Below are 72,089 nucleotides of genomic sequence, written 5' to 3' on the forward strand. Positions count from 1 at the left end.
GTTGGCTTTTGTCGGGCGTTTCTGCCGTCTCCATGGATTTACAGGGAGAGGTCAACTAAGGTTGCAGTCAGCTGGTCTGGTAGGTGAGTCCTCAGTTCAGCAGTGCACTGGATGACCGGAGGAAGTGAGGGACGTGAGTAGAAAGCCAGGGGTAACCCAAGATGACAGGAGTGTTAGGTGACCCGAGCAGGAAGAATCAGACGGATTGGTAGTGCTCTCTGCTGCTCATGTGCACAGGTCATGTCCCAGACCCCAGGGGACGTCCGTCAATGGCCATTATCGTTGAAGGGGCGAGAGGTTCGGTATAGAGTCCAATCTGCACATGCGGAGTCTGGTCCAGAAGTTGACTGCTGTGCCGGAATCCACCAGAGCATCCTGTGCGTAGAGCCGATGGAGTGTGGAGCATAGAGAGGGTGATATAGGCTATGGTCCTGGAACGAGGGACCGGGGAGAACTTGCCAGACAGGAGGTCCCTTGTCTCTACCTGGAGGTGCCATCTTGTATGCAGTGGATGTGTTGGTGGTCGACCACTCCACAGTAGGTGCACAAGTTGTTTCTCCACCAACGCTCGTGCTCATTGGAGGTGGGGGGGGGGGGAGACATTAGGAAGTCCTCTCTACCTGTCTGGGTTCTGGAAGCATTGGTGATAAAGATCCTCCAGGCTGAAATGGTTTTGAGAACCCAAATGGTGTTCTGACTGATGATCTGGAGAGTCATTCCATAAGACACTTGTCAATTTGGAAGGCCAGAGTGATGAGGCTTTCGAGGTCGGTGGGCATCTCCCGGGCAGACAGCTCAACTGACAAGTGCACCGAGAGGTTGTGTTGATAATGGGTCAGCAGCGCTTCCATATTCCAGCTGAACTCCACCGTGAGGGTCCTGAATTCCATTATGTAATCCAGTACAGAGCGTGAGCCTTGATGTGGGTGAAGTACCTGAGCCACTGCCTCCCTTCCATTTCCTGCATGGTCAAAAACCCAACACATTTCAGTGGTGAAATCCCCATATTTGTGGCAAATGGGGCATTTATTGTTCCAGTTGGTGGTGGTCCAGGTCAGAGCTCGCCCAGTCAACAGAGATGTGGAAGCCAATCTTGGCCCAGCCTGCAGAATACAGAGACAGCTGGAGCACAACGTATAAGATGCACTAAGACAGGTAGTTGCAGCATTGGGTTGGAGATCCATTGAGCCGTTTGGACACAGGAATCCGTGGCTTTGAAGGAGGAGATTGACTGGTGCAGAGCTGCTGCACTGAGGCGGTGAGTAGGAAGAGAATGGCGAGCAGATGGAGAGTGGTTTTCTGTTGCTTCAGGATCATGTCTCTTGTTGGCGGACAACTTCCTTTAGGTGAGCATACTCTGCTGGGTCAATCAATCGTTCACTCATCCTGTCAGGAAATGTAGAGGAGGCTTGACCCAGAAGCAGAGCAGCGGAAATGATTTGGCTTTAATATTAGATTGCAAAATAACAAGTCCTGAGGGCCCACAAAACAAGAGAGAACAGAAACCACACAGAACACACAACAAGGTAAACTTTCGGCAGGGACTGTGAAAACCAGGACCAACTGGTTGAGGTCGACTGGTTGGATGAGTGAACAAATACTGTAGATGAGAACTGGGGTTAAATAGGCTGCAGGTGATGAGTTTGAAATGAGCAGTGGGTGACTCCTATTAGCTGGGAGGAGACTGGGAGGTGCCTGCATCTGCGGACCTGAAAGGTGCCTGAATGCTCTGCCAGGGGTAATTGTGGAGGCAGGTATGATAGAGGCATTTAACATAGAACATAGAACATAGAATAGTACAGCACAGTACAGGCCCGTCAGCCCACAATGTTGTGCCGACCCTTAAACCCTGCCTCCCATATAACCTCCCACCTTAAATTCCTCCATATACCTGTCTAGTAGTCTCTTAAATTTCACTGGTGTATCTGCCTCCACCACTGACTCAGGCAGTGCATTCCACACACCAACCACTCTCTGAGTATTCCTCTAATAGCCCCCTTGAACTTCCCACCCCTTACCTTAGAGCCATGTCCTCTTGTATTGAGCAGTGGTGCCCTGGGGAAGAGGCTTTGACTGTCCACTCTATCTATTCCTCTTGATGTCTTGTACACCTCTATCATGTCTCCTCTCATCCTCCTCCTCTTCAAAGAGTAAAGCCCTGGCTCCCTTAATCTCTGATCATAATGCATACTTTCTAAACCAGGCAGCATCCTGGTAAATCTTCTCTGTACCCTTTCCAATGCTTCCACATCCTTCCTATAGTGAGGCGACCAGAACTGGACACAGTACTCCAAGTGTGGCCTAACCAGAGTTTTATAGAGCTGCATCATTACTTTGCGACTCTTAAACTCTATCCTTGACTTATGAAAGCTAACACCTCATAAGCTTTCTTAACTACCCTATCTACCTGTGAGGCAACTTTCAGGAATCTGTGGACATGTACCCCCAGATCCCTCTGCTCCTCCACACTACCAAGTATCCTACCATTTACTTTGTACTCTGCCTTGGAGTTTGTCCTTCCAAAGTGTACCACTTCACACTGGGTTGGGTTTCAGGGCTGGGTTGAACTCTATCTGCCACTTCTCAGCCCACTTCTGCATCATATCAATGTCCCTCTGAAATCTTCAACAGTCCTCTGCACTATCCACAACACCACCAACCTTTGTGTCATCTGCAAACTTGCCAACCCACCCTTCTACCCCAACATCCAGGTCGTTACTAAAAATCATGAAAAGCAGAGGTCCCAGAACCGATCCTTGTGGGACACCACTAGTCACAATCCTCCAATCCGAATGTACTCCCTCCACCACGACCCTCTGCTTTCTGCAGGCAAGCCAATTCTGAATCAATCTGGCCAAACTTCCCTGGATCCCATGCCTTCTGACTTTCTGAATAAGCCTACCATGTGGAACCTTGTCAAATACCTTACGAAAATCCATGTAGATCACATCTACTGCACTACCCTCATCTATATGCCTGGTCACCTCCTCAAAGAACTCTATCAGGCTTGTTAGACACGATCTGCCCTTCACAAAGCCATGCTGACTGTCCCTGATCAGACCGTGATTCTCTAAATGCCCATAGATCCTATCTGTAAGAATCTTTCCCACCAGCTTTCCCACCACAGACGTAAGGCTCACTGGTCTATAATTACGCGGACTATCCCTACTACCTTTTTTGAACAAGGGGACTACATTCGCCTCCCTCCAGTCCTCTGGTACCATTCCCATGCACAACGAGGACATAAAGATCCTAGCCAGAGGCTCAGCAATCTCTTCCCTCGCCTTGTGGAGCAGCCTGAGAATATTCCGTCAGGCCCCGAGGACTTATCTGTCCTAATATATTTTAATAACTCCAACACCCCCTCTGCCTTAATGTCAACATGCTCCAGAACATCAACCTCACTCATATTGTTATCAAGTTCGCTCTCATTGGTGAATACCGAAGAGAAGTATTCATTGAGGACCTCGCTCACTTCTACAGCCTCCAGGCACATCTTCCCACCTTTATCTCTAATCAGTCCTACCTTCACTCCTGTCATCCTTTTGTTCTTCACATAATTGAGGAATGCCTTGGGGTTTTCCTTTACCCTACTTGCCAAGGCCTTCTCATGCCCCCTTCTTGCTCTTCTCAGCCCCTTCTTAAGCTGCTTTCTTGCTACTCTATATTCCTCAATAGACCCATCTGATCCTTGCATCCTAAACCTCATGTATGTTGCCTTCTTCCACTTGACTAGATTTTCCACCTCACTTGTCACCCATGGTTCCTTCACCCTACCATTTTTTATCTTCCTCACCGAGACAAGAGATCCCTAAACATGCAAAAACATCATCCCAATTTACACCCGCAAATTCTAGCCTTATCATCATTATCATCATCATCATCATCATCAGGTGCCATGCCCATTTTGAGCTTTGACTGCCATGGCCCACACACTCCTGTTTCGGGTCAAGTGGATCAATTCATTGGTATTCATTTCCAGTTCTCTGGCTGCTGTCTCCATCATCATTTGTCTTTGTCTTCCTCTTGCTTTCTTCCCTTCAATCTTTCCCATAATTACCGTGCATTCTAACTGCTGTTTCCTAATCACATATCCAATGAAGTTACGTTGCCTTTTCATGATTTCATACACTATTTCTCTTTTCATGTTTGCTCTGTTCATGACATCCTTGTTAGATATTCGTTTTATCCATGATATTCTTTGTATCCTCCTCAAAAACTACATCTCTGCTACTTCAATTTGTTTCCTCATGTTACTAGATATTGTCCAACATTCTGAGCTGTATAACATAACTAGATAAATGATCTAGCCTTATAGCCTCATAATTTGCCCTTCCCCAATTAAAAATTTTCCTGTCCTCTCTGATTCTATCCTTTTCCATGATAATGCTAAAGGCCAGAGAGCGGTGGCAACTGTCCCCCAGATGCTCACCCACTGAGAGATCTGTGACCTGATCCGGTTCGTTACCTAATACTAGATCTAGTATGGCATTCCCCCTAATCGGCCTGTCAACATACTGTGACAGGAATCCATCCTGGACACACTTAACAAACTCTGCCCCGTCTAAACCATTGGAACTAATCAGGTGCCAATCAATATTAGGGAAGTTAAAGTCACCCATGATAACAACCCTGTTATTTTTGCACCTTTTCAAAATCTGCCTCCCAATCTGCTCCTCGGTATCTCTGCTGCTAGCAGGGGGCCTATAGAATATTCCCAACAGAGTAACTGTTCCCTTCCTGTTCCTGACTTCCACCCATACTGACTCAAAAGAGGATCCTGCTACACTACCCTTCCTTTCTGTAGCTGTAATAGTATCCCTGACCAGTAATGCCACCCCTCCTTCCCTTTTCCCCCTTTCCCCCCCTCTCTATTCCTTTTAAAGCACTGAAATCCAGGAATATTGAGAATCCATTCCTGCCCTGGTGCCAGCTAAGTCTCTGTAATGGCCACTACATCATAATTCCATGTGATGTATCCAAGCTCTCAGTTCATCACCTCTCTTCCTGATGCTTCTTGCATTGAAGCACACACACTTTAGCCCTTCTACCTTACTACCTTTACACCCTTTATTCTGCTTCTCTTTCCTCAAAGCCTCTTTATATGTTAGATCTGGCTTTATTCCATGCACTTCTTCCACTGCTCTATTGCTGCGGTTCCCATCCCCCTTACAAATTAGTCTAAACCCTCCCGATCCATGCTCGTAAACCTACCTGCTAGGATATTGCTCCCCTTCAAGTTCAGGTGCAACCCATCCAATCTTTACAGGTCCCACCTTCCCCAGAAGAGATCCCAATGATCCAAAAATCTAAAACCCTGCTCCTTGCACCAACTCCTCAGCCACGCATTCAACTGCCATCTCTTCCAATTCTTACCATCACTTTCAAGTAGCACTGGCAGCAATGCTGAGAATGCCACCCTTGAGGTCCTGTTCTTCAGCTTTCTGCCTAGTTCCCGAAACTCACACTTCAGGACCTTATCCCTCTTCCTGCCTACGTCGTTGGTACCAACATGTATCACGACTGCTGGTTGGTTTCTGTCTTGTACCATACTTAAATCATATTTAAGATACTCTTAGATAATTACATGACTATGTAGGGAACAGAGGGATATGGACCACGTGCAGGCAGAAGGGATTAGTTAATTAGGTGTCACTAGCTTCATTCATTCCTGTGGTTTACTGTTCTATGCTCTAATTCAAGAATTATTTTTGCATTTATAATTGATCAATTCTCTGTTGTGCTAACATTTTTATTAACTTCTGTTCATAACAGTTAAACACTTCAGGACTTTGTAGATAATTTCTCATCTCCTAAATTGGTCACTTTGACTGTGCTCTTGATCCTTTAATGTTTTAATTACTACATTTTCCATGCCGAGCTGGTTTGCTAAAACTGGAGAGTAACCACATCCCTCTCACCCAACAGCTCTACAGTAATGCGTATTGGCTCCTGAACAGGCAATGCCCAAAATGTCATTCTTCATTTGTATTCATTAATGGCAACTCCCACCACCCTATACTCTGACCCTATTCCACCTTTGAACCTTCCACAATCTCTATCACGAAAGTTAGTGGCTTGTGCTCTTTCTTATTGACACCAGTTTCCCATTGAACGTAAGATGAAAATGTTTCCCTGCCAAAACTTATCAGTTACTTGGATTATATAGAAATCAGTAGCCAAATGAGATCCAGCTTAAAGTTCATATCAACTTATGTTCATCATGTCTGCAATTTTCTGCTCTGTTACTGCCAAAAGATCATATATACTTGGTGTATTTTTGCCTATGTCAATAAACTGCACTTGAGCTTGAATAAAAGTGAACTTTTCTGGCAGAGAACCCCTCCATTGTGTAAGATACAACCTAGCGCATAGGAACTGGTGTGATAAAAGCATGAGAGAGACAGAATCGTTGAGCAGTGCAGTGCTGAAACAAGCTCTTTAACCCACCCATGGAGGAGTCACCTAGTACACCATGCCTCTGGTTTCCACGTTGTAATGGGAAGGCTGCATGCCTAAGGTGTTAAAATCATATCTACTGCAGATAAAAGTGATTTATTCTTTAAGTATGGACATCCACACAGAATAGCCATGACAGGCAAGGACAAGAAAATACTGTGACATTATATTTCAGCACAATAATGTAATACCTTTTTGGAGGAAGGACTGGTTTGCCAATCTTTTTTTTTGTCATTTATTTTTTATTGAATTTCATCATCAAGCAAACATTTCCACAAGATGTATTTCAGACACTGTACATATATATCATATAATCATATTTGTCACAAATCTCCACATAATACTTATCTGAGGCATACACTTATAGAAAGAAGAGGAAAGAAAGAACAATCGAAAGAAGAAAACTATGTACAGAGTAGGGAGTGATTTTTTTTTTACAACATATTCATTGACTTGTGAGAATAAAATCAGGCCTATGAGGTGTTATGTAGTTAAACCATTTTTCCAGTCCGAATAAAATTGTTCCAACTTATGATTAACAGATGCTGTTATCTTCTCTATTTTGTAAATGTCCATTGTAATTTCCATCCACACCTTTAAAGTTGGGCTCTCCTGTGATAACCATTTCCTGGTAAGGGTCTTTTTACCAGCCACCAGCAGTATATTCATTAAATATTTATCTCTTTTCAACCATTCTTGAGGGATAAACCCAAAATATATGGTCTTACTCTCTAAGAGTATTTCACATTTAAAGATGTTTTGTAGGGCATTATGTATCCCACTCCAATAGTCTTTGATAATGGGGCATTCCCAGAAATTATGATAATGGATTGCATTTTGATTTCCACAATTTCTCCAGCAAACAGGGAGGTTACTATCATAATGGGATTTCTGAGAGGGTGTAATAAAATATCTTATCAAGTTTTTCCACCTGAACTCCCTCCACTTCTGTGAACTGGTACACTTCCATTGATACCTCCATATTATTGTCCATTCTTCCTTAGATACTATTATCCCTCCTTCCTTCTCCCATTCTGTTTTAATGTATGAAGTTGAATGTGTTTTAAGATTTGACAAGCCCTTGTACACGCTTGAAATTATTCTACTACCATTGTCTGAATTATATGCTTTTCTAAATAGCTCTATCAGACATGTACTTGCCTTGGTTACATTTTTAACCGACCTATTAACATACTATCACATTTGTAAATACCGATAAAAGTCTTGTTTTGTAATAAGTGTTTCTCTTTGAGCATTTCAAAACTGAACAGTGTTCTTTCTTTCATTATATTGCAAATAGCTGTTATTCCTTTAGCTGTCCAGTCCTTAAATCTAGCATCCAGTTTGTTCGGCGTAAAATCCGAGTCATATGCACACCATTTAAGAATTGCAATGTCTCTCTCTAGTTTATATTCTTTTATAATAGTTTTCCATATTTTAAGAGTCCATTTCACCCATGGGTTGTCAATATTATTTATGTAACTTTGTAGGTTGTTATGAGCCAAAATTGCTTGTATGGGGATGGAAAGTATCCTCTCCTCAATGTTTTACGATTGAGCGTCATGTGATGGGTTGCACCAGCATATCACGACCCTCAACTGTGCTGCAAAATAATAATCTTTAAGAGATGGTAGGCCCCATCCCCCCTTTTCCTTGGCTAATTGCAAAGTTTTGAGACGAACCCTAGACCTTTTACCTTGCCATATATATCTTGATAGCATCTTGTTCCATTCATTGAATTGATTTTGGTTAATCTCTATTGGTAGGGTCTGAAAGAGATATAGTAGTCTGGGCAGTATATTCATTTTAATAGATTCAATCCTTGAACTGAGACCAAGAAAAGTAATTAGGTTCCATCTTGTTATATCTTCCTTAATTTTTTTATATATAGGCTGATAATTGCATTCTGATTATTTTGCCAAATCTTTTGGCATGGTGATGCCCAAATATTTGACAGACTCTGTTTACCATGCCCAAGGATATCTACTTTCAATTTCTCTTGGTGGGCTATAGTTATATTAAAGTAGTTGGGTTTTATCTATGTTGATCTTGTAACCTGATAATTGGCCATATTGTTCAAAGGATTGCATCAATTTAGGTAAAGAGTATGTTGGTTGTCCTAGATAGATCAAAATGTCATCTGCGTAACTGGCCAATTTATGCTCTGTCCCTTTAATAGTAATTTCCCTGACATTTTCATTTTGTCTGATGTATTGAGCTAATGGTTCCAGATATAGCGTGAAGAGTAACGGTGACCATGCACAACCCTGTCTCGTGCCTATTTCTAGGGTAAAACTATTAGATAAATATCTATTGATTTTAATCCTGGCAGTAGGATTGGCATATAATGCCTGCATAGTTTTAATAATTGTGTCATATAGACCAAATCTATGTAAAACTCTGCAAAGAAATTCCAATTAACCGAATCAAATGCCTTTTCAGTGTCCACGCTTATCACTATTGCTTCAATTTCATTTTTTAATATGATCCATAATGTGAAGTGTCCTTCGTATATTGTCTTGTGTTTGGCATTGTTGTATAAAACCTGTCTGATCATTATGTATCAATATGGGTAGAAAACCTTCTAATCGTTTTGGCCATGATAGGGGTAAATATTCTATAATCCACATTAAGAATAGATATTGCTCTAAATGACCCACATTCCATTTTATCCTTGCCTTCTTTCGGTATAGCTGAGATTATTGCCTCCTTCCAGCTGGGTGGCATTTGTCCCTTTCTTAGGGCCCAGTTCAGTGTGGGAAGTAAAACAGGACTTAACTCACTTCTAAACTCTTTATACCACTCTGCCATATATCCACCTGATCCTGCTGACTTGCTTAATTTAAGCCTACTAATTGCAGTTTTTAGTTCAGCTTCAGTTATGTCAGCAGTCATTGTTTTATCTTGTTCTTTGCTTAAAGCGGGTAACTCTAAAGAATTCAGGAAGGTGTCAATTTGGGTTATGCTTCCCCCTGGAACTTTTGGAATATAGAGTTTTGTAAAACATTTCAAAAGCTTCTTGAATTTCACTTAGCTTATTTTTTTTTTATCACTTTTGTTCTTGGATCCCTAATTCTATGAATTGTATTTTCTGCTATCTTTTTTTTTTCAGTTTCCATGCCAGAACGTTCAAAGATTTAGATCCACTTTCATAGTGTCTCTGTTTCAGAAACATTAAATTGTTTCTAATTTCTTGTGTAGCCAAACTATTAATTTCATTCCTAATTTTTAAAATTTCCTCTAGTGTGTCCTGTGCCAAACTCAATTTGTGTTTTTTTCTAGTTCCTTCAGCTTATTTTGTAATCCCTCTAATGTTTTATTCCTTATTTTTTTCTTATATGAAGACATCGCTATAATTTTCCCTCTTAAGACAGCCTTCAGAGTATCCCGTAGAATGGGAGGTGAAACCTCTCCATTATCATTAAATTCTAAGTAAAGACCAATTTCTTTTTTAATTTGTTCCTTAAAGTAGGGATCATTGAGTAGACTTGAATTTAGTTTCCAAATAGTATTCTTTGTTTGTAGGTCAAAATCAACAGATAAATATATAGGTGCATGGTCACTTACATCTATTGTCCCAATTATTTTGTCTCTATCTTTTCCAAATGTTATGAAATAGTCTATTCTTGTACGTACACAATGGGGGGCAGAATAATGAGTGTAATCCCTTCTGTTGGGGAAAAGGTCCCTCCATATGTCAATAAGACCAACATCCTCAAAATGAGTGTTATCTTTCTTATGTAAGGATTTGTTTCATAAGTTTTTCTATTGGAAGAGTCTAACTTTGGTTATAATTGTAAATTTAAGTCTCCCCCACATATCAAGACACCTTCTGTTTCTGTTACCATAACATTAGTAATTTTCTGGAAGAAATTAATATCACTTCCTGGGGGTGCGTATATATTCAATAAAGTAACTGGATTTTCATCTATATTTCCCCTTACCAGAATATATCTGCCCTCCTTACCTTCCATTTCGAATACTTTTTCAAAATTTAGCTTGCTTGAGATGAGAATAGCAACCCCTCTTCTATGTCCTGATTTATATGACGAGAAAAATAAATTAGTGAAGCTCATTCTCTTTAATTTCCCATGCTCATTATCACTTAAGTGAGTTTCCTGTAAATATACTACATGGGCTTGTTCTTTTTTCAGTTTTGATAGAATTTTACTGAGCTTGACTGGATTCAACAGCCCATTAACATTAAAAGAAATGAACTTTACTTTGTCCTTAGCCATGTGTATTTATCTGTTAGTATATCATTGAAATTTGCAGAATATAACTTAACTGATCTACTGTATTCCCTGAACGAATAAAAGCCAAGAAACATGAATAATAACAAAAAGGTAACGATGGTGTGATTCCAAGGCTGGGGTCTCTGGATGACCCTGGGTTGGGCTAGAAGAAACGTCTAGCAGAGGGGATAGCTCCTCCTACCTGTGAATTGAGGGTCCCCGCTGCAGTACCTATAAAAGTAAGTAAAAAAATCTATGTCCATTAAACAAAAATGATTTCCCTGTGTATTCCTCCAATGTATATATTCTCATTTAGGTGGGGAAAAAGGAATGAATAAATGAATTTTTAAAAACTGAGTAATATAAAATCCACATTATAATACGTATTTATTGAGATAGGTATATCACCGTCTATTTTTGCTTCTGTTTAGTTTATCAGCACTTTTAAATCTAGCCAAACCTTATGGCTCTTCTGGAGGAGGCAAGGGCTGTCCTCAGAGAACTGACAGTCTCTTCCTAATATCCTTCTCTCGTCCTGTTCCCGTCCCCTGCTTTCTCGGTTCTCTTACTATTTCCCAAGCAGTTCGGGATAACTGCTCAGCCAGACTTTCCCTTGGTTTGACCACGCTAATGGACAGTCCTCTGTTGTTCATGTCTGTAGCCGTCTCTTCCACCGTCTGGTATAGTCGTATCCCCTCTTGGTAAAATACCCTCAGTTTAGCAGGGAACAGGGTTTGGAATTTAATCTTTTCTTGCTTTAATATTCGTTTTTCTTTGGAATATTCCTTCCGTTTCTGTAAGACCGTTGGGAGGTAATCATGATCAAAGTATATTAACTTCCCGTTCCAAAAAACCCTCTTCTTACCCCAGGCCCTTCGTAGAATCTCTGCCTTGCTCTTGAATCGAAGGAACTTAAGTATTATTGAGAGCGGTTTACTTTCTCTGTCTCCGGAGGGCCGTGGGACGAGCGAACAATGTGCCCTCTCAATTTCAATCTCCATAGTCTGGGGAATCTCCAGTGCTTCCCACAGCAGCTTGTCTACAAAGTCCATCATCGACAATCCCTCCGCTCCTTTGGGAACATTATAAATCCTGATACTTTTTCATCACAATCTTCCCTCCTGGTCAAGCAATTTACTTTCCTGTTGATTTAATATTTTTATCATCTTACCTAGTATCTGTTCCACGTTTTGCATGTGATCTTCCACCTTCTCAATTCGAGGCTTTGCCACTGCTATTTTCTGATTGACGTTGGCGAGCTCTGACTTCATATCATTGTATATCTGTTTTATATCTTTTTGGACTTCCCTTATCTCTTCCAAAATCCTTATCATATTTACCGCCTTGTCTGCACGAGGCCCAGCGTCAACCTCGCCGCCATGCGCACGTGTAGGAGAGCCACGCGCTGTACCTCTCTCTTCCATAGGCTCCGCAGTGGTGCTTTTTTTATCTCCATTCTTTCTCCCCATTCTTGCCCCCCTTATCAATTCAGATATTTTCGAAAAATCTTATATTTGATGGATTAATGGAGCAAAATATGCGTTTTTCTGGAGGAGCCGTTGATTTAAGCTGCCATTCTGAACGATGACGTCACCGGAACCAGTTTGCCAATCTTTAACACTTCTGAGTGGTACTTGCCTGAATGCAGAGTTCCAGAGTTTACTGCAAGGTTCTCCCCCCTCTCATTCCAACAGCAGAGAGAACATAAGGTCAAGTGCCAGTATCCTGCAGTCTCCGTGCATAAACACAAGAGATTCTGCAGAAGCTGGAAATCCAGAGCAACAGACGCACAAAATGCTGGAATAACTCAGCAGGTCAGGCAGCATCTATGGAGATTAATAAACAGTCAAGGTTTTGGGCCGAGAGCCTTCATCAGGACTGGAAAGGAAGGGGGAAGATGGTAGAATAAGAAGGTGGGGGACTGGGGAAAGAGGATAAACCAGAGGTGTAGCTGAAGTCAGCTGGGTGGGAGAGGTAAAGGGCTGGAGAAGAAGGAATCTGATAGGAGACGAGAGTGGACCATGGCAGAAAAGGAAGAAAGTGGGGCACCAGAGGGAAGTATAGTTACAGTAGATGAAGAAAAAAGGTAAGCAGCCAAAATGGGAGTAGAAGAAAAGGGAAGGAAGATGGAAATACAAAAGAAAAAAATAATAATAAATAAATAAGTAATAAATATCGAGAACATGAGATGAAGAATCCTTGAAAGTGAGTCAGTTGGCTGTGGGAATGATGGGGCAAGTGAATTTGAGTGAAGTTATCCCTTTGGTTGAAAAACTTGATGGTTGAGGGGTAATAACTGTTCCTGATCCTGGTGGTGTGAGTCCTGAGGCTCGTGTATCTTCTTACTAATGGAAGCAGTGAGAAGAGAGCATGTCCTGGGGTGGTGGGGGTCCTTCAAGATGGCTGCTGTTTTCTTGCGACAACACTCTCTGTGGATGTGCTCAATGGTGGGGAGAGCTTTACCCGTGATGGACTGGGCCTTATCCATTACTTTTTGTAGGATTTTCTGTTCAAGGACATTGATGTTTCTATAGTCACACCTTCAGGTTCAGGAAGATTTATTACCCCTCAACCATCAAGGACTTGAGCCAGAGGGAATAACTTCTTTTAACTTCACTTGCCCTGTCACTCTTCCCTCAATCTAAGGACTCACTTTCAAGGACTCTTCATTTCATGTTCTTGATATTTATTGCTTATTTATTTATTTTTCATTTATTTTTGTATTTGCACAGTTAGTTGTCTTTTGCATACTGGTTGTCCATCCTGTTGGTGTGGTTCATAACTGATTCTATTATGGTTATTGGATTTATTGAGGATACTTGCAAGAAAATAAATCCAAGGGTTGTATATGGTGAAATATTATTATGTAATTTGATAATAAATTTAATTTGAACTTTAATCTCCTCCTGCTTGCCAAATAGCACATCTGTCCTCATGATGTAAAAGACTCTAGCACAACTGAATGGATGATTCCTCCTGTCACCAGGTTCGGATATGGCCCCAGTGCAGAGTGAGAGACACTGAAGCAGGTCGATAGTTCACAGACTTTAATGCGAACAGTGTTAAACGGAAAAGAAAACAATAAATGCTAGGCCAAACAGGGCCGTTAACTAAAACTCTCGTATGGAAAATGAAGCCTACACTGCGGCTAAAAAGAACAACTAAGAATAAAACAAATACCTCTAGTCTTCAGAGCCAGTTGATGCAACAGTCCAATTTCTCAGGCAAGGCAGAATGCAAGCAGGCAGTGAAGAGTTACTGTGTCCAAGTCTCGACAAATACTATGATGGAATGAATGGAGTTAAATACTATAATAAAGAAATAGTAATTAGTTGACACCTGCATATTCATGAGGGCAATTGACGTATCTACTGTGCTGTCGAATTCGTGGTTGTGACACCTCCAGCTCAAATGTTTTCATTGTAAATGGAAATGTACATTTGAAAACTGAGAAAATGCATGCTGTTTTTAATTATCTCTATGATTTGTCACCTGAGTTGTTACAGTAGTGGCCTGGAAATCTATGGAGGGAATATAGAAAGATTTAAAGATTAGTTTTATTTGTCACATGTATACAGTGGAATGTGTTTATGATCAATACAGTCTGAGGATGTTCTGGAGGTGACTGTCACCATGTTTCCAGTGCCAACATTGCATAGTCACAGCTTACTAACCCTAATCTGTACATCTCTGAAATGTGGGAGAACCTGCAGGAAACCCACACGCTCACAGGGAGAACGTACAAGCTCCTGACAGACTGCGGGTGGAACTGAATCCTAAAGCATTGTGCTAACTGGTACGCTACCAAGCCACATTCTGGTCAACATTCCCAGATGCCACCACCACGCTAGCTCACCTTGCTGCTGAGGGAGGAAACCGGAGGATCTGGAGGAAACGCATGTGGAAAAAGAGAGAATGTGCAAACTCCACATAGACAGCACTGAGGATAAGGAGTGAACCTGCGTGCCAGGCTCTGTGAGGCATCAACTCTACCAGCTGTACCACTGTGTCACCCTCTTGCCTCCCATAGTATTTCTGGCTATAATGTTCCAAAATCAGTTAATCTGGTGAAGGTGCAACTTGTTTTTTGTGGTAATTAACATGACTCAGTTACCCCTATAATCAACCACTGAATTTGGCAATTGGACAGGATTACTGTTGCATTGAATGGGAATTATCATGGCATGACAGATTTCAAGGTATTTCATACAAATTTTACTGAAAGCTTGCTGAGAACAGACGTGGGGAAAGAAAGCATTTCACGATCATTATGGAAAATTTATGGAGTGCAGCTGGCATAAAATAAATACAATTTACATAAAGGCGTAAAACATAGCTGGAATGGACTGGTCTGGCAGGAAAGTTTGTACCTTCTGCCTGATGGTTATGAATTCTGACTTTGCTATGAACTATTCTTTGACGTTAGTTGGGTCATGAAGATTTGATCAGAAATTAATTTTATAGTAATTACTAAACAAATTCTTAGTCACGAAACCCAGCTAGCAAAGCAAGATAAGCCAGTGTGTGTTCAGGATGTGAATGCATACTGCAAGTGCAATGAGAATAATCCTTTAGAGTAGCAGTTAAAATGCCTCACTTAATAATGCAGAAATGTTAATGCAATAAAGGTATAATGTAGATTTATTTACAACAGTCAACTGTTACTTTTATTGTAAAAATTACCACTGATAGATACATATCAGGTCCCAGCAACTTCAGGGTAAATAAGGAGAAACTGTTTTTGTTCGCAGACATTCAAAGATCAGATGATATAAGTTACAGTGATGATACAAAGATGTAGAGGTTACATGGGAAAGTGTTTTTCTATTGAGAATGTGAACTATAACTCATTGGTAAATTGGTAAATTGCTTTATTATTGTCAAATTACTGAAAAACAGTGAAAGACGTTGTTTTGCATAGGTCTGTACAGAGCATTTCATCACATCAGCACATTGACGTAGTAAGAGGGGGAGCAATAGCATGGAAGGATGGTGGGTACAGTGTAAATTGCAGCTTTTTTAAAAAAAGAAAACGGTAAGTCCCCAAGAGGGAAAGTTAGACTCTTGAGCGAGAGCAACTTGCAGGATGATGGGGAAAGAGAGGAGTGACTATATTACTCTAAAGGAGTTGATATCAATGGGACAAATGAAGCCCTTCTATAATGTACAGTTTCTATACTCCTCTGATTCTGCACTAGATAGGTCTGAAGCTGTAGTGAAGAAACACTGCAAGGAATAAATGATGTTTATTTGATGGGGGAAAAATGTGACAGTAATAAGCTTTAGTTTTTTTTTTAATCTGAAGGCTTAATTTAATGTTTACTGATATTATTTGAAGTTCTTCCAAATCTTGGTTCTTTTATTCCTATCCATAGCCTTGCTGAATAAAACCTGTTCTTCTAAGTTTTCAATATTATTTTTTGATATTGTACTCATTTGCCAATAAGATCCCTAACGAAGTGTTTCTGCTTTGATCCTATCCCTGCATTATCTATCTAGACTTCTTTGAATACATTTCTTTCTGCCGGTAGAGCAGTCAAAATAATCAAGGACACCTTCCTACCCTCGACATGTTTTCTTTTTCTCCCATCAGGTAGAATATACAAAAGCCTGAAAGACGTACCCACAGGCACAAGGATAGTTTATATCCTGCTGTTATAAGACTGTTGAATGCTCCAATGAAATGGATTCTTGACCACACAATCCACCTCATTATGACCTTGCAACTTATTGTCTGCCTGCACTGCAGTTTCTCTGTAACTTTATTCTGCCCGTTACATAGAAACATAGAAACATAGAAAATAAGTGCAGGAGTAGGCCATTCGGCCCTTCAAGCCTGCACCGCCATTCAGTATGATCATGGCTGATCATCCAACTCAGAACCCTGTACCAGCCTTCCCTCCTTACCCCCTAATCCCTTTAGCCACAAGGGCCATATCTAACTCCCTCTTAAATATAGCCCATGAACTGGCCTCAACTGTTTCCTGTGGCAGAGAATTCCACAGATTCACCACTCTCTGTGTGAAGAAGTTTTTCCTAATCTCAGTCCTAAAAGGCTTCCCCTTTATCCTCAAACTGTGACCCCTCATTCTGGACTTCCCCAACATTGGGAACAATCTTCCTGCACCTAGCCTGTCCACTCCCTTTAGGATTTTATACATTTACTTGTACAACCTCAGTACACTGTGGAAATGATGGTATGCAAAACAAAGTTATTCACTGTATCTTGGTACCTGCGACAATGATTTACCAATTTACCGATTTTGTCAACTCAATGGACTTGATGTCTACAATGCATTACTTGCACTCTCGGTTGACTATCAACAGTCATTCTTAGTAGAGAAGATCATTTAAGTCCCGTTGACTGGTTACCCCTGTGCTTCCTTACCTGCCTTGGTTGCTGTACTCCTAATGTGTGAAATTAAAAATTATTCTTCTTGTACTCATATTCATCCATCATCTCATCCCTCCCTATCTCTGTAAACTCTGCAGCATTCCAAGATTTCTACTGAGTCTCTAGACTCTGGAATTCCTTCCCTAAACCTCTCAATGCCTTTTAAGTCACTCCATAAAACCTAACACTTTGATTATGTTTCAGAATGCCTCTCCTTAAACAATCATTTTCAGTTTGTCTTGAACTCTGATTGCCTGCACTCTCGTGAAGTACCTAGTATGTTAAAAAGGGTCATATAAATTCGCAGCTTCAGGTCTGTTATTTTTAATGGACAGAAAAATCACAGGGATTGGGCTGTGAAGTCTGACCACACCAACTAGCCCTTTAAAATCATGAAAGATGCTGATTTTAAAATAAATGCAATCATTAAATTCATCTAGATAACTCTATGACCAACTAACCATTGATCAGTGAAGCAATCTGCGAATTAACATTGATGATACAGGAAAAGGTAAGTTTGGTCCTGATTTTGTCTATGAATCAACATGATCAACAATTATAAAGGAAACTGAAAACTGATGTGATAAAATTGCTATAAACAGATCAAGTGATTCATCCTATTAAAAGTTCTGAAACTGAAGATTAAAGACCTTTCGTTTCAAACAAATGGATGTGTCACCTCTATATACTAAACCATGTGGTTTTTGCAGCAGAGCAATTAAAACGGGAATTGCCAGAAATTAACCGGCGGTCCTTGGGTACAGGGGAAAGTAACTGCTAGTAGAGCTGCTGCCTCATAGCCCCAGTGACCCTGGTTCAGTCCTGATCTCTGCCACTGTCTGTTTGTGTGGAGCTTGCATTGGAAGCTCCCTCTGACAAAACAGGTTTCCTCAGATGCTCTGCAGTTTTTCCTCCCACATCCCCAAAGATGTGTGGGATGATAGGTTAATTGGCCACTGTAAATTGCCCCTCATGTGTAAGTGAGAGGTAGAATCTGGGAGATTGATGCATATGTAGAGAAAATAAAAGGGGATCATTGTCAGTGGATGCTTGAAGGTTGGTGAAGGGTCGATTTCTGTGCTGTATGACTTACATGCCACCAAAGGGAAAATCACATAAATTTCTATTGTTGAAAGTGGGTATTAGTCTATCCAGTGTTAGACTAAACTGGACAGACTTAAGTTTCCTATGATGAAAGTAATGCACTACAATTTAGCTGAGCAGTTTGTCTTCATGAAGGGAACACTGCCCAGGGTTTCCTAACTTCATTACTGTTAGAATCCACTGCTGGACGGATGTACACTCCAGCATAATTTTCCAGCAGTCCAATAACCGCCGCCACCTTTCTTTTGCTCTTTATATATTTGAAAAATGTATCTTCTTTTATATTACTGGTTATACTACCTTTATATTTTTTTCTTTTCTCTCCTTATGGCTTTCTTAGTTGCCATCTGTTTGTTTTTAAAACCTTCCAAATCCTGTAACTTCCCACCAATTTTGCTATATTACATACCTGGTCTCTGATGCTGTCTCTGACTTCCCTTGTCAGCCATGCTTACCTCATCCTCCCTTTAGAATACTTCCTCAGCATCTATCCTGCGCCTACCGAATTACCTCCAGTAACTCCAGCCATTGCATTCTGCCATCATTCCTTCTAGTGTCCCCTTCCAATCAACTTTGTCCTGCTCCTCTCTCATGTCTCTATAATTCCCTTTGCTCCATTGTAATATTATTCAGTGTGCTGTTTCTTTCACCAGCATACGATTCTGATTCTAACAGATTCGGAGTGCGGAGCTTAGGATGATGGTGCCTAACAGAAACTCCTTTCTTTCATCTTCAGAAACAGCTCTATTTCTATCTTTAATATCTCTTTTTTTCTTTTACAGGTTTCTTTTGAAGACCCTGACCTGGAGTTACATGCTGACGTTGGTTCTTTGTGGAAGTGGGACCTGCTGTCAGGGCCTCACGACTGGTTCCTTTTCGATGTGCCAAGGACGCGGCCTGGAAGATTAGTGCACCTTCAGGGTGCTGAGCTTTTGTGGCTCTAGAGGTGGGCAGATTCGAGGATGGTGCCACTGCCTGATGTGTAGTGGGAGTCCACGGAAGATTGAAAGCAGTGAACTGGCTGCTGACTGTGTGCCCAGAGACCTGAGTTCTTTGGGCACAGAGCTTGGAAAAAGCAACGCAAGAGACTTTTAACAATGTAAATCGGTGAGTTGTTTTGTTATGTCACCCCTCTCGCTGTGAAATGGTGACACCTCTTTTTCCCTTATTAGGGAGAGATAGAGTCTGTGGCATGTCAAATTACTGGGTGAACGAGTAGTCTTTGGGGTACTGCAAGTCTGTGTCTTTATTGATGCTTTGCTGCATGCTTGAGTGCTCGGTGGAGGGTGCTGATGCCTTTTTGCTGGTGGGGGAGGAGGGTTGTCGTCGCTTTGCTGCAGCTTATGCGTGGGGGGGAGCTGTGCAGTTCTAACATTTAACTGTCATTCATTCTTCAAGGCATTCCTCTGTTTTCGTGGATGTTTGTGAAGAAAAAGAATTTCAGGATGTATATTGTATACATTTCTCTGACATTAAACCTTCCTATAACAACCTGTGTTCCCTATGGTTCCTTGTTCCAAACATACCAGCGTGAAGAATCCCCACTATTGAAGGTGGTGGCATTGCCATGGAAGAGCTCCAGGGGTACAAAAGAGAGAAATTAAGAATAGCTTTATCTGTCTGATGAACATTGAACTATCAAATCAACAACCAACATAGTCTGAGGATGCTTTTGAGGGAGGACCTGCAGGTGTCGTCATGTTTCCAAACACCAATATAACATGCCCAGTTACTAACCCTAACCTTAACCTACATGTCTTTGGAAAGTGGGAGGTAACGTGAGCAGCCGGCGGAAGCCCACACCATCACGAGAAAAAAGTACAAACACCTTAAAGACTGCGGCAGGAATTGAATCTGGAAGATTGATCTCTGGCTCTGAAACGTGTTGTGCTGACTACCACATTGCCCTGCTGCTGTGTACCACACTAACATATCTGTAAAATATCGAACATCTGGCACAAGTTTGCCCAAGAACAAAAGTTCCAGCAAGAAAAGCAAGAACAGAAGTGCGATAAGCAACAAGAACTCTGAGACAAATGGTGTTCTATTTCAAAGCTCTTGCTACCAGAAGGCCCAAACAAACATTTCTTCGCTCTTTACTCAGCCTTCAGATTCGGGTGTACCTGGTAAGGCCAAGGTTTACTGCCCAACCCCAGTTGCTATGGTATAAAAAAGGCTGTTTCAAGTCAGTGATTTTTATGGATCTGGAGCTTCCCTTCATGGGAGCTCATTATTTTCTGATTTCTGTAATTGTCTCCAGCTCCCTAAGCTGCTGCACTCTCTTGGTCCTCCAGTTATGACCTCCTCATCTTGTGATTTTAATGGTCTACCATTCACAGCCACCTTCTCCTCATCATATCCCTTTACCCTTCTGTCCTACTCTCTAATAGCTCAATGACAGACTGAGTTTGATGATGCTCCTTTGGGGCATTTTACTACGTTAAAGGGTCAATGTAATGTAGATTGCTGTTGATGTATTAAACTAAATTCAAATTGAACTTTATGCTTCCATGGCGATTTTGTAATTATGTTCAACTATATTGTTTGTCCTTGCCTCTGTTTTATTTGAACTAATAACATAACTACTACCTCTGTTTTATTTGAACTAATAACATAACTACTACCTCTGTTTTATTTGAACTAATAACATAACTACTATTCCACCTTATATATATATATATATATATATATATATATATATATATATATATATATATATATATATACATACACACACACACACACACACACACACACACACACACACACACACACACGCATGCACACGCGCATATATATAACAAAAGAGAAAGTGGCCAATTGGCCCATTAGCTCCATCCTGGCTCCCTGCGAGAAATTCCATTCATCCCACTCCTCCCTTTTGTTATTTCTTTAATTCTTTTCAATATATTATCATTATTAATCAACTCTCAATGACTCTTTTTTGATTTTCTTTGCCATTAACCTACATGTTCCCATGTTGGCGCGTGGCCAAGTGGTTAAGGTGTTCGTCTAGTGATCTGAAGGTCGCTAGTTCGAGCCTTGGCTGAGGCAGTGTGTGTGTCCTTGAGCAAGGCACTTAACCACACATTGCTCTGCGACACCGGTGCCAAGCTGTATGGGTCCTAATGTCCTTCCCTTGGACAACATCGGTGGCGTGGAGAGGGGAGACTTGCAGCATGGGCAACTGCTGGTCTTCCACACAATCTTGCCCAGGCCTATGCCCTGGAAACCTTCCAAGGCACAAATCCATGGTCTCACGAGGTTAACGGATGCCTATAAAAAAAAACCTACATGAAGTTGCTAATTAGGACAAGGGAAGAAGCTAGAGCATTTGGAGGAAACTAAGTATAACCAAATACTCTTGAGTGTGCTAGGGAATGGTCTCCAGCATTCTCATAGACAAGGACAGAACACTATCCTTCTTTATTCTTTGTGAGTAACCAAAGTAGGCTCTTGCCTGCTTGAATTCATTGTTCCAGACCAGACTGGTGAAATTTGTGGTAACTAGTTTTTGAACCAAGCCAAATTAAGTGGAGATTTGACTAATGGTTAAATTGGCTAAGAATATCTAGTCGAGGGCCAAGTCGTGAAGATTAAATTATAGGACTAACGAGAGAAAGGGGAAAGTAATGAATACCTTTTTAAATGCTTTGAATGATGATGATTTGGAACTCACAAGTTCTAGAGTTGATGGACGCAGAATCAGAACTTTAAAAAAGGAATTGGATCAGCATTGGAGAGGGAATATTTGTAGGCTTCTGGGGAAATAGCTTAGAAAAGGAATTAAAAGGTTTTCCATTTTAGGAGACAACACATCCTGGTTGAGTCAAATAGCCTCAAAGTACAAGAATTCTATAATTCAGGGATTTTGCAATTCTATGAAGAGAGGACCGAATTATTTGTAAGTTGAATGGAGCTCATGTTGGTCCAAAACAACTGGCCTGCTTTCACTAGATTGAGATGTACTGAAGCTGGCCTTCTTATGACAAGGAGTTCAACTTGGCAATAAAATTACCAGTGTGTAACTAAGTGACCTAATGTTAGCCTGATCAAAGACAAGAAACCCAATGAATTACTCCTTTGCACTCCTGGATTTGACCATAATCTTGATCTCAATGTTTTTAGGTAAATGCATCATATATTTAATCAGAATTAAAAGGGCCTCATCTAACAGATCCTTCGAAAAATATTCTGAGCTCCCTCAAAAGAAAGCTGACAACTGAGAAAGGTGCTTGAATAATCCCTAAAGCAAACAACAATAGTTAAATTGACAGTTTGTGTGGTCAAAATGTAAACCAGAAACTGAACTGGAACATGGAACATGAAAGAGTACAGCACAGGAACAAGCCATTTGGCCACAATGTTGTGCTGTAGCAGCTAAAAAGCAAATCAAAAACACTCAAACACTATTCCCCTCTACCTACACCATGTCCATATTCCTCCATCCTCCTTCTTTTTATGTGCCTATACAAACGTCTCTTAAAAGCCTCTAATGTATTTGCCTCTACCACCATACCAGGTAGTGCATTCCAGGCATCCTCACTCTCTGAATAAAAAACTTGCCTCTCACATCCCCCTTGAAGCTACTGCTTCTCACCTTCAATGTATGCCCTCTGGTATTAAATATTTCAACCTTGGGAAACAGATACTCTCTGTCCACTCTATCGACACCTCTCATAAACTTGTAGACCTCTATCAAATCTCTCCTCAGCCTCTGACGCTCCAGAGAAAACAGCCCAAGTTTATCCAGCCTTTCCTGATACCATATGCCCTCTAAACTAGGCAGCATCCTGGCAAACCTCTTCTGCACCCTCTCCAAAGCCTTAATATCTTTCCTTTAGTGGTGCAACCAGAACTGTATGCAATACTCCAGATGTGGCCTAACCAGAGTTTTGTAAAGTTGCAACATAACCTCTGACTTTTGAACCCAGCGTTTCGACTAATAAAAGCAAACATTCCATGAACCTTCTTACCCACCTTATCGACCTGTGTAGCCACTTTCAAGGAGCTATGAAGTTGTATCCCAAGATCTCTTTGCTCAGCAACACTGTTAAGGACCTTGCCCTGCCTTGTCTCCTTGCATTTGCTTTACTGAGGTGCAACACCTCACATTTATCTGGGTTTAACTTCTGCCATTTTTCAGCCCATATCTACAACTGGTCTATATCATGCTATATTCTTCCCCAGTCTTGTACACTATTCACAACTCCATCAATCTTGGTATCATCCACAAATTTACTAACCCAACCATCTACATTTTCATCCAGGTCATTTATATACATGACAAACAGCAGAGGTCACAGCGCAGATCCCTGTGGAACTCCACTAGTTACAGACATCCAACTCAAATAAGTCCCTTCAACCACTATCCTCTGTCTTCTATGTGCAAGCCAGTTCAGTATCCAAACAACTCTTTCAGTACGCTGGATGAACTCAGCAGGTCGATCAGCATCAGTCAGAAACGATAAGTCGATGTTTCGGGCTGGAACCCTTCGTCAGGACTGAAGAATGAAAGATGAATTCTTTCATCAAAAATGAATTTAAAAAATCCTTCCCCATCTTTCATTCTTCAGTCCTGATGAAAGGTTCCGGCCCGAAATGTCGACTCATCGTTTCTGACTGATGCTGCCCGACCTGCTGAGTTCATCCAGCGTATTGAAAATGTTGCTTTGATCACAGCATCTGCAGATTATTTTGTGTTCAGTATCCAAACAGCCACTTTGCTGCAGATCCCAAGCACCTTAATCTTCTGGATTAGCCTCCCCTGACTGAAATCCATGTAGACAACCTACTCTTGTGGGTTCTCGCAAATAAAAGGCAGAGGTGTTTTGTGTTTCAGAAAAGCCATAGCAACTCATTTATTGCACATCAAAAAACTGAGCTCTAAAAGTGCGCTAAAAACCCTTTACGTCATTACATCATCACGTCAGACCAGCCTCTTAAAGTGAAACCCCAACTCAGTGTTGGTGGTTGTGAATTATGTACATTTGTTCCAATTACGTTACTGTACAGAGGACCCCCTGTAGTTCACAAAAACCGGCATTGTAAACCTGTCCAGAGCTTGCACGAGCCTCCTGGCTCGGGTCCGATGTTCCAAGGGTAGAGAAACAGCAGGTGCATCTTGCTCGTCCAGAGGTGTGTTGACACACTCATGGTGAAGTCGTGATGGCAGGTGCATGGTAACGGAATCCTCCAATCTTGGGGGGTGGGGAGGGTGCTGGTTTAAACACGTTCAGGTCTACCCCTCTTATCTATGATAAAAATCTTGCATCCCTGTTACAAAATGTGAAACGGGTCATTGTAAGGGCCCCTCAGGGGAGGTTTGTGTGCATCATGGCAGATGAAAACGAATGAGGCGGAGTGCAGGTCAACAGGAACCCAAGGGTGCTGTACGCCATGATGGGAGGTAGGAATGGGTGCGAAAGAACTGAATTTACTGAGGAGTGTGGAACGCTGTTGAGAGGCCGACCTGGGTGGTGGTGGCACCAGGAATGAAACCACCTGGCACTTGTAACGGTTGTCTGTACTCTATCTCAGCCATAGAGTCGAAGAGGCGAGTCCTCTTTTGGAGCTGTTCTGAGCCACACCAGCACCCATGGGAGACGATCATGCCAACACTCATCCATCAGGGAAGCCCTCAGAGCAGCCTTTAAAGGACAGTGAAACCTAAGGCATAGACCTTTGGGCTGCGGGTGAAAGGCCTCGGTGTGATGTAGCCTAATGGCGAGGTTCTGGGCCATCGCAGCCCAGAGATCTGATGTGAATTGGGGCCCGCGGTCGGAGGAAATAACAGATGGAGTGCCAAACTGAACAATCCAGGTGCTGATGAACGCCTGAGCCACGTCTACCTGTTGTACAGTCCACCATGGTAAGGAAGTGCGTGAAACCATGGGGGCGGGGTGCGCGGTGATGAGCGTAAGCAAAAGGAGAACCAACAAGGTCCACATTAACCTGGTCAAACTGTTGCTCAGGGACCTCAAAAGTTGCCAATAGTGTGTGAACACGATGGTTTATTTTTGTCCACTGACACTCCACACAGGCTGCAGTCTAATCATGCACGCCCTTTTGAAGGCCATACCACACAATCTTCAGTGCAGCCAGTTTCTGTGAGGCCTTCTGGCCCGGATGCAAGAGGCCATGTATGGAGACAAGAACAGCACACCCCCAGTTTGCGGGCACGATGGGGTGAGGGTGACTGGTTGAGACGTCTCAAAGGAGAGAAATCCCAGCTTCCTCGAACTTAATGTTAGGCAACCGCAGGCCCATGATTGCTGTTCTGTAAGCCTGGACCTCTGGGTTAGTAGCTTGGCCAGCTGCCATGCCTGTATAGCCAACCCCTATATGTATGACCTCAATGTTTGGCTGTGAGAGGCAATTAGCCACAGCATTAATTTTCCCCTTGATATGCCATATATCAGGTATGAACTTGGATATGTAGGCCGGGTGGTGTTGCCTTACTATCTGAGGAGGGTGAAGTGAGTTGGACTACGCACATCCATACTCATGTCATTCTGCAGATGCACAGTCGAAAACAACCTAACAAGCTGCATCAGTGCTTGGTACGGAAACTGCACTGAGGTGCACAGGAAGACTCTGCAACAGGTAGTCAAAACTGCCCAAAGCATCAGCGACTCCAGCTTACCTGCCATCGAGGGCATGTATATAGAAAAGGGTCAGTAACATTATGAAGGATGCCACCACCCTGCTCATGGACTGTTTGTTCCACTCCCATCAGGGAGGAGGCTACATAGCATCCGCGCCAGGATGACCAGACTCACTCAGAAATAGCTACGTTCCCCAAGCAGTAAGGCTGACCAACACCTCCATTCCTCCCTGACCCAAACCACCACGATTTTATTATTTCCCCTGAGTCAACTTATGTACAGACATTCCTGTGCCTAGTGTAACTTTATGGACATCCAATCAAACTAACTTATGTATTTGTACTTATTGTGTTTTATATTATCATTATTATTACTGTGTTCTTTATTTTTTTATGGGTTTCGTGCTGCATCAGATCTAGAGTAACAATTATTTCATTCTCCTTTACACTTGTTTACAGGAAATGGCATGAAACAATCTTAAATCATGAATCTTTAAAAAAGCTTTTAGAGTTTTTTGAAGATGTAATCAAAAAGAAGATAAGGTTAGGGCAGTGGATGTTGTCTATTTGGACTTCAGCAAGGTTACTTACAAGATCTTGCATAGTAGCTGCTATGCAATGTACGGTCCGATGAAATCTAAAGAGAACGAGTTAGATGGATTCAAAATTGGCTCAGAGGTAGGAAGCAGAGGGTGGTGGTTGAAGGTTGCTCATTAGACTGGAGGGTAGTGGAGTGCCACAGTGGTCAATGTTGGGACCTTTATTATTCATTATTTATAAAAATGATTTGGATGTGAATGCACAAGGCTTGATCAGTATGTAGCATTAAACTTGGATGTGATGTTGATTGTGTGGAAAATTATCGTAGATTACAGGGGGATCTTGATCATTTAGGAAGTGGGGTGAAAAGTGACATTGTGTGTGAGTGAGGTGCTGTAATATTTTGGAAAGTCAAACCAGCGGGCTACCTGGGAGTGTATTTGAATGGAAAAACTTAGGAGTACAAGTGCATAGTCCTTTGAAAGTGGTGCCACAGGAAGATGGGGTGATGAAAAAAACATTTAGTAAGCTGGCTTTCATCAGGCAAAATTGGAGTACAGTATATTTATTATCAAAGGATGTACAACATGTCACAGTATAATACCTTGTCAGGACACTGAGCACAGGAGTTAGGACATAATGTAGCATTTTTTTAAGTCAGAGGTCAGGCTCTGCTTGTCGAACTGTGTACAGCTTTTAGGACACTTTTTTATTGGAAAAGTGTGGTTAAACTGTAAAGAATGCAAAGATTTACGTGGTTATTGCCAGGGCTAAAAGGTCTGGGTTATAGGGAGAGGTTGTCCAGGCTACACCTTTATTCCTTGGAACATAGTAGAATGAGTGGTGACCCGATAAAATTATGTGAGGCAGAGGATGGTAACAATCTTTTCCCAAAGTGAGAGGCATCCAAAACTAGGAGGCACAGATTTAGGGGGAGAGGGGACTTGAGGGCCATCTTTTTAACGCAGAGGTTGGTGAGTATACACAGCAAAAGGATGTGTTTGAGGTAGGTGCAACAGCATCATTTAAGAATCATTTGGATAGTTACATGAAGGGGTAGGCTTTGAGGGATACGGGCCAAAGATCAGAAATTGAGACTAGCTGGGTGAGCTAAAAGGTCTTGTTTCCATGCTGTATTTCTCTATTAATAATAATAAATACCTTATTGATCTCCAATAGGAAATCCTTTCATTACAGCAGCAACATTTGAAAACACACTTAGCAGTGTGCAGACTTAACTAATAATAAATACAGAATAATAATATACACAATAATAATTTACCAGTGTGCAATAATTTGCAATAATGTACAATAATAATGTACAAAATAATAAAACAAAGACTATTGTACTATGATGTGTGTTCTCCTGTCACACAGAGATGAACTATTGTATATGCTTATTACGTTTGGTAGGAAAGATTTTCTGTAACGATCCTTGTGACAGCGGAGCTGAATGAATGTGTTCGAAAGGGTGCTCGGCTGCTTATTCAGTAGGTCATGGAGAGGATATGCCCGATTGTTAATGGATAACAGTTTGTTTAGTGACCTCCTCTGCACCACTAACTCAAAAGAGTCCAGGTTGTAGCCAAAGATGGATCCAGCCTTTTTTTATGAGTATATTTAGTCTTTTTGCATCACCAGCACTGATGCTGCTTCCCCAACATAAAGCTGCAAAGAAGACCGCACTTGCTACAACAGACTGGTAAAAGATCTCCAACATCCTGCTGCACACGTTTAAGGATCTCAGCTTCCTTAGAAAATAAGAGTCTGCTTACCCTCTTCTTGTAAACAGCCATAGTGTTGGTTTTCCAGTCAAGTCTGTCGTTGAGGTGAACACCCAAGTATTTGTACTCCTCTACCACCACAACTTCTTCTCCCAGAATATATGCAGGATTCATCACAGTCCTTTTCCTCCTAAAATCAATCACCATCTCCCTGGTTCAGGAGTAGGTGATTCCTCCCGCACCACTCCACAAACTTGTCCACCAGTCCTCTGTACTCTGACTCCTGCCCATCTCTGATACACCCCACCGCCACAGAATTATCAGAGAACTTCTGCAAGTGACAAGACTCAGATTTGTACTGAACGTCTGAGGTGCACAGTGTGAACAGAAACAGAGACAGGGCAGTCCCTTGTGGTGCTCCAGTGCCACTCACCACTGTCTCAGACAGAGAGCTACCCAGTCGTACAAAATGGGGTCTATCTGTCAGGTAGCCAGTAATCCAGGAGACAGTGGATTTGTCTACGCCCATCCTTTCCAGCTTCTCACTCAGAAGTAGCTGGATTGTATTGAAGGCACTACTAGGGATGGGCAATAAATGCTGGTTTATGCCCTCATCCTGTAAATAAATAAATTAAAAAAGAAAAATAAAAAAATGTGTATTACTAAGTCTAATTAACACTCAATAAAAATTAAAATACAACTAAACATTTTTAATACCCTTATGAAAGCTTTTTCCCTGTTTTCCTGTGGGATAGTTTTGGAGGTTAGTTCAATTCCTGGAAAGAATACAACTGCAACAAGAAGCAGAGGGAAGCATTTTACATAACATCTGATTTTGAAAATCCTTTGCATCGTAAATACTTCCCTTATTCCAGATGAAGGGTCTCGACCTGAAATATAAATGATTTCCCTCCACAGATGCTGCCTGACCCATTGACTTCCTCTTGCAGTTTGTTTAAGCTCCACGTTCCAACATCGCAGTCACAAGAGTCTCTGTGGTAGCACATTTTAAACAAAATTCAAGACACAGCAGAGAGATAGAAAAGTTTGCAAAAAAAAAAATCACTTAGCAATTTGTGTTTGAAAATGTTTCCCATCAGAAGCCTGTACCCCTCTGAGACTTTACATGACGTCAATTATTAGGATTTGTTTAGCTTCATGAGCTTTAAGCAAGTTTCATTGATTTTATTTTTAACACACCTATTTAGAGTTAACAAAGTATTCTAATTATGGTTTTTATTCTAAAATGACTAGACTCAGTGAAATGCTTTGTTTCCAGTTCATACAGATCCTTCACTGCAGCTACAAAGAAGCCAATCTGATCTCCAAATAAGTCCCTATTTCTACAGTTCGTAGCAAGCCATGTTCTCAGTGTGAGCATATTAAGAACATACAGAGATATCCTGGGTACCTGAGTGATAAGGGCGCATTAGCAGGTTTCCACCACTTGCAGCTTGAAAGTCAGAAGTGTCTGTAGGTTTTGTAAAGGTGTGTTTTATGACTAAATTATTCCTTCAGTGTTATTAAACAGTACATGGAGAGGTGGTGGTGAAAGGATACTGTCACTTTTGAAGCAGCTGCCCCTTGGCTGTACATGGCATGGTGGTACAGCAGTTAAAAAAAAAGATTAGCTTTATTTGTCACATAAACATCGAAGTATACAATAATATGACGTTTACTTTGAATCAGATCTGCAAAGTTAGCGCCACTCAGAGAACCAAATTCAAACCTGAGAGGGAAATGGATCAGCCATGAAGAAATGGCGGAGCAGACTGGATGGGCCAAGTGGCCTAATTATGCTCCTATATCTTATAGTGCTATGATCTTATCGTCCGATCTTGGCTACGGTCTGTGGAGTTTGAATGTTTTCTCTGTAATTGCGTGATACTTGTCTTGTTTCCTCTCATATTCCAAAAAATGGGCATCATGGTAGTGGTAGTGGTTAGTACAACGGCTTACAGTACAGGTGACCCGGGTTCAATTCCCGCTGCTGCCTGTAAGGAGTTTGTATGTTTTCCCCACGACCACGTGGGTTTCCTCCGGATGCTCCGGATTTCCTCCCACGGTCCAAAGACGTACGGGTGAGTAGGTTAATTGGTCAGTGTAAGTTATCCCATGATTAGGCTAGGATTAAACTGGAGGGAGGATTGCTGGGTGGCATGGCTCGAGGGGCCTATTCCACACTTTAATTCAATAAAAAAATGTGCTGTTAGGTTACATGGTCATTACTCTTCAGCATAATAATGCAGTTAGAAATTCAATAATCTCACATAAGGTGTCAAGGTCACAGAAAGCATCATCAACAGGCAAGTGGAGGTATAAATAAAATGGAATATAATGTGGGAAAATATGAACATAGAACATAGAATAGTACAGCACAGTGTTGTTCGTCCATCGTTGTCGTCGATGAAGACCTCAACACCATTATGATGGTGTTGAGACTAACGCTTGATTTGGATTTAAGTGAGGGAGAGTTGCGCAGCGTCAGCCTCACTCTCTCTTCCCAATTCCCATCTGGATCCAGCGGCAAGACAAGAGTCGAGTTGGCTGGAGATGGGACTAGGTGCAGTGGATGACCAGGACGTCTTCTGTGTCTTGTCCTGCTCTACACATTCCACGACGCTTACAGAGACCGCCTTCTTGACCGTTGGACCTTCCATTGGTCTCATCCGCTCAATCCGCCGGAGTCTGTCTTCACATGCTGGGATAGACAACTCCCTATCACACTGAGGGTTTGAGACCCGTCGGCTACCGTCACCTGGTTTAGCCGGCTTGTCGAAGCCGTTGCCTGGGGTGTGGCCGCTGTCGCATGCAAACAGCTACGGGGAGCCACAGGTGAGAGCTGAGTGCCAGGTGGGGACCAAAGGTGGACTAACCGCCCTGAAAAGGACGCGACATGTTCCCCCACCAGAGGTGCTACCCCTCCCTGATACCCCATACACCCCAGCACAGTACAGGCCCTTCGGCCCACAATGTTGTGCCAACTCTCAAACCCTGTCTCCCATATAAGCCCCCACCTTAAATTCCTCCATATACCTGTCTAGTAGTCTCTTAAACTTCGCTAGTGTATCTGCCTCCACCACTGACTCAGGCAATGCATTCCACTCACCAGCCACACTCTGAGTAAAAAACCTTCCTCTAATATCCCCCTTGAACTTCCCTCCCCTTACCTTAAAGCTATGTCCTCTTGTATTGAGCAGTGGTGCCCTGGGGCAGAGGCGCTGGCTATCCACTCTATCTATTCCTCTTATTATCTTGTACACCTCTATCATGTCTCCTCTCATCCTCCTTCTCTCCAAAGAGTAAAGCCCTAGCTCCCTTAATCTCTGATCATAATGCATACTCTCTAAACCAGGCAACATCCTGGTAAATCTCCTCTGTACCCTTTCTAATGCTTCCACATCCTTCCTATAGTGAGGCGACCAGAACTGGACACAGTACTCCAAGTGTGGCCTAACCAGAGTTTTATAGAGCTGCATCATTACATCACGACTCTTAAACTCTATCCCTCGACTTATGAAAGCTAACACCCCATAAGCTTTCTTAACTACCCTATCTACCTGTGAGGCAACTTTCAGGGATCTGTGGACATGTACCCCCAGATCCCTCTGCTCCTCCACACTACCAAGTATCCTGCCATTTACTTTGTACTCTGCCTTGGAGTTTGTCCTTCCAAAGTGTACCACCTCACACTTCTCCGGGTTGAACTCCATCTGCCACTTCTCAGCCCACTTCTGCATCCTAGCAATGTCCCTCTGCAATCTTTGACAATCCTCTACACTATCTACAACACCACCAACCTTGTGTCGTCTGCAAACTTGCCAACCCACACTTCTAGCCCCACATCCATTGGCTTCCATTGAGATCACTGACTTTGGTGAAAATAATGAGTATTTAGCTTAGTACTTTCCTTTAGGTAAGAATCAAAAGAGGGACTGATGGGCATGTGAGAGAAAGTAAGTTTCAAGGCCACAAGAGAACTGGAAATGGGACAGATGAAATTGCTCTGCTAGCAGTCATCACAGATATAGTGGGCTGAATAGTCTCTTTCAATCTTGTAGTAATTAAGTACAATGCCAATCCATTACAAGCAGCTTAGCCACAGAGGAGTTAGGACAGTAAGGTTTACTATCCCTCGTCTTGCTGCCGCTGGTTGCCTGCTGCCTGCTCCGATAACAGGATGGAACATGTCAGAGATTTCCATTCGATGTGTTTGGAAGATGGTGAAAGAGTTACAGAGTGAGCAGACACAGTGAGTGCAAGTGAGTGTATGACAGTGTGGACTGAAAGGCTGATGGGCTTATGATGGTGCTGCATCTCTCTAACTGGGAATTCGTTCACACATACTGCGATACAGTGTAAAGTTGTGTTTGACAATGCAATCTGGACAGATCGTTCCAAACCTAAGTATATTGACGTAGTACAAAAAGGAAAACAATGACAGAATACAGAATATAGCTGTAACAGCTATAGAAGAGGTACAATGCAGGTGGACAAATAAGGTGCAGGGTTATGATGAGGTAGAACTCAGAGATCAAGAATTTATCTTTACTGCACAAGAGGGCTATTCAAGAATCTTACAGAAGCTGAGTGGCACATGATTTAACTCTAATAATGAATTCAGAAATCTTTGGATTCAAGAGGCCTTATGTGATTCTTGCGGACTGTGAGGGCCAGTGTCTCGGATTTCAGCGCCAGCCAGTGGTACTAATGCAATTTGAAGTTTTGGTACACATTGTATTCCAAAGTTCAGCACCATTGATCTGATAGCTTTAATGGATTGAACTGAATTTTGCCTTGGAAAATGAAGAAGACATGAAATAGATAAATCACTCTCAACCTGTGATGCTATTCTAAGCACAGTAGAAGTGTTATGAGGTTTCTACATGATTATATAGACCTACTGTTGAAGTCAGAAGTTTTTTTTAAAATTTTATTTTTATTTGGATAAGGAATTCACAATTATCATGTACTTTTTTCACACATATAACCTTTTCCATTTTTTTATATGTATAAAACTACAATTATTTATACATTCTTAAGTACACATTGAGATGATATAAAAGGAAAATAAACATTTAAATAGATAATTATGTACTGTGAAGTTTACATACATCTTAGCCAAATACATTTAAACTCAGTTTTTCACAATTCCTAACATTTAATCCTAGAAAACATTCCCTGTCTTAGGTCAGTTAGGATCACTACTTTATTTTAAGAATGTGAAAAGTCGGAATAATAGTAGAGAGAATGGTTTATTTCAGCTTTTATTTCTTTCATCACTTTCCCAGTGGGTTAGAAGTTTACATACACTTTGTCAGTATTTGGTAGCCTTGCTTTTAAGTTGTTTAACTTGGGTCAAACACTTTGGGTAGCCTTCCATAAGCTTCTCACAGTAAGTTGCTGGAATTTTGTTCCATTCCTCCAGACAGAACTGGTGTAACTGAGTCAGGTTTGTAGGCCTTTTGCTCGCACACGCTTTTTCAGTTCTGCCCACCAATTTTCTATATGATTGAGGCCAGAAAATAACATCAAGTCTGGTTCATCCTTGGGAGCAATTTCCAAACGCCTGAAGGTACCACATTCATCTGTACAAACAATAGTACGCAAGTATAAACACCATGGGACCACGCAGCCGTCATACCGCTCAGGAAGGAAATGCATTCTGTCTCCTAGTGATGAACGTACTTTGGCACGAAAAGTGCAAATCAATCCCAGAACAACAGCAAAGGATCTTGCGAAGATGCTGGAGGAAACAGGTAGATAAGTATCTATATCCACAGTAAAACGAGTCCTATATCAACATAACCTGAAAGGCTGCTCAGCAAGGAAGAAGCCACTGCTCCAAAACCGCCATAAAAAAGCCAGACTACAGTTTGCAAGTGCACATGGGGACAAAGATCTTACTTTTTGGAGAAATGCCCTCTGGTCTGATGAAACAAAAATTGAACTGTTTGGCCATAATGACCATCGTTATGTTTGGAGGGAAAAGGGTGAGGCTTACAAGCCGAAGAACACTATCCCAACCGTGAAGCATGGGGGTGGCAGCATCATGTTGTGGGGGTGCATTGCTGCAGGAGGGACTGGTACACTTCACAAAATAGATGGCATCATGAGGAAGGAAAATTATGTGGATGTATTGAGGCAACATCTCAAGACATCAGCTAGGAAGTTAAAACTCGGTCGCAAATGGATCTTCCAAATGGGCAATGACCCCAAGCATACCTTCAAAGTTGTGGCAAAATTGCTTAAGGATAACAAAGTCAATGTATTGGAGTGGCCATCACAAAGCTCTGACTTCAATCCGATAGAAAATTTGTGGGCAGAATTGAAAAAGCGTGAGCGAGCAAGGAGGCCTACAAACCTAACTCAGTTAAATCAGTTCTGTCTGGAGGAATGGAACAAAATTCTGGCAACTTACTGGGAGAAGCTTGTGGAAGGCAACCCAAAACGTTTGACCCAAGTTAAACAACTTAAAGGCAATGCTACCAAATACTAACAAAGTGTATGTAAACTTCTGACTCACTGGGAAAGTGATGAAAGAAATAAGAGCTGAAATAAATCATTCTCTCTACTATTATTCTGACATTTCACATTCTTAAAATAAAGTAGTGATCCTAACTGACCTAAGACAGGGAATGTTTTCTAGGATTAAATGTCAGGAATTGTGAAAAACTGAGTTTAAATGTATTTGGCTAAGATGTATGTAAACTTCTGACTTCAACTGTACTTCCTGGCCTATGCCAATTGCCAAGTGCAACGTCATTACATTTGTTTGCGGTATGACCTATGGTCACAATGATGCTGACCCTTAACCCCTTTCACATCAACTGTAGATGCTTCAACCATGTGAGACAAAAAATTTACAATTTCCTTCATTTTTTTACAATGCCTCTTCATTTGCACTCAGGAAGTAGCACAACGGTTTTCAGCCAATGAATTTGTTCCAAAGTGATTTATAATTTTAGAATCATGGCATCCAGCTAATCCTACCAAATGGCAAAGTCTTTAATCTTTAAACAATAATTAATATTATTTAGTAATATAATAATTAATCTATAAATAATTCATTCAGTGTTATTAAAGAGAAAATAGCAGCCAGAAGTCCAAGAAGACTTCCTTCACCTTCTTTGAAATAAGATAAATTAGTAAATTGATAACTAGGCTTGTTACTGACCAATGTACCAAGCTACAATGAAACCTTTTGTTTTGCATGCCATCCATACAAGTAATTTCATTACAAGATTTGGGATATTATGTTGAAGTTGTAGAAGATGCTGGTGAAATCTAATTTGGAGTACTGGGTGCAGTTTTGGTCACCAACTACAAGAAAGATGTCAATAAGATTGGAAGAGTGCAGAGAAAATTTACAAGGATGTTGCCAGGACTTGAGGACATGAGTGGCAGGCAAACGTTGAATAGGTTAGTGCTCTATTCCCCAGAACATAGAGGATTAAGGGGAGATTTGATAGAGGCATCTAAAATTATGAGGAGTGGTAGATATGGTAAATGCAAGCATGTTTTTCAACTGAGATTGGGTGAGACTAGAACAAGAGGTCATGGGTGAAGGGTGAAATGTTTAAGAGGAACAAGAGGGGGAACGTCTTCACTCAGAGTGTGGTGAGAGTGCGGAACGAGCTGCCAGAGGAAGTGGTGGATACAGGTATGATTTCAACATCTAAGAGAATTTTGGATAGATACATGAAGGGCTATGGTCCAGGTGCAGGTCGATAGGATTAGGCAGATTAATAGTTTGGCATGGACTAGATGCCCTGAACCATCAAGATCTCATCACTAGGACAGTGAGATGTTTGATGTTTACTGTTTTCCTGTGCTGTGGTCTACGTGCATTTTGAATTCTATTTTATTAACTTTCTTGAAGTAATATATTTTTTATGTGCTGTGTGTGATGTATGTTTTGTGGGTGCTCTATGGTCCAGAGGAACATTGTTTCACTTGGTTGTATATATGTACAGCCAGAAAACAGTAAACTTGAACTTGAACTAGATGGGCCAAAGAACCTATTTCTGTGCTGTATTGTTTATGACTCTAAGAATTCATTAAGGTAGAACAAGGGAAAACAAAAACAGAGTGCAGAATAAAATGTTACAATTACAGAGAGCGTGCAAAGCAGGCAGACATTAAGGTGCAAGACATGACAAGGTCCATTGTGAGGTCAAAGAGTCCACCTTATCATACGAGGGGGCTGTTCAATAATCTTCTAAGTGTGAGATAGAAGCTGTCCTTGATCTTGATGGTCCGTGCTTTCAGGCTTTTGAATCTTCTGACAGTTGGTGAGGGGAGTAGAGTTAACATACAGGGTGGATGGAGTCTTTGATTACCTTGGCCACTTTACTGAGGCAGCAAGATGTGTAGACAGAATCTGAGATGTGTCCACAACTCTCCAAAGTTTCTTGTGGTCTTAGTCAGAGCGGTTGCCATACCGATCCGTGAGCCATCTGGATAGGATGCCTACCCTGGTGCATCAATAACATTTAATGAGAACTGCTTGAGCTGAGATAAGGGATAGGCTAAAGAAGTAACATCTCATCCAAAGAGTGCAGCACTGCCTCACGTGTCAGACAGAGTTTTGCGTCCCAGTCTCTGAACTTGCTGGTCTGAACTCCACTCCAGTTCACTCACAATCTTTAATCATTCAATAGAATTTTTATTGGCACAATTTCAATCAACCTGCAGGTAACAATGTTTGTGTCTAAATTGTATATAAGTGTTGATTAGCAACTACCTTCCAAGATTCAAGATTCAAGTTTATTTACTATGTGTACATTGAAACATACAGTGAAATGTGTTGTTTGCTTTAACAGCCAACACACTTGAGAGTGTGCTTGAGACAGCCCACAAGTGTCACCATATATACCGGCGATAACATAGAATGCCTACAATACTCAGCAGAACAACACAGAACACAACAAGCAACAAAACAACAACAGCAAAACAAGCCCCATTCATCCATCCCACCCAAGCATATTCACATTCCTTTAACCCCAGGATAGGCCTCCAGCAGACTCGGATTTGGATTTGGGCCTGCGGACATTGGGCTCGACTTTCCCATCAGACTCACAGAGAGTTGCAGATTCAACTCTGGCCAACGGACCTTGGCTTCCAGTCTTCTGATTTGACTTTGCGTCTCGATTCTCAGCGTTGATCCTAGGTCTCACAGATCACTGAGCTCTGGATTCATCGATGAAAGGACTTGAATACTAGGCCTTGAACTCTGGTCTCATTGATTTACAAACCTGGTGGGGGGTGGGGGGGGGGGAAATCATTGGTACTCTTTCCTGAGCAACTCCATTTTGATCCAAAACGTCAACAGTTCCTTTCCTTCCACAGATGCTGCTTGACCCTCTGAGTTCTTCCAGCAGATTGTTTGTTGATCTACCATCCTAATTCTGCTCCTCAGTATAGCCCATGAGAAGGCCCTGGAAAGCACGGATCACTGTATGTTTCTGATGCCACCTCATTGGTTCTGATGGTGTACACAGCCTTTGATCAACTGAGGAGAAAAGTGCTGAACATCAACATCTTAAACCCAGGTGTAAATTCACGGTCTACAGGAAGGCAGTGATTCTCACATCCCTGTATGCTTCTGTGTTAGGCAACTCAAGCACTGAAGGTGAGAGAGACCACCAACTTTGTCTTAACAATGTGCTCTTCCTCACATAGGCAAATATCTCCGTTGCTATGGTTATAACCACACTCAGTTGGCTTCATTAGGTAGACCATGAAGTACACATGACCAATATGAGACAAAGAGATTCCCTGAAGGACAGAGAAGAGTGCTTCAAGGATGCACTTAGGGAATCCATCATATATTATATCACCCTCACAAACTCATTGGAAATCACTGACCAAAATAGAGAAGGAGTACATGTGAAGACATTGAGCACCTCAAGTCCTTCTACTGGAAGTACATAGATGCCAGATGCAAACATTGGAAGGAATGCTTCACCCTTCAAATTACCCAATAACCTATGCACTGTCTGTGGAAGACTCTGGATTCCCAACAGGTCTTATTGGTTCCCCAGGATGAAGATGAATTGCTTTCATTCCAGTTCTGTGGAATGGAAGATGCTTGTTCATGATTTGTAATGGTCATTGCATCCCATCTAACACATCGAATGACAGATTGACAATTAGCTCTGGTGGCAAGAATGTCCAAGGTGCAGAATTTTGTTGCACAGACTGAACACATCCTAACCCATGGATAAATACACACACACACACACACACACACACACACACACATTTGTACACATATGCATGTTCCCTCGGCCCCCAACCCTCATTCTGTCTGTCCTATAGTCTCCATTGCTTTTGCTCTCCCATCTGCCTGTATCCCTTTGTCCTCCCCTCAAAATTCCTTAGTTCCTTTCCCTTAACTCATTCTTTCTCTCTTAGCACCTTCCTCTTCTTCCTCTCTCAGTTCTTTGCACTATCCTCCATCCTGACCTCCTGTGTCCTAAGTGAAACAATTCAGAGCTCTCACTATGTTCAAGACAGCTCTCGAAATCTCTTGTCCCAGAACCCGTTGAAGCTATAGAACTGTAGTGGACACACCCTCAACTTCCAGCGTGCCTCCTGCACCTGCCTCCCAATGGCAGCAGCAAGAAGAGTGGGAGATGGGTCAAGTGCAGGCAGATGGCGCTGAACACCCATTCGCTTTCCTCTCTATTCCTTGGCAAATTTAGTCTTATTCAACACTTTAATTGGCGCAGAGTAACTGGGGCCACCACGAGTTCTTCTACTGCTATCAGGCCTCAATGTGGCATCCATTCCAGCGACGGCGCCAAGCTGCACCTGCGCTCTCGAGAGTCTAGCTCACCAAATTCTCCAGTAGATCACAAAAGTGCCAGTGCTTTGAGAAGAGTAAACTCCAAGTTATATGTTAATTTTCTGTAGCAATTGGCTTCCACGTTTTGCAATTGCATCTTCCTGTGTTAATGTTATAAAACAGCCTGCAAGACACTCAAAGAGAATCTCTCCCTCACTTAGCCCTTTGTTATCTCCAGTAGGGATGTTTTCTCCAATTGAAGACAGACTTCATTCTTACTTGCACCAAGTTAAGAATTTGCACAAAGTGTTGTCGGGAAGGATGAACTTTTCATGCTTTATTTCCCTTCATTCTCGTTCTTTGTGAAACCAGGTGGACATGTCTTACCAAGCCTCAAATCCTCGTCTGTTTTCATTGTGTCTCTATTTCTGTAACGTCCACATTTCCTGAGTGGTTCCTTCTCTTCCAGTTCTGGCCTTTTGTATTCCCTGATCTCTAATGCTCCAGCGTTGGTGGTCGAACCATCTGCTGGCCAGACCTTAGTTCCAGTATAACTTCCTCTGACACTGATCTCTACCAGATTCTCGTTCCTTGACTTTTGTCTATCTGACCCAGAATTTGGCCGTCTTCCTTCATGCTTTGTATGGCTTTAACAGAGAAGTCTTCACAGATGCTAAGATGATGTGAAGATGCGGGTTGCCAATGGTTACACACTGTTCCATGTGTCTCTGGGCTTCTGTCCATGGCAATAGAGATGTTTACCCCACAGCGGCTCAGCGTTATGTCTCATCACCTCCACCTTGGCAATCAGCAGAAAGCAGAATGAGCTGTGCCAGCATCCACACAGCCATGTATGTGGTCATAGAGGACTGATTGAAAGTAAGGCCCAATACGTGAAGGAAAACCATTGGCATTACCTGTTGTAAGGCTACTAAAACAAAAACAAAAACAACACATGATTGTAATAGTTTCTTCCCCACAGGCAGTTAATCTGATCAACCATTCCATTTAGGCCCTCCCTCTATCTATTACCTCAGTCACTGCACTGTAAACCCTTAAAACTGTTTTTATAATACAGTTTACATTGTAAATGCATGCTGGTATTTATGTATTTATCCACATATCAAACACTATTTTTATATAATTCTTATTCTTTATGATTGTTGCATGCTTTTTTTGCATGTTGCATCACCACACCACAGCAAATTCCTAATACATGTAAATGTATGTGGTGAATAAAGTTTATCCTTGATCCTAAAATAGCCCTCCAAACATATATAGGTTGAGGTTTTAAAATTACAAAGTTAGTGACTGACACAAGTACCATACAGAGAAGTGTTTGCTTGTTGTAAGTTAAAGCTCAATATGTCATGGACCCATCCATTGAAAACATCACTCCCAGAAGTATTTACATGTGCGGCCTCAAAAAAACATTTTTTATCATGAAAGACCCTCACCATTAGCCCCTGCCATCTTTTCACAGTTACCATTGGGCAGGAGGTATAGCAACCTGAAGTCCCACACCTCCAAGTTCAAAACCAGCCACTGTCCTTCAACCAATAGCTTCCCGAAGCAACCTGCACAGCCCTAATCACAACCTCAGTATAGCAACGTGATGACCACTTTGATAACTTTGCACTGAAGTACATTTTATTACATTTTATTCAAATTGTGTTCTTTCTTGTACAATGTCTAATTTTAGGTTGAATTTATGTTTTCCTTGTGAGTGCTACTTACACAATGCTATGTGCCTGCAAGGCTGCTGCAAGTTTTTCATCGAGCTGTGCATATGACAGTAAACTTGTCTTCAACTTTGACGATGCAGTTAGTGAAATGCCTGTAACTGTGATGTAACATCCTCCAACTACGCTGCCCTGAGAGCACCCTCCCTGAACCCCACAGTGGAAGATTTAAAAGACACCTTTGCTGCAAAAAAAGGCCACATTAAATTTTCCCCCTTATCTACCACAGAGACTCAGACACCACTTGACAAGAGGTGCGTCGCTATCCATAAAACAGCACTTATGCACAAGTGCCTGAGCTCATTGTCCTGATCTGTCATGTAGAAAAGAGCATGAATCAAGAAGCACAGAAGCCAAACAGAAATTATTATTGATTTAATCACATAATCAGCAGCAAACACTTCAGGCTAAGATAGCAAATCCATAACAGCCTGCCCACATAACCACCCTTACAAATTTACCAGCAAACCACCGTGTGCATTTAGCAAGCAAGAGATCAAGGGTCACCTTCACTTGGTGGGGAAATATTGACATTCCTAATGCTTAAATATGTTTTGAGTTAAGTGTTATCAATCAGTGATAAGAGTTGACTGTCTGTTAAACATAAATACATTGGCAAAAGGATTATAGAATGCTTTCTTGTCATAATCTCGGCCAGATAGGTGCATCTATCAGACAAAACTCTGCATGAAATCAATTCAACACAAGATGCTGCCTGCTATGTCTGTCCAGTACAATGAGCAGGAGAGAGACAAAAAAAAAGCAGCTTTGTGATCTTTAAGCATAACTAGTTATCTAATGGGAATAAAGCTTTAATTTTTATGTTGAACATGCAATCGATGTACTGGGATCTGTAATGTCTCGGTAAACAGGCTGTTTAACTGTGCCTTTAGAGGCCAAGTAATTCAGTCTTCATTTACAGGCCCCATTAACAACAGTGAAGTGCTAGATCTCATCCCCGCATACTAATTCTGATTAAAAGCTGATGGGGGCCATAACCGATTACCAGCCTAATGTTTTAACCCTTCTCCATCCTTGCAAAAAGAACACAGTAGATGTTTTTTTTTAATCATTGGAAAATAGGGCATCAAGTATAGCAATGAAACAGATTATGCAATAAATTATAAACACAAGAAAATCTGCAGATGCTGGAAATCCAACGCAACACACACACAGAAAATGCTGGAGGAACTCAGCAGGCCAGGCAGCATCTATGGAAGTGAATAAACAGTCGATGTTTTGGGCCGAATCCCTTCCTCAGCACTGGAAAGGAAGGGGGAAAATGCCAGAATAAAAGAGGTGGCGGAAGGGGAAGTAGGACAGACTAGAAGGTGATAGGAGAAGCCAGGTGGGTAGGAAAGGTAAAGGGCTGGAGAAAAAGGAATCTGATAGAAGAGGATAGTGGACCATAAGAGAAAGAGAAGGAGGAGGGGACCCAGGGGGACATGGAGGCCAGAGTAGGGAACTGAAGAAGAGGCAAGGGGGAGGGAGAATCTTTTTTACCAGAAGGAGAAATTGATATTCATATCAGGTTGGAGGCTACCCAGGTGGAATATAAGGTGTTGCTCCTGCACCCCGAAGGTGGACTCATTGTGGCACAAGAGGAGGCCATGGACTGCCATGTTGGAACAGGAGTGAGAATAAGAATTAAAGTGTTTGGCCACCAGGAAGATCTGCTTTCAGTGGATGAAGCTGAGGTGCTCGATGTAGAGGTACCCCAGTTTAAGACGGGTCTCACTAGTGGACACAATGGAAGATCCCAGCAGATTTGCAGGTGAAGTGTTGTCTCACCTGGAAGGATTGTTTGGGGGCCCTGAATGGAGGTGAGGGAGGAGGTAAATGGGCAGGTGTAGCACTTTGGCTGTTCACAGGGTTAAGTGCCAAGTGGCAGATTAGTCAGAAGGGACAAATGGACAAGGGAAACACAGAGTGAGTGATCCCTGCAGAAAGTTGAAGGCAAGGGGACAAAGATAAAGATATGTTTGGTGGTAAGATCCCTTTGGAGATGGTGGAAGCTGTGGAGAATGATGTGTTGGATGTGGAGGCTCATGAGGTGGTAGGTAAGAACAAGAAGAACCCTAACTCTGTTAAAATGGTGGAAAGATGAGGATGAGTGTGGATGTTCGGGAAATGTAAGAGATGCGCTGAGAGCAGCATCAATGATGGAGGAAGGGAAACCCTGTTCTTTGAAAAAAAAAGGCCATTTCTGATTTCCTGAAAAGGAAAGATGCATCCTGGGAAAAGATGCAGTGGAGATGAAAGAACTGAGAAAAGGGAATAGCATTTGTACAGGAGGCAGGGTAGGAAGATTTATATTCAAGATAACCGTGGGAATCATTAGGTTTATAAAAGATTTTGGATGCCTGTTTGGCTCCAGAGATGGTAACAGAGAGATCATGAAAGGTCAAGGTGGTGTGAGAAATGGACCAAGTGAATTTAAGAGCAGGGTGGAAGTTGGAGCCAAAGTTGAAGAAGTTGATGAGCTCAGCATTGGTGCATGAAGCAGCACCAAATCTGTCGTTAATATGGCGGAAAAATAGTTGGGGAGCATTACTGGGGAAGGCTGGGAACATGGACTGTTGTACGTTGCCAACAAAAAAGGCAGGCCTAGCTGGGGCCCATGTGGGCGCCCATGGCTACTCCTTGAAGCTGGAGAAAGTGGGACAAACCAATGAAAATGTTGTTGAGATTGAGGACCAGTTCTGCCAGATGGAGAAGAACGGTGGAAAAGGGGAAATGGCTCTTTTCACTCTCAGTTCCTACCTCACTACATCAGTATAATGACACTGCAGTATAATGCACTTCACTGTTTGTTCAAATGATCTTCTTTACGCATAATATATGCGTAATTTATGTTTTTCTTGTGAATGTTGTGCCTGTAACACAGCTGCAAGCAAGTTTTTCATTGCATCTGTACATACATATATACATGTCAAGAGCATGTTTGCACGACTTTGAGTTTGACTTTTGATTCTTATGAAATGAATTAGAACTGAAATACTAACTTTGCTTCTCTTATCATTGATGTTACCTGACCTGTTAAGTGCTTCCAACATATTCTGATTTTATTTCAGACTTTGAGTTTTCTTGTCATGTACACAAATCACGATTTCCAGCAATTGCATGTTTTATTTAAATACACGTATTCCATATACTGTAAGACCATAAGACCATAGGATATAGGAGCAGAATTAGGCCATGGAGTCTGCTCCCCCATTTCATCATGATTGATCCATTTTCCCTCTCAACCCCAATCTCCTACCTTCACCCCATATCCTTTCATGCCCTGACTAATCAAGAAACTATCAACCTCTGCCTTAAATATACACAAAGACTTGGCCTCCACAGCCACCTGTGGCAATGAATTCCACAGATATCTGTGAGTGACAAATATTTCATCTTATATAATAGACATTTTTCATCCCAGGTAAATCTTCACAAACCATCAACTTTGTTTTCATCGTCAAACTGTGCATACCGCAAGTCTGATAAAGTCTTCCAACAATTTGGACAGCACTATGGAAATTTCGAGTCATCCTGTGTTGGTGACATTGAAAACATGCCCAGGATATTTATCTACATTTTTTTAAACTTTAGCAAAGTGGTGAAACAAGGGATTCTCAGGAGCGCCAACTTGTGATTGTGTTAGAATCTAAAATGAGGAAAACTCCCTCATTCACTAGAGCATCTCTAAAGCTCCCTGAACTCCAAGGAAATAAAGATTTGCATCTTGTGCATAAAATGCAATTGCATTCAAATTCAGCCACTCAACAACAATGATTTGCATTTCTGTTAATCCTTTAGTCTGGCAAAAACATTTTAAACACTCCTCGGGAACATTGTGTAAAATCAATGAGTGTCATCTTGCATTAGGAACGGGGACAGATGGCCACAAATTTGCTCAAGGAGGTGGGTTTCCGTAAGTGCCTTAAATAAGGGGAGAGAGGCATCAGAGAGGGTGGCACAAGAAACTGCAGATGCTGGAAATCTGGAGCAACACCTAAGATGTTGGAGGATGTCCGCAGGCCAGACAGCATCCGTGTAGGGAAGTGGACAGTCGAAGTTTTGGGCCGAGACCCTTCATCTGGACTCGAAGGGTGTCCAGCTGACTTGCTTAGCTGCTCATGATATAGAAGGAGGTTGCTCAGTGCATGGAGTACATGCTGGTTCCCAGAGCAAATCCATCAGTCCCATTCCCCAATCTACAGTCTCTCACATCACCATTAACTTTCCTTTTTCTCATGCAGTCCATCAATGCTGGAAGCCAGCACATCATTGGGATGCGGGAGGGAACCAGGGCATCGAAGATACGGGGAGAACATGCAGACTTCAGATCAGTTTATTGTCATATGTTTAATTTATTTATTTTAATTTAGAGATACAGCATGGTAATAGGCTCGTCTAGCCCAAAGAGCCAGCCCGCACCTCCCAGTTGCACCCATGTGACCAATGAAACTACTACCCTGTTTTCTTTGGAATGTGGGAGGACACTGGAGCACCCAGAGGACACCTGTGCGATCATAGGACAAGCATACAACTCCTCGTGGACAGTGGTGGGATTGAACCTGGGTCACTGGTCCTATAATAGCATTATGCTAATCCACTACACTATGAGCTGTGCTAAATATATAACAGGGGGCAATGATAGTCCCAGCTCATATGAAGCACACAGAGTAAACAGAATATATGAAATACAGGAATATAAATACAGTGACAAGAGCAAGATAAAACAATATGGTGCTGAGATACATCTTAGGCTGCGTTGGGACACATCATTAGTGATGTAACCTGAGTTCATTGGGTGTTTCGTGTCTTTCAGCATCAGACACTCTCACCAGGTGACCCAGCCAGAGTTGATCAGGCCCTGGCTTGTGCCCCAGCAGCACTGGTCCACGAGTCACACCTCATGATTCATAGCCATACGGAGGCTCTCTCGGCAGCCTCCGTGATGGTCCTGATGGCCCTTTTCTTTGCGGCCTCTGTAATGCCAAGGAGAAAGTGGATTCTGCACAGTGAGCAGCCCCCATGGAATAGTACGGTTGGGAGAATCTCTGCTGGGGTTCAGAGATCAGAATGGAGTGAAACAGACAAAGTGGTGATCCCACAGAGGGGTTACCTGTGATATTGTTTTCTGTCTTGTCCATGGTCAGATCAGTCATGATCCTATTGAATAGCGGAAGAGGCTTACCGAGCCAGATGGCCTACTCCTGCTCCTACTTGTTCTGTTCTGATGTTCTTATTTCATTGTAAGAGCTGGAACTCAATGCCGCACAGTGAATACTGAAGGAAGAAATTTCTCCTTGAGCCACAGTTTCAGTGACATAGTGGAGACTGCAGATGCTGGAATTGAGTGAAAATAAAATGGTGGAGGAACTCCACAGGTTGAGCTACATCTGAATGGATGAAGGGAAGTAACTGTTCTTGAACCTATTGCATGGGACTCCTGTCATTTATATTGTACCTCCTGTCATTTATATTGTATCATTTGAAAGTTCTTAATGGCAAATACATCTACCACCTAATGTTGAACATATTTTTGGATGGTTATAAGCTGGATATGGATCTCTACTTTTCCCTCTTTCCCAAGCTCCTGTCCAAACCCAGCTGCAGAATTATACACACACTGACATTCTGTCTGCTTTCTGACTGTCTGATGCAGCAGTTGCTGCTGTTGCCATTGACCAGAATTTCACTCCCACACCCTTACCACTCACCCAAATTTACCTCCTCTGAATTCAGAAGGCAAACCCTGGTTGCCAGAGAGTTGGATTATGAAGCTCCAAAAAGCAGAAAGGATTCCAGTCAAGTATTGGAGCATTGTGGATGGGATTGCTTGACCACAGAACTCCTCTGGAGGTCTTTGACAGTGGGCTAAACTTCCTTAGAAGTTTATGAAGGTTCTGCATGACATCTAAAACTTTAACAAGCTTCTATAGATGTGTGGTGGTAGTACCATGGCCTGGTATGGAAACACCAATGCCCTTGAAAGGAAAATCATACTAAGAGTAGTGGATATGGCCAATTCCATCGGGGGTAAATCTCTCTCCACCATTGAGCGCATCCACATGGAGCACTGATGCAGGAAAGTAGCACCCATATCAAGGACCCTACAACTTAGATCATGCTCTTTTCTCATTGCTATCATCAGGAAGAAGGCACAGGAACCTCAGACCCACACCACCAGGTTCTGGAACAGTTATTACCCCAACCATCAGGCTCCTGAACCAAAGGCGATGACTTCATTCAACTTCACTCGCCCTATCACTAAACTGATCCCACAACCTATAGACTCACTTTCAAGGATTGTTCACCTCATGTTCATGAAACTTATTGCTTATTTATTTAATATAATCATTTTTCTTTTGTGTTTGCACAGTTTGTGGTCTTTTGCAAATTGATTTTTTGTCTGTCCTGTTGGGTACGGTCTTTCATTGATTTTATTGTGTTTCGTGGATTACTGTGAAGGTCGGCAAGAAAATGAATCATTGTTTTATATGGTGCCGTATATGCACTGTGATAATAAATTTGTTTTAAACTTTGAAAACCGGCATGGAGTTTTAATGGTTATCAAATCTGTCCAGAGCTTTGATGTCTCCATTATTATTTAAAATCCAATAAAACTATTTCAAAATATGAAGTATTTTTAACAAGTGATAAAGAGTTTGTATTCCAAAGATGCCTAAAACCAAATTAAACAAGCACAAAAAATAAAAAAGAGACTTTGCTTATTCTTGAATTTCTAACACGCTGTTGAATAATCTGTTTTGAACTTGATGTGCTCATATATTTGTGTTGGGTTCTCAATGTCTTGGCACTAATGCGGAGAAGTGCAGACAGAATAGAGTGGCTTTTCCAACAAGATGTGACCCAGTCTGCTGAATGCATTTTGGTTGCATTTGCAGCACCTGCCATCAACACTGGATTGGTCAGTGTTCTGGCTAATCTCTGGTGAGTTTATAGCAGTACGTAAGGTCACTAGTTGCAAACAAGTGCTTGGAATATTCAGGCTCTGATTGCTTATCAATTCAAAAATATTCACCCAGATTTCTGTTTTCCATCAGTTCTAGCCTCTTGTTCATTTTTAATTTCCTTTGTTCCAGCACTGCAGCCATGCCCCAGTTGCCAAGTCTCTAAACTCCAGAACATTCTCTCTAAGTCCCTCTACCTCTCTTTCCTTCTCTGCCACATTCTTCACCAATCATTTTGCTGAGGTTTTCATACATTTTTCCTAATATCTCCTTCTATCCTTTCATCTGACAGCACTTCTATTAAGTGCTTTGTGATGTTCTGTAACTATTATTGTTAAAATGACTGAGACGATCAGTTGTGGTTTTGTCTAAACTGGTGCATTCCAGATGCTTTTGCACAGAAATGAAAACAGAAAATGCTGGAAAAAGATGTTCATCAGAGCTGTGAAAAAGAGAAACCCCATTGGCTCTCAGTTACAGAGAAGGTTGGGAAGGGTTTGTTGGTGCAATATTCCATGTCAGAGGCATTTCCTTTGTCTTCACCCACAAACTCGTCACTCATACACAGGAGTGAGATAGACCAGCTGATTCAGTGGTGACACAACAACAACTTCACACTCAATGTTAGCAAGACCAGGAACTTTATTGTAGACTTCAGGAAAGGGAAGTTGGGAGAACACACACTCATTGAGTTGTCAGGAGTAGAAAAGGTCAGCAGCTTCAAGTTCCTGGGTGCCAACATCTGAGAGGAACATTCAGGCAATCATGAAGAAGGTGCAGCAACAGCTCGACTGCATGAGGAGTTTGAAGAGAGTCAGCATCCTCCTAGAACGATGGAGGATGAGAGGTGGCCTGATGGAGAAGTATAAGATGATCAGAGGCATTGATCGTGCGGATAGCCAGAGGCTTTTTCCCAGGGCAGAAGTGGCTAATACGAGGGGGCATAGTTTTAAGGTGCTTGGAACTAAGTACCAAGAGGATATCAGGGGTAAGTTTTTCACACAGAGAGTGGTGGGTGTGTGGAATGCACTGCCAGTGGCGGTGGCAGAAACGGACACAATAGGGTATTTTAAGAGCCTCTTAGATAGGTACATGGAGCTTAGCAAAATAGAGGGCTATGTGGTAGGGAATTCTAGGCATTCTCTCGAGTAGGTTACATGGCTGGCTCAACATTATGGTCTGAAGGGCCTGTAATGTGCTGTAAATTTCTATGTTCTATGTTCCATGTTCTCTGTCACCAAAGGCTCTTTAAGAACTTCTGTATAAGTATGGTGCAGAGCGTTCTGACTGATTGTATCTCTGTCTGGTATGGCTGTTCCAATGCACAGTTTTCACAAGAATCTGTGGATAATTATAGGCTCAGTCAGCACAACCCTCCCCACCACTGAGAACATCTTCAAGGGGCAGTGCCTCAGGAAGGAGGCCTCCATCAGTCAGAGCCCTCACCATCCGGGAGGTGCCCTCTTCCATGAGCGTGCAGGGACTTCTTCTTTAACTTTGGGAAGCGAAGCCGTTACTTGTCGCAAGAAGCAGGAGATTTAAAAAGCTAGCCTATCAGGACTTTCTATTCTGGTTCAAATTGATTGGATAATTAGGCAATTGGCTCGGGTCAAAAAACTAGGGTAGGTTTAATAAGAATGGCTATTGTTAGAGTGGGACAGAATTAGAGTGCTGAACTCTCATCGAGAAGAGGCGAAGGCTACTTTGAGGTTTCTGTCAAGTTTCTTTTTCTTTCTTGATTAGTGCATAGGTAGATCAGTGAGAAATGATACCAGGGCAGTGGTGTGCTTCTTTTGCTTGATGTATGAAGTCTGGGAGGCCTCCAGTGTCCCCCATGACTACATCTGCAAGACGTGCAGCTAGCTGCTGTTCCTTTCAGACCGTGTTAGGGGACTAGAGCTGGAAGTGGATGACCTACGATCATTCGGGAAAATGAAGAGTTGGTAGGCAGGAACTACAGGAAGGCAGTCGCACATACATTGGAGGCTGACAGCTCAGTGAACGGAGGAGAGGGTAAGAGAATGGTCATTTGTGCAGAGTACACATGAGGCGGTTCCCCTCAATAACAAGTAAACACAATGGAGACTGCTGAGGGAATGACCTACCAGGAGAAAGCTGCAGCAACCAGATCTCTAGCACAAAGTTTGGCTGAGGTCAGAAGGGAATGGAGGAGAAGATGAGAATGGTGGTAATGGGACACTCAATAGCTAGGGAAGAGACAAGAGATTCTGTTGATGTAGGAGACTCCTGAATGGTATTTTGCTTCCTAGGTACCCAGGTCAGAGCCAATTCAGACTGCGTCCATAGCTTCCTTAAGGGAGAGGGTGAAAAGGCAGAACTCATGGTACTTATTGGTATCAATGACATAACTAGGAAATGGATGAGGTCCTGAAAAGTGATTATAGGGAATTAGGTAGGAAGTTAACAAAACAGGACCCTGAAGGGTAGTAATATCTGGATTACTGCCTGTCCCATGTGTCATTGAGGGTAAGAATAGGATGATATGACAGATGAACGTGTGGCTGAAGAATTGGTGCAGAAGGCAGGGTTGCAGATTGATGGATCATTGGGATCTCTTTTGGAGAAGGTACGATCTGTAAAAAAGGGAGTCTTACACATGAACTTGAGGGGGAACCAATGTCCTTGCGGCAAGTTTGCTAGAGTTGTTGAGGAGAGTTTAAACTAGGTTGGCTTGGGGATGGAAACCAGAGTGATAGGCCAGAGGATGGAGCGGTTGGTGTAAAGTTAGATGCAATAGTACAGTGACTGTGAGGAAGGATATACAGTGGACAGGACATAAATGTAGTCAGTTGGATAGATTGAGTTGTTTCTACTTTAATGCAAGAAGTATCAGGAACAAGGTTGATGAAGACAGTGGCTATGTTTCATTAGGAGTTTGAGCAGATTTAGAATGTCACCTAAAACACTCAAAAATTTCTACGGATGTACCGTGGAGAGCATTCTGACTGGCTGTGTCATTGTCTGGTATGGTGGGGGGAGTGGTGGAATACTGCACACAATTGTAGTAAGCTGCAAAGAGTTGTAAAATTAGTCAGCTCTATCATGGGCACTGGCCTCCATAGTATCCAGGACATCTTCAATGAAACATCCATCATTAAGGGTCTAGGACATACCCTCCTCTCACTGTTACCAGCAGGAAGGTGGTACAGAAACCTGAAGGCACACATTCAGTGATTCAGGAACAGCTTCTTTCCCTTTGCTGATTTCTGAATGGACATTGAAACCATGAACACTACCTCAATACTTTTTTATTTCTGTTTTTGTGCTACTTATTTAATTTAACTATTTGATATACAAATACAGTATACTTACTGTAATTCAGATTTTTTTTCTATATTTATTATGTATTGCATTGTATTGCTGCTGCAAAGTTACCAAATTTCACGGCAGTGATACTAAACCTGATTCTGATGCTGACGGCTGCTGGATATTCCAGGGTTTGGACATTTCAGAAAGGACAGGGAGGGAGGGAAAAAAGGTGGGGGATTGTCATTGCTAATCAGGGACTGTATCGCAGCTGCAGAAAGGGAGGACATTGTGGTGGAATTGTTCACTGAGTCAGTGTGAGTGGAATTCAGAAAAAGGAAGGGAGCAATCACCTTATTGGGAGTATTCTATAAGACCCCCCCCCAACATAATAAAAAGAACACTGGGGAGCAGATCGGTGGGCATATTTTAGAAAGCTGCAAAAGTAGCTGGGTGGCTTCATCATTCTTAATATTGATTGACACCTCATGAATGCAAGGATTTAGATGGGACACAATTTGATAGCTGTGTCCACGAAGGATTCCTGACACATTACGTGGAAGGGCCAATTGGAGGTGAGGCCATACTGGATCTAGTACAACACAATGAACCAGGCCAGGTGTCAGATCCCGCAGTGGGTGAGCACTGTATTCACAAATCCTTGCTCTTTAGCAGCGTCTTGGACAGGGATAGGTGCAGACGGTATGGTAAAGTATTTATTTGGGAGAGGGCAAATAATGATGCTATTCGGCAGGACTTTGGAGTGTAAATTGCAAATAGATGTTCTCAGGGAAATGTACAATAGAAATGTAGAAGTTGTTTAGGACTTTTGGATAGTTTTGCTGTACTTAAGCAAGGAAAAGAATGTATAGTGAAGGAACCATAATTGATCAGAGAAGTGGAACATCTAATCAAGAGGAAGAAGAAAGCATACTTAAGTTTCAGGAAGCAAGGATCAGGCAGGACTCTTGAGAATTATAAGGTAGCCAGGAAGGAGCTTTAGAAGGGACTTAAGTGAGCTAGAAGGAGACATGAGAAGGTCTTGGTGTACAGGATTAAGGAAGACCTCAAGGCATTCTAAACATTTGTGAAGAACAGGAGGATGACTAGAATGAGGGTAGGACCAATTACGGATAAAAGGGGAAGAATGTGGCTGGTGTAAGAGGAGTAAGAGAGATCCTTATTGAATTCTTTACTTCAGTATTCACCATAAGATATAGGAGCAGAAGTAGGCCATTCAGCCCATCGAGTCTGCTCTGCCATTCAATCATGGGCTGATCCAATTCTTCCAGTCATCCCCACTCTCCTGCTTTCACCCATACCCTTTGATGCCCTGGCTAATCAAGAACCTATCTATCTCTGCCTCAAATACACCCAATGAATTGGCCTCCATAGCCGCTTGTGGCAACAAATTCTACAGATTTACCACCCTCTGACTAAAGTAATTTCTCAGCATCTCAGTTCTAAAAGGACGTCCTTAAATCCTGAAGTCATGCTCTCCTGTTCTAGAATTCCCTACCATGGGAAATAACTTTGCCATATCTAATCTTTTCAGGCCTTTTAACGTTCGGACTGTTTCAATGAGTTCCCCCTCATTCTCCTGAACTCCAGGGAATACAGTCCAAGAGCTGCCAGACGTTCATCATACAGTAACCCTTTCATTCCTGGAATCACTCTCGTGAATCTTCTCTGAACCCTCTCCAATGTAAGTATATCCTTGCTTAAACAAGGAGCCTAAAACTGCATACAATACTCTGTGTGGTCTCACAAGTGCCTTATAGAGCCTCAACATCACATCCCTGCTCTTATATTCTATACCTCTAGAAATGAATGCCAACATTGTATTCGCCTTCTTCACAACTGACTCAACCTGGAGGTTAACCTTTAGGGTATCTTGCACAAGGACTCCCAAGTCCCTTTGCATCTCTGCATTTTGAATTCTCTCCCCATCTAAATAATAGTCTGCCTGTTTGTTTCTTGCATCAAAGTGCATGACCATATACTTTCCAACATTGTATTTCATTTGCCACTTCTTTGCCCATTCCCCTAAACTATCTAAGTCTCTCTGCAGGCTCTCTGTTTCCTCAACACTGCCCGCTCCTCCACCACCTATCTTTGTATCATTGGCAAATTTAGCCACAAATCCATTAACCCCATAGTCCAAATCATTGATATACATTGTAAAAGCAGTGGTCCCAACACTGAACCCTGTGGAACTCCACTGGTAACCAGCAGCCGGCCAGAACAGGATCCCTTTATTCCCACTCTCTGTTTCCTGCCGACCAGCCAATGCTCCACCCACCAGTGAGAGGAACATTGACAAATGTGGGGTCAGTATAGCACAGGCTAACATGCTGGAACACAACATTAAGGAAGAAAATGTGCCGGAACTTTTGAAAAATATTAGAATAGATAAGCCCCTGGAGCTACAATGTACTACAGAACATGAGGGAAGAGACTGCTGTGCCTTTGGCAATCATCTTCATTTCTGAACTAGCCACAAGAGTAATACTAGAAGTTTGGAGGGTGGCAAATGTTATTTCTTTGTTCAGGAAAGGTAATAATGATAATCCTGGGAATTATTGACCTGTGACTCTTACATCAATGATGGGTAAACTATTGGAGAGGATTTTTAGATATAGAATTTATGACCGTCTGAAGAAGTGTAGTCTGATTAGAGATAGTTAGCATGGCTCTGTGAGGGGCGGGACCTGCCTCACGGACCTGATAGATTTCTTTGAAGAAGTTGCAAAAGTGTATGTGGTAGATATGTATTTTTGTAAGGCATTCCTAATAGTAGGCTCGTTCAGCAAGTCAGGAGATATGGGATCCAGGAATACTTGGCTGCATGGATTCAGATTTGGCCTGTCTACAGAAGGCAGAGAATGGTAATATATAGGGTGTATTCTGTCTGGAGGTCCGTGACTAGTAGTGTTCCACAGGGATCTGTTCTGGGACCCCTGCTCTTTGTGATTTTTATAAATGACTCAAATGAGGAAGTGGAAGGATAGATTAGCACATTTGCAGATGATATGAAGGTTGCTGGTGTTATGGATAGTGTGGATTTCAATAAAACATTGATAGGATGCAGAGCTGGGCTGAGGAATGGCAGATGGAGTTCAATCTGGGAAAGTATGAAGAGATAAACTCTGGAAGGTCAAACTTGAAGGCAGTGTACAAGTTTAAAGTTAGGGTTCTTAGCAATGTGGAGGAACAGGGGAATGGATCATGGGGTTCACATAGATCTCTCCAAGTTGCCATGCAAGTTGATATAGCTTGTTAACCTTCATTAACCGAGGAATGTTGCAGCTCTATAAAACATGGATTAGATCATACTTGGAGTGTTTTGTTCAGTTTTGTTTGCCTCATTATACTAAGGATGCGGAAGCCTTAGAGAGTTTGTAAAGGAGATTTCCCAGGATGCTACCCAGATTAGTGATCATGTCTTATGAGGAAAGGCTGAGAATACTAGGGCTTTTCACTTTGGAGTGTAGGAGGATGAGAGGTGATTTGATAGAAGTGTGCAACATAGTAAAAGGCACAGCTGGAGTGCACAGCTTGTGCCTTTTTCCCAGAGCGGCAAAAGTTAATATGAGAGGGCATAATTCTAAGGAGATTGGAGGAAATTTTAGGGGGGGATGTCAAAGTCAGGTTCTTTTTTAACACAGTAAGTGGTAAGTGTATGAAATGCACTGTTAGGGGTGGTGATAGAGGGAAATACAGTTTGTAGATGAGGGAAATTTAAGAGATTCTTACATAGGCACATGGAATAAAGTTAAATGGAAGGCTAGGTTGGAGAGAAGGGTTAAATTGAACGCGGAGTTGGTTAAAAGGTCAGCACATCATTGTGGCCTGAAAGCCTGCACTCTGCTGTACTGTTCAATGTTCTACGTTTGATGTTCTTATTACAACCACCGATGAGAAGGTCCAGGAGCCTGAAGACCCACTGTCAACGATTCAGATACAGCTTCTTCCCCCCGCAATCTGAACCCTACCTCATTATTCCTTTATCTAATATTTATTCTATAATTCATAAATTCTGATTCTAATTCTCTTTGCAATTTAAAAGTAACTTGTCTTCTATTCTGTTTAGTTTCAACCAAGGATGTTCAACCTAGAACTTCACTTCCCTCTCTGGTGATTCTGTCCAACCGTTTGAGTTTTTTCAGTATTTTCTGTTTTTATTCTGTATTTCCAATATCTGCGGTCCTATGACTAACTTCATTCCAAATAATTTAGTGTTGGGCTACTAATCTGAGATTTATGGAGAGATAATGCAGCCAAATAATCCAATTTGGGCTGAATAGCCAGCTCCTTTGCTGTAGACCTGTTGTATCTTGCTTGTCTTTACTGTGAGTATTGGTTTGCACTTTGACTGTGGTAGTATCACTTCGCATAATATCCACACATGATTTGTCGCTAATGAGCTTCCTGCTGTGGCCGTCCTTTTTAACTCCCTCCAGTTCAACAACACCAAGGCACATTACCATCTCTGCTCAACAGAGAGGCTGAACCTGGGAGCTTTCTAATTTCTCCGTCTCATTCAGACATCTGGTGATACACCTACCACTGAGTGACTGGGAGAGCTTATTTGTTAACTTACTTCCTAAATGCTACATGTTGTACTGAGTAATCCTTTGACAACAGATGTGTGGAACAGCATCCAAAATAAAAATTCATTAGTCGCTCCTAGGATGCATTGTTCTGGTAGTCATGGTGGCTTGTTGAGACGTGCATTTTTTCTGGTGCAAGAGCTATTTTTTATTATATAAGAATAATGATAAAGCACTGAATTCCACTTGTCTTGATTGGTTTTACTGCCATTTCCTGCTTTGTGCCTCTTCATTCAAAAGCCCGATTTCTTTTCACTGACATTTCCATTCATCCAGTAATCCAATAAAGACACTTTTTTTTGTTGCCAATTTCTGCCTAGCGTCAGTTCTTTTACCCGTAATCTCCATCCACCCGCACACTCTATTAATATTTACCTGTCACGTCAGTCAAATGTATAATTGGGCAGTACAAACAAAACATTCTCCCCAGAATCGCAGTGGTGGTCAGTGGAAAAAAAACACACAGGCTCAAAAGTTTCAGTCATTTCTTTTGTATTATTGCTCCCAACTCCTCCTCTTCAGAATGTGCTCACTCAGGCACTGGGATACATTTCTTCAACGATGCCAGAAGCCCTTGGACTTTCATTCAATATTGCTGAAACTGGATTGACAATCTGGATTTTTTTTGGTTTTTAGTCTTAATAATATCAGAGTCTTTATTCGATATGGCAATCATATCTGCAGTTGGAGGAGCGGTGAGATATTCCACACTTGCCTGGATGAGTGCAGCTCCAATTATGCATTTGATGCTGGACCATGTCCAAGGCAAAGCAGCGCGCTTAATTGGCACCCCACTCCCGCTCGAAACATTCACTCCTTCCAACACTGGTGCACAGTAACTGCAGTGAATAACATCTGCAAAATGCTCTGTGTTTGCTTGTCCAAGCTAATCTTACTACCTCCCAAACCTGTGACCTCTATCTCCTTGAAGGAAAGGGCCTGCAGAAGTCTGGGAACAAAGTCAGCTTCCAGCCCCCTCCAAGTTGCATCTCACCTGAGTATGAGAGTTAGGAAGTTAGCTTGCAGCAATATAAAACTTTGGTTTGGCCGCACTTGGAGTATTACGTGTTATGCTGGTGACCTGATTACGGGAAAGATGTGGAGGAAAAGCTACAGAGGAGGTTTACCGGGATGCTGCCTGGTACGCAGGGTATGACTTCTAGGCAGAGGATGGTCACACTTTGGCTGTGTTCTTTGGAGCACTGGGGGCTGAGGAGAGACCTGATAGAAGTTCCTAAGTTTATGAGAGTTATAGATAGGGTATACATTCAGAATCTCTATCCCAGGGTAGAAATTTCAAAGTTTAGAGGACTTGCGTTTAAAGTGAGTGACATGCAGGGAGTGGTAGCGCCTGGAATTGCTGCCAGAGGTCATGGCGGGAGGAGATTCAATAGCAGCTTTTAAGACCCTGTTAGGTAGATGTATGAATATGTGGGATATGGAAGGTTATGGATCATGTACCGGCTGTAGAGAATTTATTTAATTCAGCAATGAATTTGGCACCGATACTGTGGGCCAAAGGGCCTGTTCCTGTTCTGTGCTGTTCTACGTTCTATGTACCCTCACTTGGAGATATGACAGTCCGTCTTTGCAATGTCCATATCCTGGAATTCTCTCCTCAAGCAGTACTGGGAGCAGTGCCTTCACCAGCTGCAGTACTTCAGGAAGACACCTGAATTGCAATGGTTTAAAAAGACAGCTCATCACCACCTTCACTTCCTCATGAGCAATTTGGGATGGGCCATAAACGCTGACCTTTGTAGAAACACCCAACTCCCATGAGGGAATATAAAAACAGAAACCTGTAACTCTCACAGCCTGAACACTCACAGCTTCTGAGAAATTTGCCAAGCATTGAAGGTTCATGAGTGAACACCAGCTGGTCTTTTGCAGTGTTCTTATTTAAAAATCTAGCCAAGTGTTATGGACAATAAATAACTGGAGGAGTGTTTACATATCCACTGTGACCTTTTAAGCCATAATCATGAAGTGTTTTATTGCACTCTGGAAGTGTTGATGGGTTGTCTCCTTGTAGTAATTCGGTTTAACCTTCTGCTCAAAAAAGAGTAGCTACAATTACACCTTACTTTTCTTCCACTCTCCAGATCAAAACACACAAAATACTACATGCTTTTTACAGAACCCTTTCCTAAGGGGACCTTTAGATAGACTTTGGAACATCGATGGGCATACAGTAAGAAGAGGTGCCAGATCAAAGGAGATACATGAGACTGCAGATGTTAGAGTCTGGAGCATCAGTCTGTCAGAAGTCAGCAGGTCAAGCAGCATCTGCAGACTTTTGTGTTTCAATCTGCTGAGTTCCTCCAGTAGACTGCTGTTGTGCCTGATTTAAGCTTTCCAGGGAAGCCTAGAGTACATTGTTAAGATGGGAGTAGTAAACTGGCAGGCAAAACAGAAAACAGAAAATTACTCTCACACTGACATACCACACACTCCAGTCATTAAAATCATTCTTATGGATAAAAGACAAGACTATCTCTCTTCCTTTCTCTCTTTTTTCTGTATAACCATGATGCAGAGGAGCCCATCAGCTCCCAGAAAAAAAACAATCCCATCAATCTCATTCCTCCTCTATTTATTCGAGTGTATCTCTGTATGGATTGCATGCAAAACAAAAGCTTTTAACTGTAGCTCAGCACATATGACAATAATAAACCAACAGAATTCTTTTTTCCAACTCTTTTAACAGAATGAATATTTTCATATGAAAAATGATTATCATTACTGATGCAAATAAACAAACGAGTTAAGCTGCTTGTGCATTGACTACACCCTTCTTCTTGGCAAAACTGTAAATGGCTTGAGATTGTCAAATGTATCGAGTTACACTGAAAAGCTTTTGTTTCAATGCCGTCCAGAGAAATCATTCCAAGCATAAGTACATCAAGGTCGGATGAAAGAAAACAACAGAATGCTGAATATAGTATTATAGTTGCAGAGAAGGTGCAGTGCAGGTAGACAAATAGTAGACACTACAGTGGAAATAGTAGGGGCTATATGCCTGCAGTGCTGCTGCAAGTAAGCTTTCCATTGCACCTGTGCATACGTGTACTTGTTCATTTGACAATAAACTTGACTTTGACTTTGCAAGGGCCATGGCAAGTTGGGCTGAAAGATCAAGAGTTCATCTTTCCCGTATTGCCTATTATACCTTGGCAGATTGTTACCTGCCTGTGCTGTACTTATTACAACGTGAAAAGGAATTTTATGCATTTCATTTTAAATGTGGTTGGAGTTATTGTGCATTCACAGTGGCACAGGAAGCAACTCAGCTACAATTTAGCATGTGAGCTCTGAGAACCCATTTTGAAAATGTAAAGTAAAACAATGGAAATGCCAGAGATCAGTAATTTGATAAAATGGTTTATTATTGTTACATGTACTGAGGTACAGTGAGAAAAATCGTATTTTGCATGGCATCTATACAGATAATTTCACTGACGTAGTATAAGGTAAAACAATAACAGAATGCAGAACATAATGAATACAGAGAAACTGCAGTGCAGGTAGACAATAGGATGCAAAGCTATAATGAGGTTGACTGTGAGATCAAGGATCCATTTTATCATACCAGGGACTGTTTTTAATAGTCTGTTCAACAGTGGGATAGAAGCTGTCCTTGTGCCTGGTGGTATGTACTTTCAGTGGAAGCTGGAGATATTCAGCAGGTCAGGTGCAACCTTGACTTAACATCTCACCCCCACCTATAAAACAGCACCTTTGACAATCTAATACTCATTCAGAGGAGCCAGTGCATCTCACTGGGTTATACTCTGCTTTTGTACTATTGATGTTACATATATTGGCTTGGGTAGTAAATAACGAGGAAGGTTTATCCTTGTAGCTCATAGTTCACCTCTAAAACAAACAGAAATAATAAAAAAATCTGCTTAAATTAATTCTCAATTTACTCTGCCTGCCTCTGAACTATCTGTTAGTAAGAATGGAATTTGTTACCTTAATATGTTAATGGTTAATATTAATGCACAGAAGGTCTTTCGAGCAAAGACATTTCTGGCCTATCCAACATCGGAACTAATTAACAGTTATAGGCCTAAGTCTCAAGTTATGCTATTGTTTTATACGGAACGTCTGAGATTGCTTCAACCATTTGCTGGATCCTGGGTAGACTTTAAACAGTTTCATTAGAGGAGATAATATTGGAAAGAATTAATAAGAAATCATTTTGATAAATGTTTAGAAATTACATTGCATGTTAATGAAGTGTGAATAAGCTAATTATTTTCTGAAATAACAGAGACTTGATTGAAAATACCAGAATTAAATGAGAAGAGAGCTCTATTGTAGACTAGTTAACATTAATTAGCCACAATGTAAGGTAGTAAATGATACGCAAACCCTTAGAACACAATGGTGCCACAGTCAGTGGAAGCAATGTGCAGGGAGGTGGCATTCAAAACAGACTAAAGTAAAGAAAGTTCTTGGATCCTATAAATACCATGTAATAATTACTCTTTTATATTCTATATAAAGCAAGAGAGATACAGAATTGTGCGAGGGAGTTTTAATTTCACCAATATCTACTGAACATTGAGTAGGCAGGCGGTTAAAATGGATGGGAAGAAACATATTTGGGTCAGATTTTGGTCATATGCGGTGGATCCCTGAGGTAGGCAGTCACTTCTTGCCCATACAAGTGATTGGTCCTTTACATTAGAAGGGTCTGATGTTGCTTTGAAAGCAAATCCAACTTATAACCTTCCCCATTATTGTTAGTATCCAGAGGAGACGCAGCCTTAAGAATGCAATATTTATCATTAAAGGTCCCCACTAAATGGGCTGTGCCATCTTCTTGCAGCCACCATTGGGCAGGAGGTACAGAAGCTTAAAGCCCCACACCAACAGGTTGAAAATCAGCTACGTACTTCCATCCAATCATTTGGTTCTTGAATCAAGTGGCAAAACGCTGATCACTACAGTTTAGCAACACTGAAATCACTTTGATCACTGAGCACAAAAATGGATTCTAGGTTCTTTCCTGTATAATTATGATTAATTTACATTTAACTCATGTTTCTCCTGTGAATGCTGCTGATATAATACTGTGTGCCTGAGATGCTGCAGCAAGTCAGTTTTTCATTGCACCTGTGCATACATGTACTTGTGTATATGATAATAAACTCAAGTTGACTATAGTGCCCTTAACACAGAGAAAAAAAAATTGCAGAGGCATCATCAAACAAAATTTGATGCTAAATTGTATAGAGATATTAGAACAGTCGATGGAAAGTTCAGTCACAGATGCAGGTAAACTGGAGCTCAGATTAAGGACCAGCCAGATCTTACTGAAAGGCAGAATAAGCATGAGGAGCGTATGGAATTCCTTGTGTTTTTTTAAATGAAGGGCTCTTTAAACTTGGGGAGGACAAGGTTGGGTGAGGGATGAAATTGTGGGGCTTGAAGAGCATGGCTCTCAGTCGTGGAGCTATCAGGAGTGTACAGGGGAACAGGAACAGAGGAGCTGATGATTTAAAGGTCTATTGGCTGGATGTGTTTACAGTGACAGGAGCAGTAATATGCTGAGACAACTTCAAAAGAGAGGAGGCAATAAGGTCAGCAAAAGGTTCTTGATTGGACATGGCATCAAAGGTTACGGGGAGAAGGCCAGGATCTGGGGTTGAGGAGGACACAGGAAAAAGGATCAGCCATGATTGAATGGCAGAACAGACTTGATGGACCAAATAGACTAATTCTGCTTCTATGTCTTATGGTCTTATGATCTTTTGGCAAGAGTGGTGACTGGTAAATGGATTTTGGTGTGAATTCATGAAGAAGACATTGTGTTTACATATGGGGAGAGATTGGAGGGGTAGTCAGGAGTAGTACAAGGCAGGTAATAAAAGGAAGACTGAAAGATGGACAAACCAGAGCTTGCTATACTGTCCAGAAGGGCTGACTGCCCACTGTACAAATGGATAAATAATTTATCTCTTCCCTACTATCCACATCATAATGGTGTTTGATCTTTTCCATTCGGTATGACAGGTTGGCCTTGCTTTATGCTGAGTGTGATCCTCACCATTATATCATCCACTTGTCATGACAATGTGACTGAGGCCGAGATTGAGACCCCAAAGTGTGGGTGAAGGACTGTGTTGTTGTGTGCAAGATGAGCACTTTATAGACATAAACTACATCGAACGTTGTGCTTTCGTTTCTGATGCTTGCTGTTGTAATTTTTTTAGACATGGGAAGTTGACTGTAACAGCTTTAATCAATGCAAGACTGAATTCTAGCTATAGGTACCCTGACACTCGACTATGTTTTCAGATCTTTGAGCTAAAGAAAAATCTAGACACAGGTTTCTTTGTGACTAAATCAATAAAACAATGATTACTGTATCATTAGGGTCTGCAATTTGCACCCGCATGTGTGCGTTCACACTAACGCTATCCCCAGGTTATGAATACCTGACTTATGAATACTGCTACATACTGGCCGTGCATTTATTTTTTTGTTATGAATAGCAGTACAAGTTTCCCCTCTCTCTCCGCTTTTAGTAATTATTGTTTCTTGTAAGTCTTAATAAGCTTTTGATGGCATTCGTTAATTACAATACTGTGGAGGTATGGTTAGCAGAACAAGTAATTTTACAGACAAAATCAACTTGTGGACATAAGTAAAACCAGAACATGTTCATTACCCAGAAATAGTCTGTATACTTGTATGAATGTACTTTTATCTGTTTGTGTATATACTTGAGTGTGCATGAATGTGCGTGTGTGTGTGTGTGTGTGTGTGTGTGTGTGTGTGTATTTGTGCGCTGCCAAAAGTGAGGCATCAAAGCTTAAACCCAACTTTAGACCCAAAGGTACATAATAAGTTTGTGTTAGGCTGGGTCCCTTTGCAGTGAGGCTGCTGTGAGTGCTCCCAGAAGGTAACCTCGAGGATGCCAACATCTAATGCTGAGGATACACAAAAGGTGGCCTCGCATTGATCCTGTACACTCTTGTAGAGTCAGTGGGAGAAGTTACATTCTTGTGTGATCCCCCAGTTAGTAAAGAGAGTCCTGATGTGTACATTTTTGACTTTGTAATTTCAAGTTTGCATTGTTGGCATAACTCATTCTGAATAGGCAAGAATCTAGATCAATGTTTCTCTTTAGTTCAAAGTTCAAAGTAACTTTTTTATCAAAATATGTATATGTCACCATATACTACTTTGAGATACATTTTTCTGCAGGCATTTACAGGAGAAAAAAGAAAGACAATAGATTTTTTTAATGAAAAACTATACTGTACATGAACAAAGACTGACAATCAATGTGCAAATGAAGACAACCTGTACAAATGAAATTTATACTGAGAATATTAATCCTTGGAAGTCAGTTTGTAGATTGTAGAAACAGATCAAAATAGTGGTAAATGAAGTTATCCATGCCAGATCAGAAGTTTAATGGTTGTGGGGTGATAACAGTTCCTGAACCTGGTGGTGTGGAACCTAAGGCAGAAGTCCTGATGTTGTAGTGAGAAGAGGGCATGGACTGGATGGCTGAGTATCAAAGATGCCCTCAAAATATATCTTTAATTCAAGATTCTAGATTCAAAAGTCAAGCTTATTTATCATTGAAACACACCGTGAAATAACCGTGTTTACATTTACAACCAACATATGCAAGGCAGCCTTGTGGTTTATATCTTCACTTTCTCTGATGAAAGACAACAACTAAATTGAAGTAACCTGAGTCCTCCACTCTCACAAGAAATATCCAAGAGAATGGATTGTACGGCAGTTTTGAAAATACCCACCCTCATTCAGGAAGTATAATGTATTGTTAGATTTCTAATGATTTATTTTAAATATTCTTGTTCTTTTCTATTCCCCCAAGTATTTTACATAAATTCCATTGATAGTAATTAGTATTCATGGCGAAACAACATGTTAGTGGGAAGACATCTTGCCTCAAAGGGCAAAATTTGCAATTGGGATCATTCTTATTATATCTTACTACATACAGATATGCACCCCATACTATTTCCACTGTGACTGATGGTCACCTGCCTTGCCAATTATTCTACGAGTTTCTTCTCATGAGATGTCGTGCTGTTGGCGGGGAAAGTGCCCATCCCCTCTCTCCTTCTCTATTCACTGAAATCAGTGATGGACAAATCCACCAATCCCAAAGGAAAAAGAAAAGACTTGAAAGTCACGGCTTTAGAATGAGAGCTGTCAAGTATTTGTTGGTAATCTTGTAAGAGTCATTTCTTTGATTTGAGTATGTGTGTGGGGGCATACAGAAGAATTGGGGGGGGAGTTCAAGAGAGGAAAGGTACAGTGAGCAGGCAGTGGGGGTGTATTTTACTTCAATATTCTAAATAAGCACATAGTCAACAAGGCAACATTGATATTACAATTAATACGTATTACAATGAAGGTGATACTTCTGACCTGTCTAAAATTTTGGTTGATGTTACATTGATACAAATATTTCTTCCTTTATTGTAGGAGAATCTTTTCCACTCCACCTAGGTTGATTCAAGCAACACACATCAAAGTTGCTGGTGAACGCAGCAGGCCAGGCAGCATCTCTAGGAAGAGGTACAGTCGATGTTTCAGGCTGAGACCCTTCGTCAGGACTGAAACGTCGACTGTGCCTCTTCCTAGAGATGCTGCCTAGCCTGCTGCGTTCACCAGCAACTTTGATGTGTGTTGCTTGAAGTTCCAGCATCTGCAGAATTCCTGTTGTTAGGTTGATTCAACCCTTTTTTCCTCTTTCTGTGCTTGGCTAAACTCTGTCTCAGCCATCCATAGCAGGTTAACGCAGCTACAGATACTGTAGATCGTGCCAGAAATTGCTTAGAATCTTCATAAAATAATAGCAATCTTTTGCTCAGGGTACGTACTGTCTAATGTAGTAATGCTTGAATCATATGCTTTGAAATTCAGTTCCATCATCTTCATAGTTCTGGTTGTAATTGCAAGGACAAATTTGTGGAAGATTGAGGGCTTTAGGGACAGTACGCTAGGGCTTATGGTGGGTTTTAAAATGTTCTTCAGATTGGGTCTAAACACCGTTTATAATGAACCTGTTAACTAGGATAAAGTAATTTACATTAAAACACTCCTTAGATAAATGAAGTTAAGGATGATATTGGATGCTGGAAGTGGGTGATCAGGAGGGATAGGCCTGAGTTTAGGCAGGGTGTGAAGGTAATGTTTGAGCACAGGCTAAAGGAAACTTGGAACTCTCTTCACTGAAAATCTGTTGTTGCTGAGATGTTTGAAACTCACGTGCTGGGGGCAGCCCACAAATTTCGTCACACATTTGGACCCTTCGGAAGCAACTTAGCATTTGTGAAATTAGTTTATATCACATAGGATTAAGTTGTGCTCCAGTCAGTCAGGTGAAAAGGTCAAACATTTAGCTGTTTGGTCGAAGTCAATGTCTAATTTCTGTCGCATGTACAAGTTCACGTATGAGAAGTTTACATGCAGATGCATCACAGCTAGCAGATGCACAACGTTCACAAGGAAAACATAAATAATACAATAAAGAACATAATTAGAACTAAAAAAAAAGTTCATTTTAGTGCAAAGTAGTCGAAGTACTCATAGTGTTGCTATAATGAGGTGGTGATTGGGATAGAGCAAGTTCGTTCAATAAGTGAACAGCTGAAGGGAAGTAGATGTTCTTGAACCTGCCGAGGTGGAACTTCATGCTTCTGTACACAAGACAGCATGGCTTGGTTGATGGAGGTCTTAATAGTAGATATTCCGTTATTGATGCAATAAGATACTAGTGATGGTGGGGAAGGATATGCTCATGATGCATTTGGCAAACTACATTACTTTCTGCAACTTAAGTTCCAGCACTTAAGAATTGCTGTGCTGAATCAAGATGCAACCAATCAGGGTACTTTAATGAGACGCTGTCTTCCTTGTGATTTCATCTGTATATCAGAGTATTACATACTATTCAACAAGGGAAGAGAAGTGGAAGTGAGACACAGGTCAGCCATGATCTCACTGAATTACAGAATAGCTTTGAAGGGCTGAGTGGTCTTTTCCTTAGTTCCTGAAGCCCACTTTTAATGCAGGAAGAGTATTCCAACAAGAACCTCTCAAGCAGAGGAGATTACCAAGTCTCTGCCCTTCTGTGATCCATTGTGGTTACATGTACTTTTAAAAAGAGCACCACCTTAATACCTCCACAGAATTGCGCTATAATTGGGATAATTTGTTAAATTGTGATTTCAGAAATGAAATTTATGAGATAATTGATAATTTTGGTCATTTTTATGGCAGTAAATGTAGGTATCGATCGTAATACAGTTTTATTATATAATTGCATTTTATGGTACCTGCCTTTTATGGTGGAATAATGTATAATCATTAGATGATAATAAATGCTTGTTTTATTGACTGCCCAGACTAGTGTGATAGTGCGAAACAAATGTCAAGAATTGCGATATCAAGAGACAAGGTCAAGTACCTAAAATAATCCTGAAATGTATAATTCACTCTGTAGTCAGTTATTGCTTTTACATAATGATTTAGCCCATTCAACATCAATTTAGTAGAAAATAAATGAAGCTTTCCAATGGAGTGTGATATGAAGTACATTCATGCACACCCACTTAGTGCATTTTAAGAAATTATCTCCAGCAATATGCATGAAAGTGGAAAAAAAACATACAGATGTCATTAAAATGCTAATAGGACACCATTTATTAAAATTCACTGTGCTATGCAATTGACTTTTTGATTTTCATATTTTTATCTTATTATTCTGTTGGCTTATGCAAAGGAGAAAAGAATTTGCACTGACGACTTTAGAAATCTGATGACCAGGTCAGCTCTGGTTTCTTCTGGAAAACCTTTGGTTCCCAATTTTGCCGAGCCAAAGGCCCTTCCCTTTTTAATGTTTAATGTCCTTGACACTGCCGCTGTCAGAGTGCCTCCTGGGTTCACCTCAGAAGCAATTTATGCTAGACCACTTAAAAGTTCAAACCATGCTATTAGACGGTAGCTGGCAAGGAAGTCCCAGTTTGTGTATCAATACATTGGGATTGGGCAGGAAGCAATCAAAAGAGTGCTCGCTACTCCTTATTAATATGTGGTGGAACATTCCCAGAAATGATCAAGCACTGTGAACATAGCTAGTACAGTGGCTATCTCACTATTCCAGTGATGCGAGTTCAATCCCGACCTCCGGTATTGTCCATGTGGAGTTTGCACATTCCCCCCAGGTTAATAGGCCATTATAAATTGCACCGACTATGTACGTAATTGTTAGAATCTTTGGGGGGGAGTGAGTGAGTTACGTAGACAGATAGATGCTTTATTGATCCCCAAGGAAATTACAATGTCACAATAGCATTACAAGTGCACAGATATAAATATTACAAGAGAAGTAGAAAGAATAAAAAATATAAGTTACCAGAAACAGTCTAACAGGAGGGGGTCATCACTTCCCTGGTATAGGTTGACTCATCATAGAGCCTAATAGCCAAGGGTAAGAATGACCTCATATAACGCTCTTTGGAGCAGTGCAGTTATCTTAGTCTTTTACTAAAAGTGCTCCTCTGTTCAGCCAAGGTGGCATGAAGAGGATGAGAAACATTGTCCAGAATTGCCAAGATTTTCTGTAGGGCCCTTTGTTCTACCACAGCCTCAAGTGAGTCCAGTTCGACTCCTATAACAGAGCCAGCCTTTTGGTATCACCCATGTTGATGCCATTGCCCTAGCACACCACCACATAGAAGATTGTACTGGCAACAACAGACTGGTAGAACATGTGACGGAGAGGCCTGCATACTCCAAAGGATCTCAGTCTCCTCATGAAGTAGAGGCGACTCTGGCCCTTCTTGTACACAGCCTCTGTGTTGGTGCTCCACTCAAATCTGTTATCCAGGTGCACCCCCAAGTACTTGTAGGTCCTCACCACATCCACGTCCTCAATATCAATAGTAACAGGGAGCAATGCAGGCTTTGTCTTCTTAAAGTCCATCAACATCTCCTTTGTCTTACTAATGTTGAGCTGCAGATGATTCAGCTTGCACTATTTGATAAAGTCCTCCACCAGGGCCCTGTATTCATCCTCCCATCCTCCCATTATACACCCAACTATTGCTGAGTCATCAGAGAATTTCTGTAGAAGACATGACTCAGTGTTGTATCTAACATCTGGGATATACAGAGTAAACAGGCAGGGAGCCAATACAGTCCCTGTGGGGCTCCAGTTCATGATAATACAAAATGGGATCAATGCATCAATAAATCAATGGGACCCACTTACATAAGTGGGTGCTTGAGTGTGGGTTGAAAGGCTGCGTGATTCTATGACTCAGATACAGAACAGTATGAATAAACTGGATTAGTATACTGTTATGTCTTCATAAAAGCATAGAGACATAGCATATATCTAGAAGCTAATGGTTTATTTTCCAGACAGCACAGTTAAACTATTTACATGTTGAGACTTTAAATTGGTAGACTAAATGTCTGTGAAAGTGTTACACTGCTACAAAGCAGGTTCTCTGCATGACTTTTTGTCCAATAAGGTTACAGTATAAATACACGCAAAGATATACAAATAAAAATAAAAATTCCCACTGGGAGACCCACAACATATATCTCTTTTTGGGTAGTAAAATGCCCCAAGGCAACCTGCAGCCATGTCATTACAAAAGCTCACAAAATGTTAGCATTTGCTGCATGTGGAATTAAATGCAAGAGTAGAAGTTCGGCTTCAATTTCATAGGACATTGGCAAGACCACATCTGGAGAAGAGTATTGGTCTCATTATTTAAGGAAGCATTGTAATAGGTTCTGAGATTTACTAGACAAATACCTGGAATGGACAGATTGGCTAATGAAGAAAGGCTGGACAGTCAAAGCTTTTACAGCAGGAATTTAGAAGAAGTGGAGAGAACCTGATTGAAACCTGTAAGATTTCAAAGGGCTTTGACAAGTTGCAAGTGCAGACAATGCTTCCTCTTCTGGGAGAATTTACTGTCAGCAGCCTCTGCTTAAAAATAAGGACTTACTCATTTCAGACAAAAATACAGTAATGCAACCATTTTTCTCTCGGACATTTATAAATCTTTGAAACACTCTTCTGTGGAGGATAGTGACAGTGAAGTCTTTGATATCTTTAAGGCAGAGGTTGATAGATTCTTGGAAGGCGAAGTGTTGACAGGTAGGTGGATAGGAATGTAGGGTTGAGGTCATGGTCTTATTAAATGGTGGAGCAGCCTTAATGGGCCAAACAGTCTGCTCCCTCTCCTAAATTCATGTCCTCGCACAGCATTAACCCAAATTTGACAGATTGTAAGGATGTGTGTCTTTTGATCCTGAGATGACCTGATATTTAGTGTCACCATGTGATTGAAGGTCAAAACCCGCAGGTCAGGTGGTTTGCTATTGTTTTCCATTGTCGCCCATATCAGGCAGGATGTAGGTTTGTTAAAGAGCCCCAGGAATTAAACTAGACTTATGATTTATACAATGGAATCACAGAGCCATAGGGTCAAAAAACATGGATGTTGGCTTGCCCACATTTAACAAGATGTCCAGTTATCTGCATTTGGCTCATATCCCTTAATCTTTCCCTATGCATGTAACTGTCAAAGTGTCTTTTAAATTTTGTTATTATTCTGACAGCTTGTTCCACATACATGCTACCTCTGTGTGAAGTAGCTGCCCCTGAAGAAGGGTCACGGTCCAAAATAGTGACTGTTTTTCATTTTCATAGATGCTGCCTGGCCTGCTGATTTCCTGCAGCATTTTGTGTGTGTCGCCTCTCAGGTCTCTTTTAAATCTTTCACCCCTCACCTTAAACCTATGTCCTCTAATTTCTAATTTCCTTACCCTGGGAACAAGACTGTACATTTACCCTGTCTATGCTCTTCATGATTTTATATGCTTCATTAAGGTCACTCTCAGTCTCCTATGCTCGAAGGAATAAAATCCAAGCCTGCACATCCTCTTGGTCTAACTGAAGCACTGTTGTCCTGTCAACATTTCCGAATTACCACAGAAGCTAAAACAGACTTAGAGAAAAAAGATCTGAGAGCAAAAAATCAGCTTGGTAATTAAAGAAGGACCAATGTTTAAAATACGACTTGAAGATCCCACAAGTTTTGAACTTAAAGTTGGCTCTGTACTGAATATAGACCTATGAGCTAAAGCAAACCAATGTTTTTTTGGCAGCAAAAATCAGTGTCGGAACTAACCACTTAGAAAGCCACAATTTACATCAGGGGCTTTAATGTCTTCAATAAAATGGTTGTACATGCTTAATAGTTGAAAATATTCAAAGAAACATTCGCAAACTCTTGACAATCCAGATCAACTCAGTGATTATTTTGTTTGTTGTTTTAATGGCAAAATAATGAAAACTACTGTGCAAAGTTGTCCACCCTATAAATGAAATGGAATGATGGTAGCTACTTGTCGTAATGCTCAGATCCTGCACATTGTCAGAATGTGGCAAATTATTAAATGAAGTCGGTGATGTTCGTGATAACATGTGCAGCCCATGCCAAGACCAGAGTTTGCTTCACCAGTGATGTAAGAAGCAGTACTGATAGGTGCAAAATACAACTTCTTCTTGTATGTTTTTCAAAGGAAATAGTGCTTTTACAAAGCTTTACATGGAAAGATTAACTCCGAGAAATGCTTCTTTGTCCTGTTCTGAACAAAGTAGTCAAGCTTAGATACAAGTAGGAATTATATCAGAAACTGAGTATGATAAGAGAAAACCTGAAAGTCTAATTGTTGAGATAATAATTTGAGTGCCCTTTACCACATTGTATTGTGCATTGTACCAATGAATCACTCTAAACACGATCATGTGTCATCATTAATATTAGCAAGAAGTTAGAGAACAAACAGACCAAGTTTCAAAGTGCTGCCTCATTAATAAACTATGGTCATTAAATGAAAGAAAAAAAGATAAACCTTTATATTTCATCGTGGCAGGAGTCTTTAAATTCAATAATTATTTTCAGTTGCTCTTTATGACTGTGACTTATTTCCTTTATTTGCTACCATGATTTGGACAGATGGACCTCACTAGATAATGGTGGGATTTTCAGTTTAGACATTAAAAAGTAAATCACTCATTCACATGAGTATGTTCCCATGGTGAGCCTTTGACAACAGAGGGCAAAGTGGTGTGACTGATGTAGGTAAATCCGAAATATTTTAAGCTCCAGCCCAAGATGTACAGGCTGTAGGTGTTGTGGTGCCTTGAAATCATGCAATAATGTAAAGAGTTGAATTCACCCTATGCATTTACAAGAGGCAGATCAAAGTTGCAATCATTGACTCGTAATCAGCTGTTCTGTTGTTTCAGGTCAGTGATCTTTCAGTCACTATCGGTCTTCTCTCTACAGATGCTGGCTGACCACTGAATAGTTCCGTCCTTTTCAGTTTTCATTTTAGATTTCTAACACTGGCACTTGCTTGTTTTCTGTGGTAACGTACTGAAAATGCTGGATGAGCTCAACAAGTCAGGCAGCATCTATGGAGAAGAATAAACAGTCGACCTTTTGGGGTGAAATCCTTCATTGGGACTTGTTTGTTCTTCACCATTGATGCTGCCTGACCTGCTGAGTTCCTCTGGAATTTTGTGCGTTACTCTGGACTTCCAGATTCTGCAGAAACTCTTGTGTTTGAATAACATTAGGAATAGTCCAAATGCACAATGGTGGCGCTTAATTCTTACCATGAATTTGCGTTTTGTACAGTTCATTGTTTATGTGAGCAGCTAAACTGGAAAAGAACACAAGAAACCAGGACACCAGGAGGAGGACAGGGTCAGTTGATCCCTCAAACCTGCCTTGTGATTCAATTAGATCATGGCTGGTCTGCTCCTGTTCTCAACTTCTCTTCTGCGCATGATCCCAAGAATGTTCAGTGTCCCAATCTATCAAAACGTTGTCTGCCTCTTCTTTCAACACTTCTATTGAGGCAGGCTCCACAGTTCCCCATGCTGTAGTCACATAAAATGTTTTTTAAGGCTGCACGGAGTGTTGTGCATAGTTCTGGATGTCACATTACAGAAAGTTAGAGAGGATGCAGAAAAGATTCATAAGGACTTTGCCTGGACTGGAGGGCTTGAGTTATACAGATTGGATAGGTTGGGCTGTTTTTCCTGGAGCAATGGCGGCTGAGTGGTGACATCATAGAGATATATAAAACTATGAGAGGCATATATAAGGTAGATAACCATTATCTGTTTCCCATGGTAGAGATAAATAAAGTTAAAGAGCATAGGTATACGGTGAGAGGGAGGAGGTTTAAAGGTGATCTGAAGGGTACGTTTTTCACATGGAGAGCAGTTGGTATCTGGAAGGAGCCACTAGAGGAAGGTAGTAAGGGGCATATGAACAGGTTTTTGAATACTGGGGCCTACAGAACATGGGGAAAAAACATGATGGATAGCTTAGACACAGTGGGCCGAGGGGTCTGATTCTATGACTCTATGACTAACTCTCGTGGGCAGAGAATCTCTGAGATTTGCCACCCTCTGAGAGAAGAAGTTTCCATATACCTCAGTTTTAAATGGCATTTTGTCCTGAAAGTCAACAGATCAAAATGAAAGGTGATCTTAGTGGTTTATAACCAAAAAAAGGCCCTCCCTTGGGATGTAATC

Source organism: Mobula hypostoma, chromosome 1 (genome assembly GCF_963921235.1).
Source record: "Mobula hypostoma chromosome 1, sMobHyp1.1, whole genome shotgun sequence".
NCBI classification, from domain to species: domain Eukaryota; kingdom Metazoa; phylum Chordata; class Chondrichthyes; order Myliobatiformes; family Myliobatidae; genus Mobula; species Mobula hypostoma.